The sequence below is a fragment of the Ischnura elegans genome, chromosome 12 (genome assembly GCF_921293095.1).
Source record: "Ischnura elegans chromosome 12, ioIscEleg1.1, whole genome shotgun sequence".
Lineage (NCBI taxonomy): Eukaryota > Metazoa > Arthropoda > Insecta > Odonata > Coenagrionidae > Ischnura > Ischnura elegans.
The window spans coordinates 12,492,348-12,564,436 of record NC_060257.1 but is presented as its reverse complement, the minus strand read 5'-3'; positions in this window follow the sequence as shown (position 1 = coordinate 12,564,436).

Here is a 72,089-nt window from a genome sequence, read left to right as displayed (position 1 = left end):
AACGAGTATTTTGGCTGGAACTCATGCCGGGAAGAGAAGGAGGTGGGACGCATAGAGGACTACTTAACTTGTCGAGTTAGAGTCGCAGAAATCGTTCCTTGCGACGTTCGGAGACAGCCAAAGAACCTTTCCGCCTTACACGAGCACATTTCACGGATGGAAAACACATATCCAGTAGTCTTGTATGTGACTGGAGGTTAACCTTTCAGATGCGGTAAATATGTCCCAAGTGTCCCCCTTCTATCCGGGACATATTCAAAGGTATTCTGAGGGAAGCTGTAATTCGCAAAGTACCAGATCGTATATTGTGTTTTTTTCTGGATCAAATTTGGAAAACCTGCGGACGGATATAAAAGTTTAAAATGCGATTTAATTTCAAAATGAATTAGTTAACGCATAGTTAAATATAAGCCACTAGTAATATATTTTAATTTCCTCTGATTCTTTGCAGGTCTGTTGCAATTTATAATGAAAATATAATTAACTATAGTTTCTTCTGCTTAAGTTTCCGTTTAATTACCACAATCTTCTTGGACTATTCTAGGAATGTTTTTAAAAATCGATTTAACAAAAAAATCGAGCCCAGCGCCCAAAAAAACGGCAATAATTATACAATAGAATTATAGTAATATCAACAACGGCTAACGGAGCCCTAAAGTAATATTTAACACTTTGCCGGCGAACAACATGTAAAAACTCTCCTCGGGATACCGCGCGGGTAAGATTATATGAGAGCGCCGACGTTTCGGGTACCGACTCGCTACCCATTCTCACGGCTACTGAATGAATACTTGAAGTGACCGTTGAAGCTCAGCATTAGGAGCATTAACATTAGAAGACGTTGCCAGAGCTACGTCTACGCTGGTCCACGGTCCTCCGCGACAACAATCGGGACTCGACCAATCCGGCCCCTCCTAATGCTGAGCTTCAACCGTCACTACAAATTTTCTGTCAGTAGCCGTGAGAATGGGTAGCGAGTCGGTACCCGAAACGTCGGCGCTCTCATATAATCTTACCCGCGCGGTATCCCGAGAAGAGTTTTTACAGAGCCCTAAAGTTCAAACTTTTACGAAAACGTACGGAAATTTGGAATAAAGTACCTATTAATGAAAAAATTAAATGTAACGAAGGTCATTTTAGTAGAAGAATATCAGGCAGGTGAAAGAATTGGTTGAGGGAGGGAGAATTGGAGGGCTGCAGTATACTAATCTTAGAATTTTGAGTACAAAAACGTAACCTCGACGGATGTCGTGTGTGATGATCAAGTTAGGATGATGAAACCCTTAGAAAATTTGAAAGTTAGATCATCGTGAGAATCTAGAAGGATAAATGGAGAGTTAGAATGAAAGTGGAGATAAATAAAACACTAGAAGGGAAAGATACATTTAGATTTGCCAATTCTTTTCGGTTGCCATGGTGGGGTCATGTGAAGACGATGGAAAATGACGAAATCCCAAAGCTAAAGCCTGAATCGCATGATAATTTTATCCGCCATTTTCTAGTGATCACTCTCGCGATCACCCGCAATGATCGTCGCCGGCAATTGTTTTTCGCGATCACGAACGCGATGAGGATTCCCATCACTATTTTTCATCACTCGTCCGATCGCTTTTTCCGTCGCTAAAACCGTCCTTAAAACCCCATATCAGCCAATCGGAACGCATGCTCGTATGGAGCGATTGCAGCGCAACGTATGCCAATAGGGAAATTGCATACTTTTTATAAACAGTATGCTGATATACTACAGTAAACACTTAGTACCGCAATATACTTTTTCCCGCTTAAAATTCAGTTTATACCCTAAAAAATGACTCCCAAAAGTCGCCCGAGTTTCGCGGGCTAAAAAATACCGCCCCCACCAATCTTTGGCTGTGACGTCATAGTTCAGTACGAGTCCAAGATCCAAGCCCAGTAACTGCAGGTTTGGAAGAGCCACGTTGCGTTTAAAGGAGAACGTGGGTGAAATAAGGAAAAATTACTGGTGGTGCATTGTTCCTCTGTGCAATAACACCCCAGAAAAAAATTTCGTCTGCATTCCCACGGAGGAAATTAGGAGAAAAGCCTCGATGCAAGCCGTCTGTCGGGATGAGCGTTACGGAAAAATAAGAGTATAATAAACGGAATGATAAACCCGTGTGCTATGTGAGCGAAGATAACTTTAATATAAATAATATTTCCATATTTCATTGACTGAATAACTTGAAACTGAGATTTTTTGATAATTCGGCCGCCGTAGAATAAAAACTCAACTTTCGAACAAAAATCGAGATAGGTGTTTCTCGATGGTTACGATGGACTCAAATTATTAAGGTACTTGTTCAATTTCAGTTACGGAAGGACATAGAAAATTCCATGATGTTTAAAATCAAGGGAGGAAATATGAAAATATATAGAGCAACGTTGATCCTTATGCATTCGAGTGCCAGCCAAGAAGACAGCGTTTTCTTCTACTGTCGGCGTCAAAATGATGTGCCGCTGTACTTTGCAAATTTATATCCTGGCTTCACTACATGCTATAAAAATGAACTATACGTCATTTTAAAGGAAATTTTATCCTAAATTCTGATTTATTTTATTACAAAAAAATTGAAAAATGTAGACACGGTCAGTGCAATAAATGACTCCGCGCACCGAAAAATTAGCCGTTTTGTCAACTTCATGAACTTTGCAAGTCAACCTAAGGAAAACTACTACGTCTACAGCATTCATCTTCCACATTAATTTACACTCATCAGTGCGGATTAATAAAATGGCTTTTGGGTATTTTTTGAACTTATATTTTGTTATAAATTAATGAAAATATTTAAACATTATCTTGTTCCATAGTTTACCCCGAAAGATAAAGGAAGTTGTAGATGGAAAAAGGAATGGAATCCAGAGGTGGTCACAAAAAATGAATCGCAGCATTCTTTGATTTTATTCTGCGCCGTTGCTTGCTTTTCAAAAAAAAGTTGAGTCACAAAAGAGGAATGTTTCGCGGCCTTTGATTTGGAAATTATGGAGATAAGAATGGACATGTGTGGATCAGCAATTTCCATTTAGTTGGTTGTCAGGATAAACCAAGGATCCATTTAAAGGTTGTCAGGCCATCGTATAAAGATAGGACTGATGTGCACCACGGGGGAAATGGTGTGTTTGAGGGAAAGTCAAACCCAAAGTTGCCCAAAGAATGTGCAGTTCTATGTTGCTCTTTCCCCAGTTAAAACCAAATAGATATTGGATTGGGATGATATTTTCACCACGGGTTCCAGTGATAGTGAGAGTGCAGGTGATCACGGTCATCGTCGAAAGTCATCCCTCTAGGATTTCCGATACGGAATTTTTAAGTGACAACCGATCGCAATGACGATGAGCTCGCCTTTAGAAGGTTTAGAAGGTTTCAGATATATCGTGAGAAAAGCTCCCAAAATGTATTAAAGACTCTGCTGTTTGGAAAACATGCACATTTTAATGCTAATTTAGGAAGTATTTCATTTCAAAAGTAACTTATTAACACCTAAAGACGTTGTGTTTATTATATTGATCGAAGTGCGATTGACCGATTCTTTCTGCAGAATAGGAAGTGGCTTCGGGGTTTTTAGTCACAAGATGGTAGATTGTGTTGGAAGTTCGTCTATATTATCGCTACTAAATTGAAACATTAATAGTCTGGCTTCCTCAGAGCTTCCTGTCGCCCTCCAGGCAAGGTATTTTTAAGTTTAAAGTATCATCGACAGCTTCGAGGTGGAAATAAGTTCACCATAAGACTCTCTACCGGACTGCCAAAAGAATACACATTTCACATGAGTATACGCTTTCGCCAATATTATACGCAAGTCTCACTTTGTTATGAACTATAAAACATTACAGATGCACATCAGCTACCTTTCCATTTCTCGGCATCGACTTTCCGAGCCGACGAAGTCTACAGTTTCACTAAAATACCCTGTTATCATGATGGAATCAGTAACAGGAAGCTTGCTAGGATCAGCCTAAGAATAAACATATGCCTTCATCTTTACGCAATCTATCGCTTTCAATGGAGGAGAAATAGATCAAATAATAGCCCTGAAGTCACAATGAACAACTCCAATAAGTCTGCACTTCAATAAATGAATCATAACCACGCCGTCGCATGTATTCAAGTATGCAACCTATACTATGGCCGTGCCGCCGTGCCTCGTACTGAACTATGACGTCACTTTTCTACCAGCCAATCATCGGGCGTTTTCGCTTCTCACTTGCATTTGAAAATTCTCGTGAACTTTGATGCATTAAATATCGCAAACCACGTCATAAAATAATAAAAAAACTTTCACCGAGGTATGCAAACATATATTTTTATGTAATTTTGGGGCTATTGATTATATCTGAAATATATGCAAGTTCCCTATTGTGGGAACGGCATAGATAAACAAACACGTTATATGTTTTCGTTATGCGGGTCCTATGAGAACGAGCTGTGATATCGGAAGTGATGCGAAAGGCGAGGGACCGTGTGATTCAGAAAAATGATCATTAGAGCGATCGCTTTTCCTGTCGCGATCGAGTGATCACTTTTCGCGACGAAAGAAAATGATCGTGTGATTCAGGCTTTACGAGCAATAATTATTGCGCAGACGAATGCGTTACCACTTGCTAATGCACGACATTCCTTCGTCTATTGAGAGCGCGAGGTGCGTGTTACATGTTAGAACAAGGAAATAACGAAATTCACTGCGCCACGTTGTTGATATACCGGTCTGTTTCGTGTCAATGCACTGACACAAAGGTGGTTATCCTGAAACTTAAGCAGACGATAATGTGTGTACAATTAATAAGGTAAAGTAGTGAAAAGGGAGACGAAAATCTAACGCATAGTTAAGATTGCTTTTGCCACTACCTATTATTTATACTTTTCGCGACGCGCATTAATCGGAATAAGACGGCTTTTAATAATAAGACGATCACTTTTCCCGACGAAAGAAAATGATCATACGATTCAGGCTTAAGACTACATAAGCAAGGCGGAAGGGTGTGGAGGACAACGGAAGAGATGGCTACAGATTTAAGACCTTATATTTTCCCGGCGCATCAAGTGTCAGAAAGGATTATCGGGTTTTCCTCCGGGTGATTGGCTCCATGTCTCCCTACTAGCTACAGAATACAATGGCTACAGAGTGTGTGTGATGGTTTGATTGCAATTGGTGTTACAAGATGGTGGGAGAAAGCAATAAGATGAACTGGATGGAGGCATATAATACAGGAAGCCAAGACGCTCACCAGGTTGTGGAGCTGCTGCCGATAAGATGGGATGTCTTCTATGATGACTAACAATGTTTTTAACAACATGTAACGAGAGATTTAGTAGTTATGGGTTGCACAGTCCCATCTTAAGGGGAAAACGCAACAGACAACATGTGGCAATATCGGGGAGACCGTCGTGGAAGGGGGGTTGCAGAAGCAACAGGGGAAGTGAGAGCTGTGAAGGGGGGAGTCCCGTATCTGCCGCCTGGGGAGTCCCTTGCCACATGAAATATGGCTGCGGTCTTGTCATTTGGATTATTAGTGTCCAAATCGGTTTCCATTTCCCGTGAGGACGAGGCGTGAGATGGCGGAGAAGATGTTGGAAAGAAGGCTACAGGGATTCACTCCGGGTGCAAGGCTCTAAATTAGCATTTCCATATTATAGGGGAGGATATAAAAAAGCCCAATGCTGTGGAGAAGAGATTTTCTCTGATATTGTGACTTTAATAACAAAATAGTTTCGATAAGCTATGAAAACATAACTCTCCATCGCTAAATTTTAAGTAGTATCCAGAAAAATAGATAATTTTCCTTGGTTATCTCCGATAACAATGTGGTTCAGATGCATTATAGAATAGCATACTAGGTCATAGTTAAGATCAAAAGGCGATGTAGGAAAATATTATAATATTTGTACACATTTTGATATTTTATTGATTTACTTCGAGAGGTAATTTAAAAACAATTTTGAAATAAACACTTCGAATTTTCCACGGTTATAAAATTTATTTCAACCTAGGTTTCGGAGATGATAAAGTAAAACCGAAACCGGAATGAATTTCTTGATCGTGAAAGCTTGCAGGTGTTTATTTCAATAAAGAAAATTTTCACTACACCACGCTTGGATCGTCGGATTTTAAAGAAAAAGTAATGTTTGACTAAAGGGTTGAATTTGGGGAAGAGAGATTACGGAATGAAAAATATATGCCAAAGAGAGCCAAGATTCACCCGGGGTTTAGGACTTTAAATTATCATTCCATAAATGACGATGCTGTAGCCAGATACTACTTCAACATAAAATAGTCAAGGGAAACTTCAATCTTTATCGGCTTTTGAAGATACCTGTAGCGTGCAATGATAACCTTTATCATCACAAGGAAGATATTCATGTCCCTAATACAATGGGAATATCCCAGATTTTCTTATTTTATTTCGATCACGCAATGCGTCATCAAAATTTCTCTTCCCTCTTTCTTCACTGTACTTTCTTTCCACTTTACATTACTGTCCAAGGGCTGAGCGACATCCTTGGACTTCCAAAAAGACGCTGGTTCTCACTTAATGAAGTCCCTCAATACCTGTTTAAAAGTGGGTAACTATATAATTCATCAAAAATTAATCAATAAAGAAGATTAGAAAAGTAAAAAAGTTCAATGACATTCTGAACTCTATATCTTTGAATGTTAGCATAAATTTGGTTCTAAATTTGGTATATTTCCTAACATGCTAAAATTATTATTTTCAATTTTATCCTGTACAAAATCTAAAGTGAATTTTTGCTGATACGACGCAGAATTATATCTTCATCACAACACCAATGCACTCAGAAAGTTGATCACCTAATAGCTAAATTTTACTCACCCATAATTTTCAGCAAAAAGTTATCAATATCAATATATTTTGATTAGTTGTTAGCCTAATTTTGAAGCTTCAAGGAGTAAAAATTTACTTAATTTGAAAAAAGAATAATGCATTGTATAAATACGATATCACGAAATTAAATGGAAGAGAAAGAAGTTTAAGGTAATGCCCCTATTTGCCATATGGCGTATTAGCATGAAAAAAATCGAGAGAGATGACGAGTGCCCTGGTGTTAATTTATTGAATTTTACTTTAACTGTGTTTTAATGAGAGAACAAAACAGACAATGAGGTAATAATTTTTATATTGTGTTATGTATTTCATAGCTCGACAAAATATATTTTAATGGCAAAATTAGAGAAAAGTAAAATACTTTAAGCCTTCAGATGAGTCACATATGTCTCAGAAGGACTCACAATGTAAAGGAAATTATGACCTGGTCCTTTGCTCTCCACCCTCAGGTAACTATGGATTTGCCTTTCCACGTCCGAGAGAATCCCAAGACACAGCCGTATCCCCCTTTTCCGTATTTTATTTCGCTGTTTCTCGTCGAAGGAAGATACCCTCAATAAGAACCCGCGTTTTACTCCAATCCATGCTTCTTCGAAAGAAAAGTTCCACTCTTTTTTCCACATCCCACACCTCCCCAACCCCAGGGGATTTTCCCAAATTTGATTATTAGGAAACTTTTCGGACGGGAGGAAAAAAAAATAACTCCAGATTTATCGAGATCATTTCTGGATATTTCCCACTCATACTTTTTTCCTTATTTTACGAACACTATTCAAAAGTATACAAACTGAATAAATCGTGCATTTCCCACAAACTGAGAAGAAAAACACAAATGCAGCTCGCCAGATGTCACAGAGGTATATATTTCTTACACCTAATTAAATCACAACCTTCCATAAATCTTATTCTTTTATGGATACAAGACAACGGAATAAAATTTTAGCTTTTACTTAAAATGATAATTCTCTGATGATTTTTTTGAAATAGTTTGCTTAGCGTAATGTAATACCTGACAAAATAATATTGGTCTGGCACGTTTTCTGTACCCAATGATGTATTCTCAAACAATTACTTCCTTTAACCATAATACCCAAGCAGGTCATAAAGCAATCATAGCTTTGTGGAAGGAACGGTAACACAATCATAACTAACAGTAACAAAATTGCGTTCCTTTCTAAATGTTGTAATTGCTGTATGAATTGCTTCGGTATGATTGTTATACATTAAGTAATTATTCGAGGATGCATCTTGAACTTAAGTTTATCCAAATTATAACTTTAAAGTGCAGTGGTAAAGAATGGTCTTGGGTCTTTTCTCAAGCCGAGCATAAAAGGTGATGGTAAATATCAAATGGTTCTTCTCTAATAGTTTGCTTAGGTAAATGTAATTTTTGGAGAAAATAACATGGGACACATCTGACACATCTGTTTATCTCTGACTCATTTTTGAATAATTACTTTAAATGACAATCATACCCAAGCCGTTCACACAGCAATCATATAAAGGAAGGAACAAAATTTTGTTATTGTTCTACACATTATATTACAATCACAACCAAGGACTTGATACAGCCATTATTGCACTGTGGAAGAAATAGTAAGATAATTGTGTTTCTTACTCTCTGCTATGGATGCTATGCTTGAGTATGCTTGATCGTTAATATAATTATTCGAGAATGCATCTTGAACGCAAGTTGATCCAAATTATAGCTGCAGAATGCATTCGTAAATGGTCTCGGATCTTTACTCTAAATGAGCATAGGAGGCGATGGTAGTTCTCTGATTATTCTAATAGATTTCTTAGCTAAATGTAAGCTCTAAAAATATGGGACTGACATCTCTGCTTATTTTAATTATGCGTTATCGGATAATTTCTTCATGCAGAAATCATACCACAGATACCAAAGTAGTTCATCAATCAATCATAACATTCTGGAAGGAACAGTAATACAATCGTGAAGAACAGTATCAAAATCGTATTCCTCCCTCAATACTATGATTACTTAATGTTCTGCTCAAGTGCGAATTTTATAGAAATTAATCATTCAAAAATGCATCATGAACTCAAGTTCATCTAGATTAGAGTGGTAAAGTGCAATCGTAAAGAATGGTCTCGGATCTTTACTCTAGCTGAGCATTAGAGGCGATGGTAATCGCTAATACGGCAGAATGGGCTTTGCAGGGAGTTCGGATTGACAGCATGCAGAGAAGAGGCATGTAAGTGGAAGAAGGGAGAGTCTTCGAGTAGCTTTTCCCATCTACCAGAGGGGAGCAAAGACTTAGGGCATGCATGAACTGAAGGCATGCATAAAGAAACACGTTCGCAAGAAAGATCAAAGACAAATCTTTAACGCGTGAGGAGCATGTATCGACGAACTGGATTAAGCTTTACACCCAGAAATCACATCATCATCCGATCCAAGGTCTTCTTCATCCGATTCAAGCTCGTCTTCAATACACTAAGAGCCGATTATATAAATGCCTGGGTGGCCCTAATCATAAAATATTACAGCCTCCAACTTTACCTGCTGGTGGCTGAAAGTTGCGGCTAACTTAAAGTCTTATCTAGAAGCTAGCCAGAACTTTAAACCACATCTTGATTAAGTTAATAGCTATATCTGCTATTATTGTAGCTTTTATATGTTTGTTGGTTAGCAACCAAATGTATTTATGCTTAGTCTCTGTAACAATACTCATCTGAGCTGCTGTTAATTAAATGAAGTGTTTTGAGTTGATGTTACATTTTTCACTTACACCAAACCAGTGCCTTCCCAAAATCCGCGTTAAAGAAACTAACAATATCATCTTATGGTTAGCGTTAACCAGACATTACAAAACCGGCCCTAATTGTCACAAACTGAATGACATCACTGCAGTTAGCACTATTCAACATGCAATACAAGGCTATTTCCTGGGTGTGACGCAATACCGTCTAGCAATTCGAATTAAACAATGATTAATTTATTATTTATGCACATAACGCAAACTTTAATATGTAAAGAAGTAGTAAATGGTAGGACGTTAACACTCACCACATATTTATTCCTTTCTTTCCACGTTGGCAAGTCCTATCTTCTTCAGAATAGTATTTTCAGTCCAAATTCAGTTGGTTCATCAGATAAATTTTCACTGTAAAGAAACCGTTCATGGATATATTTACTAAACTCGATTAAATGGTAAAGTTTTATTTTGTCATGAAACATTTACTCATTAAAAATATGTAAGCGTATCTATCTACCGAAAATACACTGGCTTAAACCGTAGCTTGGATGACGGAAAATTGTTTATTCTCAGAATGCAAACAGTTCCCTTTCTAGTCGTTAGACAGAACATATACAGAATGTAACATTTGAAACAAAATTTTTGCTTTTCTTCGTGGGACTTGGAGAAATTCCAAAGAATACAACTGAAAGGTTGATTAGACTAAAGGGTTTGTATTCATCCCGGGTTTTGGTTTCATCCTAAAAATATCCCCCACGAAAAATCCCGGACTTTGGAAACGTAGACGAGAGATGAAAGAAAAATAAACTGAAAACAGAAAGAAAGGTTTTTAGGTAGGATCGGGATTAAGCCAGAGGATATGCATGCACCATCACCAGGATGAACCGGAGAAGAGACCAATGGAGGAAAAAAACAACCCCCTTAGCCCACAACAATGCATTCTTCCGTCCTCGGTCACTTCTGCCGGACGAGAGAAAATGACGACGAAGCAGAAGGCAGAAGAGGAAGAGTAAACGAAGAACAGATGGGGAAGGGAAAGAGGTAAAGGACAAAAAGATGAGGTCGTGGATATATACACGTGGTATGTGATTTCCTGTGGCTCGCAACCACCGCGGTTTGCCGAGTCCAAGTAATCTCTTCGTTTCCAACTCGAACAAAAAAAACACGAATAAAAAAACTGTTGGCTCATCGTCGTCTGGAAATAATTAAAATGAAACGAAGATTTTTGTCGTTTCCATTAGGAAAATGCGTAACATTTTTCGAGGGTGAAATATATATATATATGTAGATATTTTCACTCGGAGGGAAAGAGAGAGAAAATATGCTTGAGATGCGAGTATACGTATCACGAGGCTTGAAAAAAAACGCTTTCTCCATTGAGGAAAATGAGTAGTACGTCTACGCTTTTTGGCAACGGGCCCTGATTATTTCTTGAGGATTTCACGAGGCTTATTTCGGAAAGAGACTCCAGAAAGCACTTTTGGGCATTTTTAAAGTGTGGCGCAGCATTTGGTACAATTACGATAATTTTCAGAAAAGCTGGATATCTTCCCTTATTCGCCGATTGCTCGAGATACAAGGCATCAAGATCATGTTTTAACAGTAAAAAGTCTTTATTATTGTTTTAATCAGATACATGAATGATCGATCAATAAAATATTAATAGGTTATAGTTAAAATAACATTACTTTATTCAAGTATCTAAAACATTCATTTTAAAAACGTTAAAACGGCTGCAATTAAATTTATTTGTTCTATTTCAACCCCTTCACTGGAGAAGATAGATTGCTCTATGGATTTTTAGCACGCGAAAAATAATTTATTCCAATAGATTTGTGAAAATATTTTCTAAAAATGCATACAAAAGGAACTGTACTGTTGATAGAGCAATAAGTGGACAAGAATAGATAACGAGTATCATTCTCAAACATTCAATTGCTGCCACAGGGAAAGTTGGAGAAGCATACAAAATTTGCTATACCATGGGAAAGATGTATTCGAGCTTATAATTACAAATACGTGGTTCGAAATTAGTTTTATACACTATCTTGGTAATATGAATCACGCCTCGGTCGAAAGAGGTAAATGTTGCAATATAATTGAATATTGCTAATATCATCGTTTGCTATAGCGCTATTTTATAATTCCTAAGGCCAAATTTCCGTACTTTTCATCAAGGGGATTGAGAATTTAAATATCATGAATTTTGAAAAAGGTTTTTTTCGAAAGATTAACTTGAGTGGCTTGTATTTAAGCGGACGGTTCACTCGGTTAACTTATATTGGAGAGTTACCCCGGCTAAGGATTCGAAATACGGATAGGGACCTCCAGCTTCCTTTACCATAGCAAAAGCTTCTACGCTTTAAAATCGAGCCGCCAGAGATGTGATGGATATTGACATTTTTGATGAATCGCATGACGCATAGCACTATGATCTTCGCTAATAATTTTATATGAATGAAAGAACCTAAACAGACAAGCGAAATACTCAGCGAACCACTCAGCCGAAGAATTCGGATTCGAATCCCGGTGAAAAGTATTTTTTCCACCTTAATTCAAACGCCGTTCACGTGGTAGGTCCAAATTTACTATTATGCTTTGGTATTCATAACACTTACTAGACTAAACATTAAATAGATTATACGGCCAAAAAGTTGAAGAAATAACTCTAAGGTTTGTACTTGATAATGGTCTGACGGTCGAAACGCGACGTACTTACAATTTAAACCCGTGGAAGTGTCATCTCTCTGTTGTTTCAATACTTATAGGATGTGATTCTACTATATCTCGCCTGCTTCTGAAACTTTTATCTAGAGATTGCCGGAAAGCTATTCAAGAATGATACTATTCCTATTGATATGGTACAGCACTGCCTACATTACTGACTCTATGATGCAAAATGTCTATTGTCACCCATATTATTGCTTCCAATACTTTCTTCCATCTGAGAGCGTATTGTTATCAACATTAGTTACTATTTTACCACTCCTTTTTTCCTCCCAAGAATATCATGCATATCGATCGCTAAGCATGTTTGTCATTCAATACCTGCGTAAGACTGGCCGGAAGACGATGAGCAACGCGGTCATCGCAATGTTGGCGACGATGGAGTTTTTCACGCGAGTGGAAGCCCGAAAAACATTCAATGCTCACATACCCCAGGAAAGAGCTTCTTCATGTATTGATTAACGAATGCTGATGTTTTTCAGCACCATGTATGCCAAGATGTTGGATCAGCTTATGAAGGAGGAGTTGATGTTAAAGAGTGCAATTAAGAACTCTATATTGTCACTGCAATTGAGAACTTCAATAAACATGAAGCCACCTAACTAGCCTTCTCCAAGACTTTTGACACTCTACACCATCAACTCCTTCTTCATGCGGCTCCTTCCTCGTAAACTAAGCCAACAGTTTGGCATACGTGTTATATTTAATAGCCTTCTTTCAAGTTTCCTTTCTCACCGAACCAAGCGTTTAATACTCGCCGGTGCCTCATCTTATTGGTCTCCTGGGACGTCCGGAGTTACTCAGGACTGCGTCCACTGACCTTAATTTTTCAATTTATTTATTAATGATCCATCTAACTTCATTGGTCCCAAACTCATTCCTTGCTATACGCCGATGATTTCAAGATTACTTACAAGGGTATTAGCCTGTCTTCTATCTTCAACTTGCCCTTCATCAAACTGCCCTGTGGTGTGACACTTGGAAACAAAACCCGAGCCCTAAAATTGCAGCATCGTCATTATTGAATTCAAAACATAACCCGGCATATATTTGACTCCCTACATCATTTATTTGACTACCTTAGAAAAAGCAACAACTATGAAAGACTTAGGTGTTATTATTATTTAAGTATTCTACCGATTACGGCAGGTTTCGATGGATCACTAAAGAAGAAATTTGGGAGCCTTCCCTTTGTTCCAGCACTTCTTTCTTCAATTCACAATAAGGCCTACACCCTTTCAATATATCTAAAAACCCTATCCTCTTCCTTTCCCTCCCTCGTTTACCCAACATTCTACCCCCAACGCCGTTTTCAACATCCCCTCCCCGCTAAGTACTCGCTCCATCCAAACCTTCTGTCTCCTCCGGATATCATCTAAAAGTTGCCTCTCCTCACCCACCAATTCCAGCACTTCGTCGTTTCTCTTCCTCTCCGTCCATTTCACCTACTCCATTCTTCTCCATACCCACATCTCAAATGCCTCCAATCTTTTCTCGTCCTCCTTTCGAAGTGTCCACGTTTCTGCACCGTAAAGGGCTATACTCCAGATCAGACTCACTTTTCACTAACCTTTTCTTTAAACTCCTACATAACGATTCTCTCATAAGCTCCTCCTTGCTCATGAGTGCACTAATTACGAAAGCTGAGAGCAATTCAATATTGTTGACCAAAGACTTTGGGGTTATGAGCCCTCTGAACTGCCAGGAGCTGATAAGACGGGGACAAGAGCCTCCACTTACACCCTGACTTACCGCTGATATCTCTGACCTGCAACAACCCTGAGTACTAAGACCACGTTCAACTTCAGTGTTGAAACATTGGCAAAATGGCTATTGTAACCCAGCAGAACCTGCAGACATAATTACTCACAAGACTCTTCACTAACTTTTTCTTTAAATTCTTATACAGCGAACTTTTCAGAAGCTCCTGCCTATTCATGAACGCCTCCATTGCTAATGTAATTCGCTTCCTGATGTAGGTTAGGTGTTACAACCAGCCAAAAACTAAATTACTCCGACCACATTCAGACTGTAAAAAAAGCGATGTCCCCGTTAGGCCTTCTTTACCCGGTTCACGGAAATTAAAGAACCCTTTGCACTCCATTCCTACTTCTCAACTATTGTTTTTCCCATAGTTTCATATTGCTCCCCAATTTTGGTCCATGTCAGCCCCGACTAATCTAAATTCCCTTGATTGCATCTCTCACTTCTTTGACAAAATAGTTTGACACAGAGTCCCGTATTTACGCAATACGTCCTGTGATGCTGCGGTGTCATCTCTCTCCTTATGTAACGTAAAAACCCAGTTAATTTTCTTCGTAAAAGAAAACGAAATATTAAATAGTAATGAATTTACAAAAGATTTCTTTGACAAACGAAATTTTTTCCACTATTGAAAGTGTGGAAATTAGTTTAAAACCTTCTATTTTGTAAATCGTTTTTCCAAACTTTTTCCCCCTTGTTGTGGACCCCACCCCCGAACGAAAGTTTTGGCTACGACACCGATCGATACGTTTCCTTCCGGAAAGTACTACTCGAATGTTGTCCATAAAACGGTACAATTAGTGACGCAAGCTTCTTAAGAATGTGCAATATGCTTCGGACCTGGATACTTTGTGTCACACGCAGCTTTTAAGTGACTTCATCATTATTTGAATAATTATTTAGTTCGTAGGTTGCTCAATTAATATAGTGTCTTAATATTACGGATTATTTTCTGTTCTTTATTTCTACTTTCGAAATGGGAGTTCGTCCAGTTAGCTCTGTAAATATTTCTGCGGACTATTTTGACGCCTTCATGTATTGATAAATGCAATTCAACGAAAATACGTCAACCAATTTCCTGATACCTAAATGCATCCACAGAGTCGAAAAAAATACCTAATTTTTCCTCCCAAAAAAAGAGGGACTTAACGTGGCCTAAAGAGGTGAGCATTACGGCAGACAGAATCACGCGCCAGATACCGCGAATGTTCGCGAGGATACGACCGCAGCCAAAAAAAGGGCGGAAATTGATAAATCAGGCGTATCAATGCAGACCTTGAAGTAAAAAAAAAGAAAAGAAATCATAAAAGCGATGGGGGAGTGAGTGTGAGTACTGCGATGGAAAAAAATAATGAGAGCTCGTCATTACAACGGACGGGCATTACCACTCTTTTGTTTTTTGGTTCTTCATATTTTTTTCACCCTTTTCCGGGCAGGAGGGGGGAAGATAATAACCTGCTGATGGTAACCTTTAAACGGAGTTCTCATATCCCGCGGAGTGATTTGAATGAAAAGGGAGTAAAGTAGCCATTGCAGGACAAAGGGATTGGCATAACAATAGTCAACGAAATGGCTGCTGCGGTGAGGCTCGCGATGCTTAGAGCTCGGTTGCTCCGTGAACAGGAAAGGGATTGGATGGAGCGGTGCTCGGGGGTGGGGTGGATAATAGGGGTGGGTGGAGGAAGGGTTACGAAGGAGAGCTTGGAGGAGTATGGCGGGGGATGAAATATGCATTCTGGCGCGTGTTGAGATGTTATGAGGGCTGAATGAGTACGTGTAATGTATTGTACGACAACTGGAGAGTGATGAATATGGTACGATTAAAAAAATCCATACCTCATCCTTTCTATTAGTAGGTTAATCCATACAATTATTAGGACAGCCATTTTTGCATTATTTTCAGCCCTTTAATAAATAAATAATTTTTGCCCTATACTATGAACGAATGATTTCACACAATTTAAAGGGTGATGGATAAGATAGGGTTCAAGAAATCCATACTTCCTATTAGTAGGTTAATCAATGCATTTATTAAAAATACTATTTAAAAAATATTTTTCAGTTCTTGGAGAAGGAAATACATTGACCCCTATAAAAAGAATGAATTATAGCAAAAACATTAACACATTACCTAAAGGTGATCGCATTTGAGATCACTTAAAAGTTAATTTAAAGCGAAAAATTTTAAAACATCATGTGAATATCACAGAACTACACCTAATAGATGGGGATAAGATATACAAATATACAAAGAGATAATTACGAAATCTGTTAAATTTTTAAAAGTGATCTCATGGGAGATCACAGGGAGGTAATGGGTCAAAGTGAACCAATTTGACAAGCTCCAAAGAACACACGTGTCAAACTCAAGTATTTATCGTTAATATTTAGTATTAGAGGGCCACTATATCGTAAGGCTGTTTATTATTATCTTCTATATTATTTCTACTGCATAGATACCTTTTTCTCAACTTATACGCAACCAAACTCTACAAATGAGGTACCAAAATGCACAGAATTCATTAGAGAACATGCGACGGCATATCTAACTTCCTAAATATTGCTATTGTTTCCTATAATTGGTTTACTAAAACTACTTGCGCACACACAAAAGCAAATCCATGTTTCAAGCTCCAAGTGACATACATGCCAAACTCAGGTATTTATCGTTAGTATGCAAACTGTACGAAAAACTTGCAAAAAGGAGGCCTGTGGTGGTATGACGACAGCTTGAATAATGCATTGGAAATGACAATATACAACCTGACTAGCGTTGAGGTTGGAAAGGCTGAAGAATTAGGACTCATTTGATGACCATTTTTCAAACAGGAATAGGGTTTATTGATGCAAAATATAAAGGATTGATATCCCAAGATAAAGGAAAGGAATAACAATAAACGAGACAAGGGTATTTCTAGCCTAAGGTTATGGTTTTGGCTGCTAAGTGAAAGACATAATAAGCTCTTATAAAAAAAATGTTTTTAAAAACCAGCCTTTATATTTAGATTACAGGGGATGAGCAACGTTTATATATGACACAAAGCAAAAAAACTCAGTGACCCCGAAAAACCAAAAGTGACGTATTAAAAAAGTCACTATATTTATTAAATTTTCAGTGAATGGTAAGCCCCCTATGTTTCAAAATGCCACCCCTATGCTTTTAAATGCCTACCCCTATGTTAAAAATGCCACGAAACACGAAAATCGACCATTTGGAACTTCTTAGATCAAAAACATGTTTTGGGGGGGGGTTGACTGGGGGGTGGTTAAAGGGGGGTTGGAGAGAAAAAGTTATATTTTCATGTATTGTCATCGGAAATGAAGAAGTGTGCAAAATTTCAGCGTTTTTGCTTCACAGGAAGTGAGTCAAATTTGAGTTACAAGATTTGTACCAGACAAACAAACAGACAAACAAACAGACAGGTTGGTGAGTTGATATAAAGACTGTAAAAAATGAGTTAGGAATGAGCATGGCATCCCAAATAGGGCATAATCCATTGTAGGCATGAAAAACCATTCCAAAGTGTAGAGAGAAGGAAAATTATAAAGCTTATTTCCCGTACCCCTGACAGTTTTTACATGCTGTTGAAGCCGCAAAGGAAAGAAGGGATGCAGAAGAAAAACTCCCAAGGATGAAGAATGGAAGTGAGAAAAGAGACGATTACACAAGGAAAATGAACATATAATAGGCCCATCTTATGCATTAATCTTTCATATACGGCATATATATGGAAGAGTGCGAATTTATCTGATTTTCCATGGAACCTTGAAGCAAGCCTTCTTTCAAAACGATGCGGACATAATTACATGTTCATTAAAAATCTAATTTTTTGAAAAATGAGGTCCGCAGCAATTCATAGGAGTGAATTCTCTCATTTTCTCATTATTCAACTGTAGTCAGAATTGAGGTCAAATGCTGAGGAAAATGAGATATTATATGTAATAAAAATAACTGACAAAACTTAAATTCTGTCAAATATTTAATAGCTCGGACATGTTCAGAGAGGACAAAGATTTACAATGGTTTTCCTATTTTTTTTTAAAGATTAAAGTCTTAGTAAATTGCATTAATTACTTATGTGACATGAATCTCTTCATGCTACGGTAGATAGATTCTCAAAAATTATATTTTATGCCATAAAATATACTTTTTCTGCCTTAAAATTCATTCCGTCCCTCGGGAGTAGCACACTTAGTGTCGGCCCATTTTTATACCTGACAGGAGCAGTTTAGAAGATAATTTTTCAGGAAAAGACTATGATTGGTACTATTTTCATTGCATGCCTGGTTATTTTAGTATCTATTAACAACTCAATATATTTTTTCAACTCCCTTTTCCCAACGCATTACCCGTTTGCATTATACCGTCATTAAACTATTTAAGACTTAATTTCAAAAGGCTATATCCATTAATTTATCGTCAATTTACTTACTATCTTCACGAGACACAAAATATATGGAAAAAATGGAAGTATTTTCTCATAGTGCCAGTTCAAAAAAAGGTTTTCTTGGTATTTCCTATTTTCTTTTGCAATTATAATGGAAGAAAAAAAGATGTCTTATTCACCAACATTGCTTTAAACCAAATAGGTGTTCTTGAAGTAATACATTTATATGTATTTTCATTCCCATTCGTCCAGACCAAGGATTTGTCCTCCATAAAACTGCCCACGCGGGTTTCTATTCAAGCACTGAGAAGGCATTAAAACGGGTACCATTCCATTAGTCCTCTTTGTCGAGACATACAATGTCGCTTATAGATATGTGATATTCAGTCGTATTCATGGTGGCTATTGTTAAAACATTCTTCTGCGGTCGACTTTATCAAAGAGATTCTTTCTTCTAGGTACACGTAAAGACTCATTGTACACTGTTGCCATGACCATTGTAATAATTGCAGCAACACACTCACTTTGAAGTCAAGAATGTACTTTGAAGTAAAATTTCGCTCTCTATTCACGCAAGAAACTGGAAAAGATATGGTAGTGGTTTATGCTCTGGAGTTATTAAAAATCTATTGTTCTCTTCCCCTAAAGATCGTTTTTATACGCAATGTATGTTAAGAAATAAATGTAAATTATCACATTCCCAATATAAGAACATCTTCTCTTTGTAAGGAAGGCGTATAAAAATACAGTATGACTTGGTCACTCACTTATTCTGGCCTGTAATCGTAGTTGAGAAAAGACTTTTACTTACAGTTTTGAATTTATTTTTTCTGCTATCAATCCTATGCGCTTTTCATCTTAGTTCTTTTTATCCTGCGGGTATTTAACATTCATTTCATTGTTGTGAACTCTTATTGCTTATTTTTTTATAAACTACTTTATCTCTCTCTTTCAGAAGCAAGCTCGTGAAAGGCTTTACCCAAGAGTAACCCCATGCATACATCCTTCCCTCCTAGTTTGGTATCTTACTTGTTTAATCTTATCTGTTTTTTAATCCATTTTAAACTTTTTAACTCCTATGTTGAATTTTTAAAAAATTTTACCTCTACCTTTTAATGGCAGAGAAAATTCATTAAATTATACATGCGAAGCGTCTCTTCTGATGTAAGGAGTGCATGAAGTTCAATTCCGGACACCTTATTTTCAGAAAATTATAAAACCTTGGGTAGAGCCAGAAAAACAAGGTAAAGTATAACCTTTTCTTTACCGTGAGTAATATGAATAATTCACGCCATTTTCGTGGTTGAGAGACAATTATTAGAGGCTCCTCTAAAGAACACGTTTACACCTGAAATTTACTGAAACCAATAAGTTTCTTTTTAAATTTTGCCTTTATCGTAGGGACTGTGGTGCTTTGAGCACGAAACAGCCTAATGGCATCATTAGAACAGCGATAAATGCCATCTTGACGTCTATTTCTTAAACCCTGCAATGTGCGATAGATGTTTGCAAGGTTAATACTGGAAGTAACGTATTGTTCGACTACCATATGGATTTTTTTCTCTATGTGTAATATTTCCTCTTTTTTTACTATTGTCAGTTATTAGTTAATTTTGAATTATTATTCTATAGCAGGTATTATGGTTGTTGGTTGTGCGATAGTTGGCAGCATGATATATACGGTAGTACAGAGTATTGCACGTTGTTCATGCTTACAAAATTAGGACTGAAATTTCCACCTTCAACCTTATATTTCTACCTTTCCACTGCTTTTTTCTATGCCATGTAAAAATCATGTTCCTGAAGATGAACGTGAAAAAAGCTTCCATTATCAATGAGAAACAATAGTTTAAAAATTTATATAATTTATGGAAAAGCATGGCGTAGCAGACAGATATTTTTACCTCAGATAAACAGTCGTTTTTCTGGGGGTTACCCTGGTCTTTCTTAGCCGGAGGGCGGCTAAGCGTGAAAAATCTAGTTATTATTGCAAATTAATGTTTTATATCGTAGAAAGCAAAGGTGCTCACCTAAAAATGATTAAGGTCCTCTTAGGTCGCAAGGATGGATTAGACGAGACGTTATCGGACAGAACATCAAATTACTGAACAAAGAAGACTCGTGATGCAGCATGTATACCAGCATTCTCTCTGTTCATGAATGGAACCCCAATAAGGGCAGAATTTATGTTGCTAAATCCCTTTTAGGGGCTCTGGCCACCGCAATTTTGGCCGCGCTTCCAGGAGCGCGACCAAGCCACCAGAGTGGCCCAGTGTGCTGTTGTGCATATAACTCAATGCCTTTCGTGGTGGCGCTTCCATGGTGGCGCCACTTTGGTGGCCTAGTGTGCAAAGGCCCTTATGGTCAACGGAAAATAGCAAAGGAGATGAAGGTATTCCTTACAGAAGTCTCACTGGCTCAAAGGATGTTTGGGAGTGAGAAAGCCCACTTTATCTACAGTGATTTAAAATAAAGCTAATAAATGGAAAATACCAGCTAACAGACGCAAGTCGCTAGAAAATAATTTTAGCTTCTGATACTACTTGGGTCGGAAAGTAAATCAATGGACGCCGGTTTAATAACAGTAACTTTATTGAAGCAGATATTATTGGCTGCGTGGAAGGCATTTCGTGTCGCTCCGTATTGTGGTGTGAGAGATATCGGCTGAACTGTTAGATATTGTGGTAGCGCTTTTGAATTAACATTTTTCTTGCCGACCACCTGAAGAAAGGGTACTCACGAAAGGTAAGATATTTCCATTTAGCGGAGTGAACGTAAAGTTTACATTTATATCAGAAAAAAGCATTAAACTGGGCCAGAAATTTTAGTTTTACGGAGCCCAGGCACGTTTATAAGCTGGATTTGCAATTTTACCGGGATTCAAAGTGATACGTGTTTGGCCTTCGCAATCTATCCGAGATGACTACAAAAAAATTAATTTTCCGACAGCCTTTAAGGCGAATATTTTGACTCTGTTTTACTACAATCGATCTACTCTTACATATATTTTCCTGTTATGATAGAATTCAAGTTTGGAGATATCTTTACTTTCCCAATTGTTTAACAACAAAATTCAGCAACAAAATTTAAAGAATTTTCTATCGAAATTTCTGTAAATTTTGTTGTTGAATAGGGTAGTTTCCTTCATCAAAAAAAACGAAATACATTGATTGCGATTCCTTACCCACCATTAGTGTATTCATAATATACAAATTATTTGGTTTTAGAAATCCCAGTTTAGACGAATAGCAACGGTCAATGTTAACCTCATTTGAAAAATGCCAGATTGGCGCTAATGCGATTCCTCTCCACGTGACGTCACAGGGACCTAGATTCTATACGAGTACATAGGAGATTACTGATGCATGCATGAGGCACAGAGCTCAGGGAAACATCTCTTAATAATCACCCATTAAAAATACCTAAGTTCCGAAAGTTTCCTTCGTTTGATAGGGGAATAATAATCCTTCTTTAAGCCAAGCGCTACCTGCTAGCGGGGTACTCAGCTACCTGCTAGCAGCCTGCGTCGTATCAGCGCTCAAGCCTCGCCCCAAGGTTACCTCACACGCCGACAGCTGGAACCAGAAATACGTCACACGGACTATTCCCATCATTCCTTCTTAGCCGTCGCGTTTTCGCGCGCTTGAAAATTTTCACTCTTCGTTTAATCACGAAAAATAGATATCGTCATTTAAAAATCTAAAAGTGTGAAATTAGTACTCCAGGAGTAATAATCTTTCGCTTTAGGCATTAAAAAAATAATAGGAAACCTAAAGAAGACTACAACGCTGAAAAGGGCATTGCTTTACACAACATGACTATGAAGTAATATGCCACCACAGGTACACCTTTTGGAAGCCCTGCGCTTTGCCCACGGACAGCAGCTTTATTACTAAAACACGGTGGCGAGTATAGGATTTATATTATCTCAGATATTCAAACCTTTATAAACAAATCACTTGCAAACACTGAGGACATTTTCCTGCAAACGAAACTTGTCCAAACACTGAAAAATCCACCTCCCACGAGTAGGTATAGAGAACTGTTATGAACCTTTTCATGAAAAATTATTGGATTTTGATAAACATACGTATTTGTGATGTTTATTCACTAAAAGATGTAAGCCGGGCAAACAAAGTAAATTTCGCAGTTTAAAATGTTTTTTGCTGTACGAAAAGAAATGAGCTTTCAGTTACTTTGGATGATCTCTCTCGTCTTTAACATATTTATCGAAACAGTAAATGCATTTGTTCACGATATTTAATCAACATACTATAACCAGTGCCCTTCAACCTACCCAAGTATCCATCAATTCATAACTACGCGCACCCCACAGGTATTTAACCTTTCCCAACCAACCAATCCCCTTACTACCTTCAGGGCGGCGAATTATTGAAGGTTTGAAAGAGGAGGAGGCAATAGGAAAAGAAGAGATTGCCCGGGGAGAGCTCTACCCTCGCAAATACCAGCCAAACTTTAGGTTGTATCACTAAGTTAGTGAGTGAGAGGCATCATACCATACCTAATGGATAGACCTTAGTGAGATTCACGAGTGGTTCTCTATCAAATCTACGTTCAATAGTCACGTAAGCCAGTAATCTCCACCTCTAGGCGTTTATTTCGGTTCTTTCCTCATTTCGCCTAGGCTATACCAAGTATTTGCAAGCCATTACAAGATTAATCAACGATCGTAGCGATGTCTACATTAACTAGGACCAGCAACTGCTAGTAATAACGGTAATGAATACCCTGACGTCGCGTCGCAGCGCCGTATCATCGTCTGGCTACGTTATAAACTACTTCTCTGGACAGAATGTATCCAAGATGTCTGCTTACCATCGCAGAAACCTAAAAATAATGTGATCATAACCACGATAGTAATTTGAACGTGGCATGAAGAACTGGAGGAAGCTCTAGCGCACACAAAAAAATGACTGTACCCTTGGCGTCCGTCTGGTGAGGGCATTGACTAAAGTTTATTCAAATATTGTCGTGAGTTTGAATTAACTAGAACCAACAACCAATGATAATAAGAATAATGAACGCACTGTTGTCCCAGTGCCTTATCGACGTTTGACCGCGGTCTGAACTACTTCTGTGGGCAAAATGAACCGAAGCTTTCTGCTTACTATCTAACTAACATAACGATGATCTGGTCGTAAGTATGATAGTAATTTGAACGCGGAATGAGCAACTGGAGATAGAGGTCCGTCGCACACAAACAAATGACTGCAACCTCGGCGTCCGTCTGGTGATGCCAGCGAGGTCTTAGGAACTGGAAGGGTGTTCTCGCCAGTTAGGGAATAGGAAGGGAAAGGTTTCCAACGGAAGGGGGTTGGAGAGAGGGGGTAGAAGGGTAAAACGGGGGAGAGGAAAGAATTGTGCGCTCTGTCGTGATTTTTTTGTTCTTCTCCCCTCCCCCCCCACTCTCCCAACGTCACCGTCCTGCCCGCGTCGTTGTATCCCCGGATCTTCTTTTGTTTTGCTGTTATTTCTGCGCTGACTATCAATGGCTGCTTTTTAATCAGAGTGCGGCCGGAGTAGTAGAAGAGTCAGGGTGGAGGCATAGCGGGGGCGCGCCCGGGATGGGACGCTTCGGGTGAAGGGAGGAAAACCCAGGGATCCGCGCTCGAAGAAGAGAGCACGGGTTAGCATCGTGGCGTTGCGGAGGGGAAAAGAGAACGATACGGGGGGGTGAGGGAAGCTGGTGCTGTGAGATATTAAGGCGCCCAGAGGAATAATGTGGAGAGCCCACAGTAGTGTTCACGTTGTGAGAGTGCGATACATGAAGGGGTATGGGTCGAACCTAAACGAAAGGTTGGGGCAGCAAGGTTTTGGTATCAGAGACCTGGGATGAGTTAGAAGAAAGAAAGAGCAAGAAAAAAAAAGAAATCAGTTCTTTTTTTTTTCAAAAAAGGAGGGGAGAGAGATTGGTGATTTTTTGTTCTTTTTCTCACTTCTCTCGTTTTTTTTTATCTTGACGGGGTTTGAACAGAAAAAAGAGGGGGTAGGGATCCAGAAGTGATGATACAGCAGGCGCACCACATGCTCTCAGGATATGCTCGGGCATCGGAGTTTTTGGTTTTTGGATACGGATGAAAAGATGTGTATATTTCGTGCAGAGGAGCAAAGCACGAGGACAAAGAGCACCAATCGTCCACTGGAGTGAAAAGAAGATGGGGGGCAGGGGGAGAATTTTAGGGGGGGAGGGGTTGGAAAGGGATCTTTTTGGTGGATCGGAAAGGGGTTTGAGGGTGGAAAGGAAGAACAGTTGGAATGAGAAAGACTCCAGTCTCGAATAAAACAAAAAAAAATCCGTTTTCTTTCTCCGACTCCTGCCAAACACTACCACCATACTTTCCTTTTCCCTGGACGCCCTTCGAACCAGCCAATGCCGCTGAATGTAATTGGTTAACGCGTTTTCCTTTGGTTCCGTTTGTCTGGGAGTATCCTTGCCCTTCAAACTCATGGATTCACCTTAATTATGTGTCTCTCTTCGGAGATGCCTCGTTCAAACCATCGTATACACACTGAAACCCCCAGAACTATCACCAGCGCAATACATCGGTGACAGCAACATGAACCAGGAACTAATTTCCCGAAAAAACTACAAGATACACGTGATTGATTTTGACACATTTATTACGGGTGAAGTGTTTCAGGTTACCCCGGTGGATTATGCTCATGAAAACATCTCGGGTAACTTCCTTGGTCAGTTTCTCCACCGTTTCGACAAATCACTGTGTTATCATCCTCAGGGATTGAGTGCCGTGCGTAGATTGTCTGGTTTTATGTAGCTACTTTAGGTTTCCTCTTGGCGCGGAGACTTCCTCTGATTGTACCTTTCCAGACCAATCCTGCTCAAGATTGCTCTCTAAGCATATTTATATTAGGAAAGAAATTGAAATACGAAAATCAAGTGTTTGCCCAACATTCCAGTCTGTAGATTAATAATAATTTAAGATGCTATCTATTAATGCTGGTTTCCATAGGGTAATTGAGAAGTATTCCAGTATTCTCTCCTAATTCCATGGACTTCTCTCTGAAATTCACAATAAGGCCTACTTCCTTTCATTCTATCTAAAAAATCCACTTCTATTCCTTCCTCTCCCTCGTTTTCTCAACATTCTACCCCCTGACACCGTTTTCTAAATTCCCTCTCCTCTCAGTTCGCTCCATCCATACTTTGGCTTTTCCAAATCTCATCCAGAAGCTACCTTTAACAATGTCCAGCACTTCGTATTTTCTGCAGATCAATAGATATATATATTTTGACGAGGCGACCGATACCTTAGGTAATGTGGGCAAAGGAGAATGGTAGGTAAAGAAGGTGGAAAGAAACCCGGTGTTTATTTAAGTTTTCTGCTAACGGTAACGACGGAGAGCCGTACTTGAAAATGCTCTTCACTAAGCGCTAGGCCAGGGATATCTTCGACATATCTTAGCCATCGCCGGGACTTGTTCTTGGGCCTATCGGATCATACCCGGCTTAGCTAGCCCCGCCCATGATAATCCAAAATTATCGCACACACACCAATCTGATCCCTGCATGAAGATTAAGTGGACGCTATACCTTAGTTTGAGTTTCTCACACTTGAGTCTCAGAGACCACAACTTTTCCTGGGAGGCAAGTTCGCGATTGCACGATTTAGAATCAAATACTTCTCGCGTAAGTCACTGAATGAGTTTTCCTATAAAATACTATATTCATTAAATGATAAAATAAAAATCATTGTTATAATATTTCCTGGAGTTTAGGTCAACGTATTTTATGAAAACAAGTTATAGCCAACGTTTAGATTTATTTTAAACCATCATCAGGGCTATGAAACATAACTAAACATAATATCAATAAATATGTACAAAGTTAAGGTATGTCAAATTTTTTGTGTATTCTGTTCCTATATATGTATATGTGTATGTATATATAAACAAGAACAGTATAAATTTTATTATTGCAAAAAAATGCGATCGCAACATTTATATGTAAAAATATTGTATATCGTTGTTATCTTTGTATTTTATATTGTTCTTATGTTTTTTCTTTCATAGCCCTGATGATGGTTTAACATAAATCGAAACGTTGGCTGTAACTTGTTTTCATAAAATACGTTGACCTAAACTCCAGGAAATATTATAACATGTATTAAACGAGGTCAAGATAAGAAGAGAAAAAATAATAATTATAAAAATCATAGATCATAGGGTACACAACTTGTTGCTAATTCAAATATACTGTTTTCATATTGTCGGTATGGACGTGTATGGATACATGTTTTTTGAGCCTATCGGTCGCGACCGGCCTCTATATGCATTTGACTATTTTGTAAGCATCCCTTTGACTAATTACTCAATAAGAAGTAAGGTCATTTGACTCTATTTAATGTTTTTTTCGCAACTTTCATGGCATTAAGAACTTTATACAAGATTTTTGTCATAATTGAATCATCGAAATCTCACCACTAGTCAACATATTTCCCATGTCCTGAAAAGCACTGCGATTAGAGTGAGTAAAAAATGTGGACTTTCCAATGCAATATAGTACTCGGAAAGCCTTCTTGTGGCCGTAAGTTGATGAAAGAAAGTTTGATTTGAAAATGTTCACGAAAGTGAAGTGCATTTTGCTAGTTACACCAACCTTCTCAGCCTTATTTAGCTAAGGAGTCAAAAACTTGAGAGTATCTGCTCGTTTAGAACAACGTTAAGCGGTGTAGTTTGCTACGCAATAGTCATTGGCTGAACGAACTACGAATTCATGTAAGTTAGATTATCCAGTAATATATATATCTTTTGCATGCCAATAACCTTTTAACGTCAGATGCGTCAAAATCGGCACATACTTCCGGAATAATTATGCCTTGGTAGTCAAGTAAGTTATTCCAATATTGCCCGTTGTGACGTTTTCGGCACGTGCGTATATGCCGACAGTAATAAGTGTTAACACCAAGCGAGGAAAGGTAGAACTTCGACTTCAATAGGTAAAAGTCGAAGCAAACCGCGTTGAAGATCGTCTTCTTGCTGCATTTTTCCTTTAGTTTTTGGCTTTCATAAGTACGTTTTTGTGTTTCTACAATTTATTTTGTATTCCTTTTGGTTTTCTACAATGCAATTTTAATCGTGACATGTTAATGTTTCAGATTATTTGAAATCGAAAGAAGAAAAGGTGTGAGACGAATTCGTCCTTCTGGGCTCTTACGACAATATAGCAGTGTAAGACAATAAATCACTATCGAACCTTGATGTCTGATATTTTATAAATATACTTCATCGTCGTATTTATGTATTTGAGAGTAAAGAGTAGTTATATGGCTAAGTTATAACATTTATACATGGCACTATATGATACTTTTTAATCTATTGGAATAAAAAAATGGATCCCGTAACATTTTATGGGAAAAGAAGGGATGTTGATCAAAATCTGATTGTGCTTGCTGAGAATACCGATGATCCTCATGCTGGTGAAAGTTTGAGCGATGAATATTTGGAATCAGAGTAACCTGATGACTCAGAGTGTACATCAGAAAGTTTTTAAAAAGTGTATAAAATTCAATGTACACTTGTGTTTGAATAAGAATTCTAGTTGTTTCATAAAATTTCACAAAAAAGCTCGGTTTATTGTTATTTATGCCAAACTTTTACGGAAATTCTTAAAATGCTTCCCCATTCATTTCTATGCTTAGCACATAGTGCATCCATTTTATAATAAGCGCTTGATTATGATGTGAAACTCTCCCCAAAAGGTTTTTCACTAAGCAACCTAATTTCATCAGACATGCAATTATGGATATATTTTTGTTTGCTTTTTGAAAAAATAACTTTCTTTCCAAGTATATTCTTTTATGCTGCCAGCTGATGTTTGGTTGTAATAGAGTTAAGTATTAATGATTTCCACATCGCGCATTGACATTAATTATAGAAGGAGAAATTTGAACAGGGATGTTCCAATATCTTGCTAGTAAGAGCGACTATTTGTAAAGAGGCAGTTTTATAAGGATTTATTTCGTTTTAATGTAACAATTATGAGCCGGGTTACCTACCTTATGGTAAACCTTAACTGTGAAGGGAATTCCCAATGTGTTAATTAGGCACATACCTTAATTTTAATCAATTTCGAGAAAAAATTTAAAAAATGGGTGGATGTGCTTCCTATGAACTCCCTTGATTGAGATTTGGAAGGAAAACATTTTGTCCATTGGTAAAAAAATTGTTGTCCAGAAAGGTTTATATATCAACTGTATATCATTTGAATATTACATATCATATAGTTTAAAATTCACTAATGTGGTGCCTTGTGACATTATCGTACCTATGACTGGTGTCACGTACATATCACTCGATACCTGATACTGATTCAAAGCGCTACACTATAATGTAGTGGTAAAATTTGTGTGAGAAAGTTATGACTTATAAAGCATAGAAACTAGTTAATTATATCCACGGATTGAAACGTAAATTATTGATTACTTAACCGTAGCAGTGACCCTACGTTATCCTAATTTAATGGTAAATTGTTCAGACAAGTCCGTGACTGTTTAGACAGTTTTAAATTCGATCACAACGCCATACATTCTCGTTCAGGGAATTGAGGTAAACTTCGATCACAATTTGACATGAATTCGACAACAAAATCCCCCGAGTTTGATATTTAACCATGCTTAGAGCAATTTTGGCAGTGAATTTGCTTGTCTTCCCGGTCAATTGAGATGTATTGTGTGGAAAATGAACAGCTCAGACGGGTACTCTGAATTTATTTGACAAAAAATCCTTCGATGTACGAATACGACAGAAGTGCGCTTCGCTTTACTCAAAAATCTCTTCAGAAGTTATAATAGCATTTAAGGTCAAAAATATCCATGAAAATAGGAAAGATTTAACATTGAAAATTATCTTCGTATCTTTCCACGGACTTCTTTACATGCCACCATACGTTTCACGTGTTTTTGACATCAGTAAGTGCCTCTACCAAGCAGAAAGTGCATTTGGTCGGGTATCAACGACACCTGATAATGAAGCCTAGAAGCATTATAAAATATAGCGGAGCCACTGAGGGAAAATACTGAAAGCGTTCATGGAATATGGTCATTAGTAACTCCTACGAGGTGAAACCTAAAATTATAATTAATCACAATTTATTTACTATAGAAGCAGCCCTATTTTGGAATAATTTATAATGAATTGCTCACGAAGGATTTTGAATGTTTAGCCGGGTATCACTTAAACCACAGCGAAATATGTAGTACTCAAGGAAAAAAAAATTATTGCGAGATGTAGAATCGATCTTAATATCCAGAAAATCATACGTTTATGCATGATACGAGCATTTGAAGCCATTTATATAATTATCTTCCCCTTTAACTGAGTTGATCTACACGGTAATACTCTGAGCAGACAGCACAAGGTGGACTACGACTCCTTCGGCATGCGAATACGACAGAAGAGAGTGCCGCTTTTCTCAAAACCGTACACAACTTCATACCTAATGTTAAAGAGGCATTTACAGACACATTTCTCTGCATTAATTTTAATGGTATTCACTTAAAAATAAATTTTAGCACAGTCAAAATCATTATTTCTAGCAAACGCCAATGCGTTATGCACCTTTCATTGGATTTTTTATTCGAAACGACATGTTTTACTAACTTACGGCATCATTTGGCACTGACATTAGTCTTCAGGTATGTAATTTTAAGTGTAGTAATGAAGCATAAGTAATGAATTCATCTGAGGGAAAATACTGAGAATTGGTAAAATACTGTCATTAAAACCTTCGACGAACTGGAATAAGGAAATAATTGATCATAACATAACGTGCTAGTAACTATTATAGTGAGTAAACGGAAAACATAGTGTTTCTGGGGTGGATCTTCCACCAAAGCCTTAAACTGTTTAGCCGTTTATCAATCCAAATAAAAGAAAAAATAATTTAAATGTTTTTGAACCCTTAAGAATATTAATTTATTTGCTAAAAATGGTTTCATAACCTTTCTGCGGCATTTTAAACATAAGTAAATATTATCAGATGCTATATATTGGCGCAAATTGCTACAATGAAGCATGGGGATTAAATAATGCGAGAGAAGGTATTAAGAGCAATTATAACGTATCTTCATTGCTAAATTCCACCTCTTTTGGAACCAAAATATTAAGATAATGCAACCGTATATTGACGATGTAATTCAACGGCGACTTATTAATGTGAGACTTTGACTGTTTATCAGGTAATCATTTCAACCACAACGTTAATTGCCCTTAGTAATTTATATCCCATTAATTTATTCTCTATGCTTTATAATCAAAATTTGCGTCATGAAACAGTATGTGATGATGTGTACTCGATGCCTTAAATGTCAGAGCAATGCTGAATGTGACAATTCTATTTAGGGCGTAGTATCCACCTCAACATCCCCAGAATCATATGTTCAGGCTGGTTAAGAGCATTTTTTTTGCCATAACTTTACGCGTCTTCCACGTCAACTTAGATGAATTACGCGGGAAATGAACAGCTCAGACACGGGCACAACGTATTTATTGGACAACAACTCCTCCGATACGCGGATACGACAGAAGTGCGCGTCGCTATACTCGAAACCGTACATCACTCGCCCGAAAATCCACAGTTGGGTACGGGTCCTTCCACCCAGGGACACAAATCAAGCGAAAACCAAACGCAATGCATCATATTTTAGACTGTTTAGAGGAACGGAACTGTAACTCATGCGGTGGGAGGGATATTTCTACCCTACCCCAACTCCCTCACTAACCCCCCCCCCCCCCTACAAAAGGGGTATGCGAGAGGGGTTCGGTGGCAAAAAAGTGACTTTTTTACGAGACGCGGAATATTAACCTATAAAACTTCAAACGACGGGGGTGCTTTTCCTTCCACAGTTATTGGAGGCGGAGTTCCTACGGTGAGGGAGTTGGGTAGGAGGAGGCAAAGAAGGAGCTGGTTCTGAGTGGCCCAAGAAACAGAGAACTCGGCTGTAGGGTGGGCGGAAGGAAGGAAAACTGGGTTTTATCGTGGGGAACTCCGAGAGAGAGAACTGGGCTGGGCTCTGGGGTGGGAAGGGATTGTAACCTGGAGGAAGGGGAACTGGGTTGACTCTAAGGTTTTGAGTGGAGTGGGTTGCGGGAAAAGGCTTTCGGCTGGGGTGTCTGTATAGATATAGGTAAGGTATCTTTTTATCCCAAGAGAGAGGAAGGAGTTGTTTCAAGTGCCCCAGAAATGACGTTTAATTAAGCTTCGGCCCCGAGTAAGGATCGTTTACTTTGATTAATGGTCCGAAGGCATTGTAAAACGCTCTCCTTTACGTCTCCGTTTTGCTATATCCTCTCTTTTGCTTGAAAATTCTACCCTTCTCTTGCTGCCTTTCTAATTCCGCCACTTGCATCGTCTTCCATTTTACTCCCTACACGAGGCAAACGAGGAATAGCTGGGCAGAAAATTATAAGTTAGGAATAATAATAATTATTACAATTCCTATATTTTAAATCATTCATGCTTAGAACGGCGGGTTCATCTTTTCACCTCAATGTGGCGTTCACATAGAGAGAGTCATGAATGAAATCGAAGAGAAGGCTTTAGGAGTCAATAACCACGGAGAAAGAATTAGTAAATTACAAAATATAAGAGAATGAGAGGGGATAGAAGAAGACTGATAAATATGGGAAAAATGGCCAGATATTGGCTCAAAACAAAAATTTTGGGGAAAAACGCAGTAAATGGACTTTAGGCAAGACCTGGAAATTTTAGTTGATGTTTGATACAATCATCATTAACATAAATAAAAAACCAATAAATGAGGACATAGAGAAATAGCGTCATCACTTTCATGCCTTAGAGGATATAATTACGATAATTTTCCTGCTCTCTTCCGTAATCGTCCTAATACAAGTCTCTGTGTGTCATCTTCTACTTCACAGGCCCCAGGCCACAGGGGGTGGGGTTATGTCCTCGCCTGCTGACTAGTCTTGGACACGGAGGCTTACGGAGCGAATGTTTGCCACGTTTTCAATCGGACCTACCGATTACTGATGATTGACGTGGGATTTTCCAAGCGTGCATTTTTCTTGCCATCCTAGTGTCATTCATTTGTGAACAGTAATATGCAGGATAAAACTGAAATAATCAACAAAGGGGGATGCTATGATCAATAATAGATCGATAGATCGATAGATAGATCGTTTTTATAGATCGTTAATTCTGTTGATGGTTTCAATGTGCCTTTTCTGTTTATTTGGCGTGAGCACGGTTGTCTCCCAATGCCTGAGTCAACTGATGTAGTCTGAGGGAGGCTAAAGAAGAATTGTAGCATAAGGAAAGGCTTAATTTGTGGGAAATAAGAAAAAACTAAGCTATGAGAGCCAAATTCTGCTGGAATAGAATGGTTTCCTACTATTTTTTTATTGCCTAATCGAAATAAATATTATTACTCCTGGAGTACGAATTTCACACTTTTAGATTTTTAAATGACGATATCTATTTTTCGCGATTAAACGAAAAGTGAAAAATTGCAAGCGCGTGAAAACGCGACGGCTAAGTAGGAATGATGGGAAAAAGTCCGTGTGACGTGGGGCGTGGTGACCTTGGGGCGAGGCTTGAGCGCTGATACGACGCGACGCAGGCTGCTAACAGGTAGCTGAGTACCCTGATAGCTGGTAGCGCTTGGCTTAAATAAGGATTATTATTATTCCCCTATCAAACGAAGGAAACTTTTCCAACTTAGGTATTTTTAATTTGTGATTATCAAGATATGTTTCTCTGATCTCTGTGCCTCATGCATGCATTGGTAATCTCAAGCGATGTAAAACTCCTATCTACTCGTATAGAAACTAGGTCCCTGTGACGTCACGTGGAGCGGAATCGCATTGGCGCCAATCTGGCCTTTTTCAAACGAGGTTAAGATTGACCCTTGCCATTCTTCTAAACCGGTATTTCTAAAACCAAATAATTTGTATATTATGAATACGCTAATGGTGGCTAAGGAATCGCGATCATTGCATTTCGTTTTCTTTGATGAAGGAAACCACCCTATTGAATGTGTCGATGACGAATTTGGGAAATACGTCACATTTCATTTTAGTTAATTTTCTGAAATGCATGTATATATGTGCACAAAAGATTACTTTAAGACCATACAAGGTTCGCTGAAAAGAGGGCGCTGTAAAAATGTAGTAGAGCGATCTTGGGACTCGACATAGGTAGTCATGTTTGAGTGACCGCTTCGCACACCAACGGTTTCTCCGTTCTCATTCCTCACCTCCAATTGACGCCTAACGTCCGTCGGTAGTACCGGAGGCCTCCGAAGAAAGCGCTGTGATATTCAACACTTCCAGAGTCCTCTGGATTGTTGAAAATACACTACATTGACTACAACACTATGAGGGAGTAGTGTAGAGAACTGCCATCCAGAGGAAGCAATTCTGCAATGCTTAAATACTGGAGGACTGTCTCCTGTTCCAAGCACAGCTTGTGACCATGAATTCACCCATAAGTGTCAAAACCATCCAGTACTAAGATGAGATTGTACGGCCATCAAGTTAAATGTAATAGGGTACTCCATCGTAATAATTATGTTTGCTAAATAAATTCCTGATTGTATATACTTATTGTTATAATACACAGCACGACTAACGAAGAATAGATTCTTAGAAAACTAGAAGAAAATAATATCTTATAATGCTCTTACGTGCTGGCTGTCTCTTTAAATAAAGTACGGGAGTTAACACGTAACCAATTCCTTTGGTTTCTATCTCCTTACTTCCCTTAACAACATATCTCGTAATTTCTGTCTTTCTTCGTTAGCCCATTCTTTATACTAGATGTAACCATTGGAGGTATGACGAAAATGAAGTAATATTTTACACGATTTTGCATTGCATTACTCATTTTATATTTGTATTGAAACTTCAATGTCTCCAAAATGATATTGAAGCTAGAAATATAATCTGCACTGTGGCACCAAGACTTTCGATAGCCTATTTTTATAACATTCTTACGAATCACCTTATATTCTATTGAAATCATTCTCCACGATTTCCACTTCCCGAATTGAATTTTTTACTTACGGGGGCGCCCTAGCGTTTGAATTTCCCAATTTTACGGCTCACGAAGGCCTCTAGCCGCAGCGCCGGGACATGGAGACCGAATCCGAAGCGCCCGCGAACAACATCTGACTTGCTTCAAAGGCAAATAGACGCATACGAAGATTGGGCAGACTCGTGGAAGCTGACGGCAAATCCTACCAAATGTATTCACATGACTTTTAGTAGGCGCCCAAAAGCGGGCACCGGAAATCCCATATTTTACGGGAACAAAGAAATCAGACGGCAAGAAACATCAAAATTCTTAGGTGTAACCCTCGACAGAAAGCTGATCTGGAACCACCAAATCAACAACGCCATTGGGAAAACTAAAGCCGCTGCAGCAGCGCTTGGGCCACTGCTCCAAAAAAAGTCGAAATTATCGTTAAAAACTAAATGCCTACTTTATAAAACCATGCTAAAACCACTCTTATCATATGCTTCCCCAGTCTGGCTAATGGCTTCAAAAACCCACCTATCAAGACTACAAAAAACGGAAAATCTACTACTACGGAAGATCGTGGGTGCCCCGTGGTACATAAGGAATAAAGATCTGAGGAAAGACCTCAAAACAACTCCGCTATTAACAGAACTGAAAGCAAATCTTCCCGTATTCAAAAGGTCTCTAATACGCACTGGAAATGAAAAAATAATTGATCTCTGGGAATATACCCCAGATCATAACTATAGACATCGCACGCCTCTCTCTGCCCTAATCCCTGACCACATCCCCTCCCCATGAACAAAAATAAGTAGAAATACTGAAATATCAAAGATAATATAAACAGCAGACATGAACCCTTAAGAAATCCACTGGAGACAGCCAGAAGGCTGGGGCTAGTGATTCATAAATAAACAGAAATTCCGGCGAGGCGAGGCGAGGGAGAGAAAGGGGGGGGAAGGCAACTCCCCTCCCAACTTCACCCGCGACGACTCCGAGGAGAAATTTGATACTCATGAAAAATATGGTACGGGTCGCTGAGCCAGGTGTCTCAGTCGGAGTTGATACGTGACACCTAAATGCCGGCGAGCCAATTAAAAATAGCAGAAGCCAATTTATGGGGGCCGTGTTCCTCTCTCAGGCGCTGAAAAATAGGCCTGTGGATGCGAAGGTCCTTTTGAGTTTACACCTTTTCCGAAATTGCAGACGATATTATTTACATTTTGTAAGCAGGCATTCCGTCAAAATCATGTTATAGACTTAGGTGGCGACTGTGTAAAGTCCTCGCCTGCCAAACAAGAAATCGCGGGTTCGACTCCCGCATGGTTAGGTTTCCCTTATCCAGAGGTTGGTTGTTCGTGTAATTAATTGTTAAATTTTTCGAATACCCAATATAAAATGGCTCCATATGATCTGTATTCGGTGTTTGGGAATAAAACAAAATAAAAAAATTAAATTTCAGAATTGCATTGTGGTTTATGATGTTATTTTGACGGATTTTAGGGTCTTTTTACGTAATGAAGATATCATCGCGCGTAGTTTTCGAAACGGAAGGGAAAAACGGGTGCAAACGAAAAATGGACAGGTTTCTCATTTGATATACACTGACCCGAAATATATTCAGCTAACAAAATAAATTATTAATAAAATGTAACAATATATGTCAACTAGCTTGTTTGAAAGTCACACTTGAATGCGAAGAACTATGGTTAATAAAGTTACAGCTAGAAATATTTTTTTATTAACACCGATGAAAAGAATCAATGGAACAGAGCACGATGAAAAAAATTCTGTGGGAGAGCCGAAACCTGCGTTTCAAGACATAAGTAGTACTTAGTTAATTAATAGCTGAACTTTGGGCCATCTTTTTTTCTGATATAAATCACCTCGCAAGCATTTTATATTTTGAAAAATGCAACTTAAAACATGAAATTATATATGAACCATTATAAATTAACATAAATATATAAATCATAAGAAAACATAAAGAATAAAGTCACCAGTTCTACAGCTAGTTTTCATTTGCATTCAAGGAAAAAGTTGACCCCGTGATCATCACTGAATCTTGGCATTGATGCTATGATGCACGAGGCTATGTAGTTCAGAAGCTCCTGTAGGTCCACTTTCATTTTTTTCTTCCACTGATGCCCCCTCTGGGTATGAAGATTTTTTTTGCGTCTAGCCCTTTAATAACTAGGATAAAGCTGGTGGCCACAGATCTTGGCAGTCTTACGAATAATTTTTTACAGAAATGTTGATAAATTGCAATCAACAATCGGCGATAGAGCTTCTTCTGGCGTCAGTTCATTTTGAGTTGTAGGTATATTCTCCCATTTCAGTAATGTCCATTTCCCTCGGGTGGGGGTGGTCGTGGTAATTTCCGTAATTATCTTCGTTGCCGCTTCATTCCCTTGCGAGCGCAGTGTCACAGATGTGGCTAGCGATAGCTCAGCAGCTGATACTTTCTCAAATCAGTCACTTTTCTTCTCTTATTGTTAGACCTAACGCTAGACCTCATAAAGTCTTTCTTAGGCCTTTCTTTACAGCTTTACCCAGAAAAAACAGGAATTAGATAGAAATAGTGAAATCGCCTTGGAGGAAAGTAAAGCCAATACGATCACGTTTTCAACAATAATAGGTTACAACCTGCGCAAGGAGTCTCAAGAAGATTGTTGTGCATGTCAGCTGGGTATATCCTTCTCTCACCAACATCGACGTTTTTTTCAAAGTTGCTGTTGCAATCAATCAATGCGGTCTTTAACATTGAAGAAAGATTTTAGTGCCTTCCCGGAAAATAGACTTGGTGAAATGTTCTTGGGATCGCCACCGGGTCAGGAACTGCATAACTGCCGAAGTTTCGATGACTGACTCAGCCATCGTCCTCAGGGCTGTAAGTGACATTGTCTTCTCCATATTTATCAGTCTTATTCAAACCCTTCTCTGTCTCTTATAGTTTGTAATTTACTAATGCTTTGTCCATGGCTTTTGACTCCTAAAGTGGTGGACGAAAGACTGACTCACAACCCTGAGGACGATGAACATCGAATCCGAATTCATGACCCGGTGGTTATCCCGAGAACATTTTACGAAATCTTCAACATTTTTTATTTTTACGAATGCGTCAATGTTTGATTCGCGATGCAATATTCTCTTGAGTCTCTAGGAGCAGCAAGGAATTAGCCGGTGGGCCGCATGGGGTCCGAGAGCCCCGGGTTGAAGACCCTTGTTCCAGACAATGCGCAGAAGAGGAAGACGAAGAGGCGTAGAGGCAAGATAAAGGAGCAGAATGGGAGAGGAGGCGATGAAAGGGGAGACAGAGGGGAGAGCCAAAGTGGCGCATTCCGGCTTTAAACCAACACAGCCATAGGGAGGCGGCGGCATCAAAGCTTATCCGCCACAAAAGAAAATATTTAAACGCGTCGGATGAAGAGGGTGGGGGATGAGGGTGCTAGGGGTAGGTGCTCCCTTGAGGAGGTGGAGGCGGGCGGGGGTGTGCGGGGTGGTTTTCTCGATTCGGGGGTGTAAGAGCGAGAGCTGACGCGATTCTCCGCTGAATGCACCGCCGAGGGTTGAGGCTGGAACGGCAAGAATTTATCCACATCGAATTGAAAGGGGCTCCCTCCCTCCCTACCTTCCTCCCTCCCGCCCTCCCTACCTCTGCCAGCGCACAGAAAGGCAATGAGCGAGTAGACGGAAAATAGGCATTTTAATGAAAACACAGCGGCAGTTTAAGTTTCCATGGGAAAAATTAGTGCTCTAGGTACGAAAGCATTCGATAGCGTGCTCATATTGAAGGCGGTATTGTTTCGAGCAGACAGTTAGATAGACAGACAGTTCAAAATTATTATTTTATCCTTGTGTAGGCTTTCGCATGTCGTGAGGGTTCAGCAGGCTGGTTTTCGGGGTTACTACCGCGGAGATTTCATCTTTGCAGACATGATTTCATTTCTAAATTTTCATTAAAAAATTATTTGGAAAGAAAATATAAAATAATAATTCAGCAGACTGGTTTTCGGGGTTACTACCGCAGGGATTACATCTTTGCAGACATGATTTCATTTCTAAATTTTCATTAAAAATTATTGATTTAATGTCTGCAGAGATGAATCTACGCGGTAGTAACCCCGAAAACCAGTCCGCTGAATTATTATTTTATATTTTCTTTCCCAATAATTTTTTAATGAAAATTTAGAAATGAAGCTTCATAAATGTGAATAGAGTAATTAAGAGTATGCCGTGTGAAAAAGGATTCATTCAACTGATTAAAACTTAAGAATTAAATTAACAACATAAAGTTATAAATCTTAAACTTTTTAAGAAAGGATGGCCAGATGGATGAAGAATATCTAAGAACAAGCAACTCTACTCTTCAACAACGACTTTTCAGCACAAAAAGTAATAAGAAAACGATTTATTTGATTCTGATGACGACGATAAACGATTAAAGTAAAAAAAATGCATCAAGATAGGGAATACATATTGCATTACAGCAACCATACGGATACAATACTTCCTCAATGCCACTCGTCTGAGAATCATAAAATATTCTCAACCAAGATGGCTTAAAAAGCGCAATGAGCAAGTAAGGCTACGAAATAATGAGTGTGTATATGGAAAATAGGCATTTTAATTAAAAACACAGCGGTCTTAGGATTTCACCCATGTCAACAGGTTTTAATGAAAACACACCGGCTCTGGGTTTTCATCAGAGAAATGCTTGGTCTAGAAAGGTAAGCGAACGATACATCGCCCAAATTAAAAGTACCGCAAGTGGCACAGCTGCAATATTAAGTTTATTTTATTTTCTCTAATTTAGAACTACAGAAATGGCCCAGTGTCTTCGTAAAGCAATATTAAGTGCGGAAAATACCTTGTAATCCTTTACTATATTGAACATTTTAATCAAGGATGGCCAGATTGATGAAAAAATCCAAGAATATGTATTTTCACTCACTAAAAATGGAATTTCAGAACACAAATAATTAAAAATAAGATTCGTTCTCATTCAGATGAAGTTTGTTATGGTTAAGAATCAAATCATGCATCAAAAAGAGGAATTTTTTTTAGTAATATATAACCAATGAATTTTATAATGCTTCCTCGTAGCACGTGAGAGGACCATGCATTTCTTCGTCAAGGGAAGCAAACGTCTGCTCGTAGCGAATGCACAGAAAGGCAGTGGGTAGACGGAAAGCAGGAATTTTAATGAAAATACGCCCGTTCTAGGTTTTCATAGGAGAATTACCTGCCTTCGGAACGAAAACGTTCAATAAGTTGCCCCTATAATGGGTACCAAAGCCGCCATTGTTTTAAGCACACGTTTTTATCCCAAGATAATCCTTTAACTGTTATTACACTTTGTTCGAAAGCATCCGATGATGTGCCGTTTGTCGGAACAAAACGTAGCGTTATTGCTTGCATAAAATTTTCTTTGCGGTAGTGAAGTAAAGGAGTTATTATTTAAGCATTCTACCCATTAAGATAAGTGTCCATATAGTATTTGAGAAGTATTCTGACAGTCTCTCCTACCGGTAGGAGCTTCCCTCTTAAATTCACAACAACTCCGACTCCTTTTCATTCCATCTAAAACCCCATTCTTTTCCTTCCTCTCCCTCGTTTACCCAACATTATATCCTCTAACACTGTTTTCAATATCCCTTCAATAATCTCTCCAATCATACCTCCTGTCCCTTCCGTGTCTCATCTAGAAGTTGCCTCTCTTCACCCACAATGTCTAGTATTACGTTGTTCCTTCTCCATTCTTTTTCATACCCACGTCTTGAACGCCACCAGTCTTCTCTCGTCCTGCATCCCAAGTGCCCTTGCTTCTGCACTATGAAGAAGAAGAATGTAGATGTGAAAGGTTTTTGATTGGAAAATTGAGTGCAGAGCTGCGTCAAATCAATCTAAGGATTGACCAGACCAATCTAAGGATTGACCTTTATAATCCGTTTAGTCCACCCTATCTTCCTAAACAATTCTACCCTACATTCGTTACCTAGATATTCTACCCTAGATCTACTATCTAGTGGCCTGTGGTGCTTCTGAAGAATAATGATAGTCGAATGGATCGACCGAGTTAGTGATGAGGAAGTCCTAAGAAGGATTGGAGATAATAGAAGCCTCATGAAAACCTAGATAAGAAGACGGAACGACCTTATACGACATATCTTGTAACGTGATAGTCTGATGAAGACAATAGTCGAGGGACAGGTAGATGGCAAGAACGAAAAAAAGACCTCGAATGAAATATATGGAACAAGTAAAGAAGGACGTGAAAGAGAAGAAATAAGTAACTGTGAAAAGATTAGCTGATGATAGATTTGAGTGGAGAGCTTCTTGATACCAATCTCTGGATTGTTGACCAGTGATGTTGATTTTTTCTGGGAGGCAAGATGTTATTTGTTCAACCTTTAATGTAAATGAGATTGGTTTTTTTTATCTATAACAAATGAAAAATACTTATTCATATCAACTGTCATAACTCAACACAATACGAATTTCAATGACATTGTATTTTAAGCTCATTCACCATTTACTCATCAATTTCCAGTACTTAATTGCTGATAATAATGAAGCTCTATTGTTTTCCCTGGAAATAAAAAAGAATGGGCCGATACTTTAATGTGGTATAGCAATTCAACCAAATATTCAGTACTCAACTTATACGGAAAGGAAACTAAATGCGAACACATGGAGGGTCCGTGGCAATTATTAATTTGCCTCAGCGAAACCTACCTCAGCTGGCACAATACTTTAATAAATAGACAACCATGATCACAGCAAATGGTTTCATTATTAATGCAAAACATGTATGGAGCAAGTTATATGTAGACAAAAATGTCTGTTGCAAACGCACACCTTGTAAATTGACATTATGTTCCAAAGGAGTTCAAACTCAGAGAATAATACAATGCGTCCTCTACTTACGAACTTTCAGAGATACGAACATTAAAAAATTCAAGCGTGCATGAAATTTCAAATTTGGTGCCATTCAGGTGGTGCGATGCTGCGTGGTGTGGTGTAGAGGAACTCTCACTATTGGCAAAGTCTAGAGCATCAATTAAACCGTATTTAAGTCAGGAACTGTTCAAACTTTCGCACATTCTTCCCTCGTGCGTGCAGCGAATTTTTTTCGGCATGATGTGCTCGTCACCATCGAGTTACGATGCCTTGATTAGGTTTTTCAACTTACGAACAACGCCTCGGAACGCAACTTGTTCGTACGTAGAGGACTTTTAAATTACCATTTGTACCAAGGGAACGTATGAAGTCGTTCAAGGCTTGACTTGGTGTAAGTTCGATATATCGTGATAAAAACTACAAATGGTAATATTCACACTTTAATTCAAAACTCAACTGCCGACCATGGTTACGACATATTGCAAAAGCACCAACTCTCTTTTTCTTTCTTTCCTCCGCGACATAATATGTTGAAACCATGGTAAGTAGTTGAGTTCTCAATGAAAGTGCGGAATTATTATTTGCAGTTTTTATCATGGATACTGTACGTTTAAAAAATGTTCAAGTGCAGAAATCATCACCAACCTTGCAACCACAAGAAACAAAAAACCATTTCTTTGGAATCTAAGAAAGGAGAGGGTAAGTAAGCACACGAGGCAAGAGAGAGAGAGGGATGCAAGAGAAAGGAAAGGAAGGGGAGGTGAAATTGGGGTGGAGGGGTACAGAGTGCGGAGGAGGGTAAGGAGAAGGAGGGGGAAGCAAGCAAGAAAGGGGAGGGGGAGCTGTGGTAGTTCAGAGCTCGGAAGAAAACGTGAGTGCGAGGCAGCGTGAAATCTAGACAGAATGGAACGGACAGAAACGTAAAGGGAAGCAGGGGGCGTTGGAAGGGGGTTATGAGGGAGGGATAAGTAGGGGGTGTGGGGAGAATGGCAGAAGGTAGGGGGACGTGGAAGGGGTGAGTACGGGGGTAGGGTTTGGCGTGGGTGGTTGGGGTGCAGATATGAAGTCACTGGGACTCTGAGGAGGTGGATGAAGGGAAGCAGGCGTTTTGGAAAGAAGGGAGACTTGGTTGAAGGGATGTAGGAATCTTCGAACGCGGGCGAGGTCCTGGGTCCCAGGGAAACAGATTGCTCGCGCCTGGTTTTTTTTCCAGGACTAGCACGGATACAGAGGCTGAGGGAATTTAAAATCTCAACATGGGTCCTAAGTAGAAGGGGAAACTTTATGGCGGAATGCACCACTTCACGTTCAATCAATTTTCTTTCCTCCGTAAGTCGTTGATGATGTATTGATTGTTAAGAAGCCACATTTGATGAGAATATTATCAAACAATGAAGGAGTCTTAACGTACCAAAGCGATTATAATTACTTTAATATCACTTGACACTCTATATTTTCTTTATTCCTTCTTTCTCAACTTGGCTTCTGATACAACAAGCCTTTGGTTTTAAATCTTTCTCCAAGGCGCCTACACAAAACTAGGCCACTAAAACAAATAATAAATGAACTTCAGAAAATGAAACAATCATAACTTACATAAAATTCACGTATGAAAGTGATTTGAGGGTGACTCAATATCGGTGCATCAGTCCATCAGCTTCTTTAAGTACTCAGCTGAAGTAAAATAATATTGCTTAAATGAAGGAAAATTTTCTAACGGTTTAAAACTACCTGAATGAGTTATAGTTCTATGTAGGTAGGTGTATGAAAACGCTATATCACCATAAACATTTTAATGACTATTTAAAAATTCTAATGACTTAGACCTGGAATATGGAATAGCAGCCTAAAAGAGAATGTACAAAGTCATATTTTTATGCTGATTGTATTTGCATCGGATTGTATTTACAAATGAAAAGATCGGTATCCTAGGATTTGCACGTGATCTTTACTGAGCCATTGCAAGGACAACACAGGAAGCAACAATGATGAGTGATAATTGGTTGACAGTACCTAGGAATTTCCGAATGCAAGTGAGGGCTGGGTTCCAAGGAAACCGATTCCTTGGGCCAGTTTTTTCCACAACCAACACTGCTACAGAGGGTGAAAGAGTGGATCAAGGGTAGGGGCTCTTAAGTCTCAACAATGTCCTTACTTGAATAAGACACTTTATAACGGAGTTTTACCTCCTCAGCCTTATTCAAGAAATTTTTCTAAAGCTCATTGTTAAAGCATTGGCTGTTTGTCTACATGCTACCGAAAAGTACAGGAATCCATTTTGAGAGGAGTTTCTACGGAACCCTACGTAAAAAGTAATTTAAAAACGATTAAAATAATGTCTAATTGCTTACTCTGATCTGATAGAGGTAAATTTATGAAGTGTTTTCTCGAGTTATCATGCAAGCCAGAACGAAATTAAGACCCTTTGATAGGACCGACAGTGTCAGCGTGACGAGGGCCTAGGTGGATATATTGACGACGTTTGGAGCCTAATGCTGTAACAGTCGACAATGGAAACATACCGGCCCATCAAAAGAGACCCAAGACTGGGAATTAATTATACCTCACGTCTGCAACATCAGCCCTAAAGATGGGAGCCGACTTAAATTTATATTGAAGAACGTATTAAAAAGCTTCAAAGCTTCACGGGAACTTATGATGGGCCCTGGTACCGATAAAAAGCAGTGTGAGTAAAGCAGTAATAAGTAAGAAGTGTGAGTAAGCGTGTAAAGTTCATCGAGTCATTGCAAAGTCTGTCGAAACAAGCGCATAAAATTTTATTTGATTTGTATTGGATTGGATAAATCATAGAGTAAGTATATTCTAGAGGGCTCACGGCATAGGAGGAAATCGTATCGACTGTTTTAATTCTCAAACAGCCGATAGATGGCCCCTGGAGTGGCGAACTAGGGGCGAGAGAGTCAGGTTTCAAGTTTCCCAGCTTCTCCCCTTTCCTTCCCGCCCTCCCCTCTTCCTCTCTCCCGAACTCTGCCTCACAGTCTCCCTCGCATCGAAGAAAGGGAAGCTGATGTTTACATCTGGGTGAGAGAAAGCTGGGCTATAGGCTGGGTCCTATAGGGGATTTTTTTCTCGCCTGGTGAGCTGCGTCTTCCACGAATCTTCCCTATGCTTGGCTTTCCTCATTCCAACTGAAAACAGTTTTACAACATGCAGCTGTAAATAAGTGTTTAAACTGTCTCATGCACCTCAAAGATTGCTCTCCGAAAGTCAAGCAGGAGAGAGAGGGCATTTTCGGTGGGTCCCTATAAATATATATGCGGAGAAACATTTATGATGATAGGAATTGCTGGTTTGGAGATTCTTATTTCAGAAATAAAGGACATATAAAACGTAAAAGTAATCGAACAACAACATGCGAATAAATATACAAAAGATTTCACATTTATTTAAATACAAGCTGGTAGCAATTTTCCACAACATTTTAATGCGTACGATGCGTTTCGGCTCACAGACCCATCATCTGGTACAATTCATTTATTTATTTCATCAAAGTTTATTTCTGTGTCCATAATATATATTTTTATTAATTAAAATGCTCATTTGCAAACTTTGTTGTAATCCACACAGTATGCATTAAAAACCCAACCGGTTTCCTTCTTTTCAGGGCTTTAGCGTTATCGTAAACCTCTAGATAAAGACCTGAAAATATCGTAACCGGTTGAGTTTTTTCATTAGTACTTTATTGCATACTAAATGGTTTAGTTTTGAATTTATAATGTCACCATACCGCAAAGTGAATTCACAAAACATTATTTCAAATATATTTATACGTTCGTGATCGTCTATTTCATCGCCTGGTGTGGTCTTAAAAGTAAAAATGAGCAAAAATTGGTCTCGATAGGCGATGGAAACTCTCAACTAGGAAATACGTAATAATGAGTTGATCTTTAATAAGAATGAAGCGATATTTAGAATCGCAATACAAGGAGGGATGTTTTGGAAATAATAAAAGATTTACTTAAGGTATCGAGACCGAATTCTACAGGTTATCTTTGTGTCGGGCATGCAATCCGAGCGAGCGAGCAGCTGGAGAAATGACAAATATGAAATGACGATTATTCCTGTGAAACACTACAGCTGCCCGTTTCTATCACTATTATTATAGGATAAGGACCTTATTTTAGCAACTGCTAGATTAGGAGAGGAAAAATGTGATTTAAATGCACGTTTACAGCACTATTCATAACATCTTCTCAACCACAATATCCATCTAATTATTAATAATATTTTCACCGCGGGAATAAACTGCCTCACGTTTGTATGCTGCCGTTTTATTCTGCCCTCAACCTTGCTGTTAAGGGACATGCAAATATCCTCACTCATCGTAAATTATTATCGATAATATACGGGAACATCGGCGACCAACTCCTTCTCCATCATGTTTAGCATGCTTATTCCAACGCTTTCATACCCCCTTTCCAGCCAAGGCCAAGTTCAGCATTCCTTCTGTTTTCTTTTTTTCGCCTCTTTAATGTTCAAGAGGCCTGTTCAGACAATTTCGCCTGCTAAAAAAGAAAGAATCCTTCACATCCATAAGCTTCCAAATTTGTTTACATAAATATCGTCTTTTTCCTTTTCGTCCAAATTATATGCATCGTGGGACACCGCCGTCCGGTTGCATCAAAATTTTTGGACTATTATTTTGATGCAAATTTGACCGTGGGACACCGGCTTAACCTATGTGGCCTCTGTGTCAGCGCTTGGCGATGCTTTTTTGTCAAGGGCCCAGTGAATGGTTGGTTTCATCCTATTGGATGAAAATTTAGAACCTGCCCTATCCATTTGGACAAAACGGTGTTTTGTACAAATGATAGTACGAAAAGCCAGTTGGATGAAATTTTGACCGTGGAACAGGGTGCGCGCTAGTTGCATCAAATTTTGATGCAAATATTTTGATGCAAATTTGACCGTGGGATATCGCACAGTGGGCGGAATTCGGAAAAATCCGGACAAAATGACAAAATGACTTTTTTTGAGTTATAAACTTGAAACTTCGCAGGTATACTCAAAACTGATTGAAATTTAAGGATATGCACTTCATTTGACAAAGATCCTACCCGATTCTGAGATACACAGGCTTATACGTGAGCAACGTTCCATAAAAACGCCCGTCTTCAATTTTCTCTGAAAATCTTCCAAAGTAAGTAGAAGGTGAAGTTGTAGGTGGATTTATGCAGAATAAAAAACCACATAATCTGTTGGCATGGTGTTCTTTCTTTAATTTTCCGTACTCTTTAAGAATATCATCGATAAATTCTTACCGTGCAGTTACAAAATGGCGGATACTGTTTTGCGACAAAGTTCTACATTGAGGTAGAGTTTCAAATGATTTTTCGGCAAAGTCACGCAAAGTAACTTATATGAGCATTCTTTGAAGATATTTTGAGGTAATTATGCAGTTATCTTGGGAATAAGTTTGCGACGCCGAAAATTACAATGATTTATCGATCGCGCGGCAGGGTTCGTATGCGCGCGTCGGGAGTTGGATTAGCCGCGACGCGGTTAGGTTATTGAAACTGTATGGGAAACTGTATGTACGCACAGCATTCACCGTTTTTATGTTTTTCTTCAAGACACCGGTTCTCAAATGGTCTATGGTGAAAACAGTGCAGGTATTTCAGCCGAGGTGAGTGCACGTTTCATTGAATTTCATTTCGTTTTCTTTGGATACGATTGAAGACCATGCTTCTATTAAAAGCGTTCAACCTTCGAAAAAGTGACATGTTTTACCGGGAATCATACAAAAAGACCTATCAGACAGATACTAGCTGAGACTCATACCTTTTTAATTCTCCGATCCCACACCCCCAGGATTCTACCGCGAAAACAGTCGTTTTATGACGCCGCGGAGCGGAGCCTTTGACCGTCTTAACGGGGTATGTCCACGGGAACATCTAATATCTAATAAGAATATTTGTATAAATTTGTACTATTTCAAATTGCTCTAAATCATCAAGCCTTGTGACCTTACTGAAAGGGTGGAGAAAATTCTGGTTGAAAATGACAAGAATGAAAAGTCTGTACCAAATGTTTGGCGAGAGTGACGTTTCATCCCAATTTCCCATGTTCTTTCATTCTGATAATAAAACTTCTGCCTGTTTGACCAATGAAACACAAGTTGAATGATTCACAATTAACTTTGTAAATGCCGGATTGATAGATCAATCTATGTAACATAGAATGAAAGGAGGATAACTTTTGGGAGGTTGGATGGCATCAGTAACTCGGAATGATTGTATCACTATAGCAAGGGTTTCTGTATACACCAAATTCATGTTTGTCACCAACTATGGATATGGAGAGATCGAGAAAGTTTAGTTGCTTTTTGGATTCTATTTCTACTACGAAGGTAATATTAGGATGTCGAGGATTTAAAATATTCAGAAAATTATCTAATTGTCTGACACTTCCAGTCCAGCGGCAAATGATGTAGTCAACATAACGGTATTAGAAGATGTTGGATAAGATAGAATGCCCGAATCAAATAATTGGCGTTCTGAATTGTCCGTAATATTTCGCCTATTACAGGTGAAAGGGGGGACCACATTGCAAGGCCGTCTGTTTGGTGATAAATATTCTTACTGTACAAAAAATAATTTTGGCTGGCATGCTGTTCCATTAGACAATGAAGTTCACAAGACACACTGTTTTTAATGTTGCGGTCTCTCAGTAAGTCTCTCATAAGTAACAAAGTTGTTTGTACAGGTACAGAAGTAAATAGATTTTTTACGTCAAATGAAACTAGCTTGGAGTTGGATGGTAACGTATGAGGTGTTGAAGTTTCTGTGGCAAAATGATGGGGCTGTTAATATTATATTTTGGTGAAAAACCAGGCAATTGCCTAAAGATGATATTTAATTTAGGGGCTAATTTATAAATTACAGCAGGAAGATAAAGCTTTTTTAACACTTTTTTGGAATCTATTCGTTGGATCACGGGGGGAATCACGAATGAGGTATCCTCCAACACATAATCACATTTGGCGATGCATTATACCTTCCCTACAAACACAAAAAGGATCAAATCTGTATTTTAGGGAGATTTCATAATACATCAAATCTAGATTTCCAAATCCTTTTTAAATACGGATTAAATCTGTTTCCGAAGTTTCTGCGGCGCTAGCGTCGGTGACGTAATTTTGCAAAATGGCCGACACATTAGTGATGAAGTGTGAAAGTGTGTTTTGTTATTGTTACTAAACGACTAGTTTTGACCGACACGAGCTGCATATGGTTTATTTGCTCCATTATCTGTTATATTTTTCCTTAATATCCATCGAGTGCATAAGTATCGTATTTGCACCACACAGTAACCTGGATCTTCCGTGTGTAGTGAACTTTATCATTCAATATACATGCATAGTTTTTTTTTAAAACCATGTTCCATTACGTTGGTGCACATTTATCTATTACGTTGGTTCATTATGAGCTTCATTTTATGACTGTATCGTAATGTTTCAATTAGTAAAGTGCCTCTGAAAATAGTAACGAGGGATGGTCTTGGCAACAAAAACGACGACGAGGAGAAATTTTTCGTTTCTCAATGTTATTCGGTGGGCTTATTGAACCCTGAAGTCTGAACTCCGTTTCCATAATTCCCTTCAGATTCCTTCTTTTGAACCTGGTTTCTCCATTAACTTTTTTCTTACTAAGCCCATGGTTGAACTGTGCTTTTAGTGTCCTCAGGTACGTTAACTTCAATGGCTTTGTTATTATGAACCTGTTTTCTAACTGAACCTGGCAATATTATAATTTTATCATTTCTCTCCCTAAAAATTCACTAGAGTGACCGTTATTGGGCCCATGGTTGAACTGTGACTTCAATGGGCTCACTTATATTGACTTAAATGGCTTTGTTTTTATGAATCTGCTTTCTATCTTAACCTTGTATTATATGCATTTAACTCTGCCGTGTGTGTCGTCATGTTTGTTGATTTCAATGCCTTTGTTTTTATTGATCTGCTTTCTCCCTGAACTAGTACTTTAAAATTTATTTGATATTGACTGCAAAGCCTTTCACTTTATCCACCTGCCACTTTTCTATGTAGTATATTGTGTTTATCTTTCCTCCCTTTCTGGCTGCGGCAGGCCAGTGCAAGGGGCAGGAGGCAAATGATGCTCTACATCAATTAGATTCATAGTAATTTGGAATTCATATATAATGATAATAAAAAATACTTGTGATTTTTTAATAAAGCATCAATTACTCTATCTCATGTTTTTAAATCCATATTATTAACCTTTTTCCTCAAGTCAGTGTATTATTGCGAAGTGGTTACTTAATGTATTTTTCTACCTAAAAATCTATGACATTGATAAGGGCACATTAAAAGCTAGTTGAATTAATAAATTATTAATTTCATTGTAATTTGAAATGCTTGGAATTTGTGTGTGATATAAATAGATATTTGTACCTTTTTAATAAAATATCAATTATTATGAGTCATGTTTTCTCAATCCAAATAAACAATCTTTTTCCTTCAAGTCAGTTTATTATTGCATAGTGGTTAGTTAATTTTTAAAGATTTTGCTTATTGGGTGCTTGATGATATAATTCTTGTTGGAGCTAAGGGGTGAATAGGTAGAGATCTTATTGTGGTGGTCAGAGGGTTATCCTTTCAGGGAAGCTTCCTCAATATATTTCATTAATTGTAACGCAAAGGTTCCTTGATAAAAGTCCAAATGAAAAGCAGTACTATAATGTATCCCTGGAAAATCTAGATACTGAAATCTGTATTTAATCCCTGAAAAATCTGTATTTTGGGGCGAGATATTTCATGTATTAAATCTAGATATAATATGAGAAAAAGAGGACATAGCAACACCTTTGCAACAGATTAAATCTAGATATTATTGAGATTTCGTGGATTTCAAAATACGTGTTTAATACAGATTTAATCCTTTCTGTGTTTGTAGGGTTATTACGGATTAGCACACTGTTCCTTTTTTCTGCTTTGGAACTAATCAAATCTTCTTCGTTTACCTTCTAATTGATTGTTCAAAATCAACTTGGTTGTGATTAACTTTCATACGGTGAGATGTACTTGCATTAGCAAAGGTAATATAATTATATATATCGCACAATTTTGTTTTCCTACATTCTCGCGCCGGAGGGCTACTTGTACGTCGACTCCATCGAAATTTTTTTACATCAGATGGAAGTTTTTTAACCTTCTAAAAACACATCACTAGTTTTTACTCGTCGGAACATAAGTCCCCAACAATGGAGGAATATGAGAATTACACCTCGGGAAAATCATTGATAGATGACATTTCAGCCATTCAGAGGAAGTATCTCCGGAAAGGCTCGTCAACAGGTCGGTTGCAGTTCGAAGTTTGGACTTAAAACTTTATGTTGCATGAGCTCTGCCTTCTCTTCGGGTTTCCACCGCGTCCGTTGCTTTTGGCGAGAACAGTTTCGACAAAAGCCAACGGACGCGGTGGAAACCTGAAGAGAATGCAGAGATAATCTGATCAACGCCGCGAAAATCTTCGAACCAACCTTATGTAGCATGATAATAACAAATCCTGTATTAGTGTTGAAATCTGTATTTAAATGAATAACTTGTTATCAAAGACAAAAAAATAGGTTTTGGATTGTTAAATTGTGTACGAAAAGCAATCAATATCTAATATGTATACCTAGAATCAAATGTTTTATAACAATTAATAAATGGATAACTCAATATTCTAACGCGATAACATATTTTAGCCTACGGATTAGAATTCCCCATGAGGCCTACGAAGCAAATTTTGCTTGCAGTTTCGATTCACAAAACTGCATAATAGGAGGTGTAATTCCGAAAAAGGGGAGGGCGGATAGTTTTGAATCGCCATATTTTTCTAGTGCCGCAACAACTTACAATCGGAATATGCCAAAAATACTCCATTCGATATTGCTAAATGATTCATTGATAAATGCTCACCGCGTAAAATGTATTTTTACATATTTAGTTTTTCGGCCCCTGGGAGAAGGGATTCATTCATATAATGAGGCAAGAATTTAAGCAATGAGTGAACCTGGGCCCAATTGCAGCCGCTATTTGTTTAACTTTTAAGAACCTCAACTAAATGCTAACGCTTAAAACAAAACTTTCCTCAAACGACAATGCGTCTTGTTATTGACGAGACGACGATTATCACTACTATGATCAGAATAAGGCCTCAAGGAAAGACAAAAACATGCATTAGATGATCCCCGGCCTCATACGTAAGACCCGAAGTAGAAATTTGGTAGAGCAGAAAGAAACCTTTCCATTTTCGACGTGGTAACAGAATGGGGCATTACTCATCTCGCTAGCGAGCAAACAAATCAAGGTCACCGACCACCCCTATTCCCAAAAATGCTTCTGCTGATCCATGCCTCTTTGTGTTCGTTTGCAGCTGCGCGCTTAAGAATTCATTACCAAACTTTTAAGCTTTAGTTGCTAACTGTGGTGAAGAGGCTATGACCGTTAGCGAAATGCAATCAGGGCATTGTTGTTCAGTGTAGAGATCCAATCTCGCATTCCCTTTTTATTGTAATATTCTGGCACTTGGTGTTGTAAATAGCATTTACACGCCACCAAAGTGAGGTATTTCCTAACTGAAGTTCTGAAGCACACTACGCGAAATGTATTTCATTCGTTATGTTGATCGTTCAACGATGCGATGACCATCAATAAGATTTATATTGTCTATTGAAGCGAAAAGATCTTCCCTCACGGAAAATCTCTTCCTCGTCAAAACAAAACCCTCACATCGCCAACCTATCTGATGGCAAAACGAACTCCTTAGGAGGCGGGCGCTTTCTGCGTAGACCCAGGCCAGCACGGAAAGCCTGACGAGGTGCGGCCATTAAAAATGCATAACTCCCCTTGTAATAGAGATAAAGTTACAATTCTTTCACCAAAAATAAATTTATAGTTTTGTCCAAATTTCATACGCAGCATATATGGACCTATATCGTAAGATACGAAAGTTAGCAGGCGATTGATTTTTACCCTGCAAAATTCCAGATTTTTCGTCCGAAAGATATATAAACACACATAACAACGTTGAAACTGAGTTATGAACAAATTAAAGTTTACTAGTATGGAAAAAAATGTGCTATGAACATTTCCTGCAAGTTTCAACTTTATACTAAGAACAGTCTGCCGGAAAATGGATTAGGAATATAAACTCGGAAAAGTGAAGTTACTAGCCGAAATTGGAGAAAATATTTTTTATAACAATTTTTATAAACAAAATTGAATAATTAATGTCTCCACTAAACGTAGCAACCCTTTCTGCTTCAGAATATATTTTTGACTTGTGGAAAGAGCAAATTAAAAAAATTGCCAAAATTCTTCTAGTGACATCTGGTTAACTGCTCTAGAACTACACCAAAAACGTATACGATTTTTGTACGTGTGGTGAGCTCTCTATATATACTTACTCTATGGATAAATATAGGAGCAGACCAGTATCTATGGATGTCCTGTGATAATTACCAGTCTAATAATAAAAAACAAAGCAAAGCACACGAAAATAGAGAATAATTAATCATACCAGCAAAATGTAAAAGCTATATCACGTGAGTGAGAAAAAAAATAATTGGTCGCTAAATTTGTGCTGCATCAAACAAAAAAAATCAAATAAATAAAACATTAAAAACGTTAGCGGCCCTCGGCGACTAAAGCTGCCGGGGTACACTAATGGTTTGGCAATAATTGAATGCTTAGCGCGAAATAATTGAATAAAAATTGTGAATTATGGTGTATTTTTGGCTATATAAATTAGGCTAAAAACCGGTATAGATGCGATCTTACTGGTTAACATGATTATGGAATGCCAGAATTAAGGATTTTTGAAAGAAGGGAGAATCTTATTAATACAAATTCAAAGCATTACACATCTGATACCTTCTATTGCCATATTTCTCTAATATTCCTATAAATAATTACTTATCTACCCTCCAACCAATTATGTGATTACCTATGCTTAAAATATTCATACCTTCATCTTAACGGATATAATAGAATAAAGAAAGAAAAAGAAGACCCCAAATTCCTTCATACCTCAACTCATCTTTTTATTTTTTCCTCTCCTGCTCCCGAGCCAAAAATTCTCATCGGAAATTTTTAGCTTGGATTACCACCCTGGAGATTTCGAGGGAAGAAAAGATATGCAAGGCATTAATATTTAAAAAAGAGGATTTATAATGGGAGAGAGGAACTGTTTTTCTTTAAGAGGATGAATCATTATGTATCATCTAGCTCTTTCTCTTGGGTTCCACAACCAACCCCTGTCTCTCTGGTCCCTCATTTCTGAAACAACCGGCGTCATCCCCTTTCCCTCCTTAAAGACTTCGTTCGCTCCCTGCCACCCTATAGCATCCAATTCCCCCCCATTTTACCTTCCCCCGGACCACTTCTCCAACCCTCCATCCCACCCTTCCTTCCAGTTTCTTAAGCGTCAACTGAGATAGGAATTAATCTGTCTTATTTTTTCCCACCCTCCTTCCTCACCCACACCACCGCTCTGTGGTTGTATTTATTTACCCTCCAAACCCTCCCTCTACACTACCCAACCCCCACCTCGCCTACCAACCCTCCAAACATTTCACTCTCTTCCCATAGCTTTTTTCTTTATTCTTTCTTTTAATCTTCCTCCTCTCACATCTTCGGATCTTCTTGCCTCTTCATTCCATTTCTCCCTATTTCCCTCCATTCTTGCATCTTCTTTTGTCTGTGTCTCTAACCATCAATTCTCAACCTAACCAATGTAATAAATGTACTCAATATACATTATGACTAGCTAGAAAATTATAAAATATAGAATGAATCTAGGAACGTCTCCTAAGTTAATATGAAGTACATGCCATATCAAGGGGGTGTGAGTTAAACCAATATTGTCATTAAAACTATTTGATTCATCCAAGCATTTTCCCCTGTTGTATCTTCTATTAATTGTTTCCATTAACTTAAGTCTCATCCTGACCTTCCACACGTATTTAATATCACATATATAAGACAATAATAACTTTAAAATTTATAGTGGGACTTGAAACTTCCCGTGAATGTATGGCTAATATGTTCCAGATCAATGAAGATTCAGAAAAGAATCATTTTCCTTACTAAAATTGTAATCCTCAGTGCGATCCCTAGTAGATACTTAATAGCATATGGAAAACGACGAAAAAAGGAACACAATAAAATCCTCTTTTTCAAATATTTTTTCCCACCTCCTCCCTCCCTCACCCACATTCTGTGGTTGTATTTATTTACCTTCCAAATTCTCCCTCTCCACTACCCAACCCCCACTGTTGCCTTCCAACCCTCCAAACATTTCACTCTCTTCCCATTGCTTTTTTTCTTATTCTTTATTTTAATCTTATACCTCTCAAATTTCCCTCATCTTCTTCGGATCTTCTTACCTCTTCGTTTCATTTCTCCCTATTTCCCTTCATTCTTGCATCTTCTTTAGTCTGTTTCTCTTCCCATAAATTCTCAACCTAACCATCAATGTGATACACGTACTCAATGTATTATGGCTAGCCAGAAAATAATAAAATATAGAATGGATCTAGGAACTTCTCCTCAGTTAATGCGAATTGCATGCCATATTAAGGAGGGTGTGAAATAAACCAATATTTTTATCGAAATTATTTAATTCATCTTAGCATTTTGCCTTCCTTCATCTTATATTAATTGTTTCCATTAACTGAAATCTCACCATAACCTTCCACATGTATTTATTATCAAAAATGCAAAACAATAATAACTTTAAAATTTATAGTGAGACTTGAAACTTCCCTTGAATGTATGGCTAATGTGTGCCAGATTGATGGAGATTCTGCAAAGAATTATTTTCCTCACTAAAATTGTATACCTCAGCGCGATAGATTAGATAACTAATAGCATATGGAAAAAGAATTTTAAAAATATTTTTCCCACTCCCTCCCTCCCTCACCCACATTCTATGGTTGTATTTCCTTACCCTCCAAACCTTCCTTTCCTACCAAATCCCACCCTCGCTCTACCCTCCAACATTTTCCTCTTTCCATCCCTTATTTTTCATCATTCTTTCCTCTTTTTTAATCTCCTCCCTGTCGCATTGTCCTCGTCTTCTTCGAATCTTCTTCCCTCTGCATTCCATCTCTTCATATTCGCCTTCTTTATTGCATCTTATTTTTAAACTGTTTCCTCTTCCCTAAGTTCTCAGCCTTACCATCAATGTGTCGTATGTATTCAATTCAGTATGCATAGACGGAAAAACAAACGTTGTGAGTCAAAAAGTGACGGGACCCGTAATTCTGACGGTAAGGTCATTATTTTAAGTACGTCTTCCTTTAAGATAAAATTATTTGATAACATCAAAATATATCGTTTCTCTTTGTTTATCAATAAAAATAGTATTTTTGTATAGATCATTTCGCTTGTAAAAATTTAAATTATTGGCTCTCACGTCACGTAAACACTGCCATGCCTTAAGTAAGCAGAATATGTATCTGAAAACCCCTTTAATATTCCAAATATCTTTGAACTTGTGCTTGCGCAATAGGTTTTCAAATGGTACTAGAGGTTTTTCTAAGTTTGCTCCCGAAACTTTGCTGGATCTATTCTTCATTGTTTTCTTATAGCTGTTTTAAGCTTTTTCATAATAATCCCTGTACTCTCAAAATAACCAATTATAACGGATGATATTTTTCCAATTCAGAAGGAACTCATTCAAAACATAACAGCATTCTGCGGTGTTATAAAAGGACAGAATAGGCACGGGACATTCTAATAAAACTTAAAAAAGACACTATGGATGAGATGTGTCGGAGTTTTTTGAGCGTTTAGACTCCATGTTCTTCAACAGCTTTATTAATTAGCTGAGCAATGGTGCCAATTCAATCCCGTGACAGAGTCACGAAATAACACCATTTAGACTCATTTGAAGGAGCGACATTGCAACTAACACAACAAGTGAGCAACGATATGGCGAATCCTGTTTTCATGGGGACTGCATGGAGGAGGCCCAATTCCATCCCATAGAAGAGTGAGTTCTTGCCATTTGCAGTAGCATTTTAATTGGCTTGCAAAAATGTCCGCCGCACGATGATGAGTGGAATGCGATCCACTTTTTCCAATATTTTTCAGTATAATGCTCGGTTTTGCCAGGAATAGCATTAAAGAGTTGTAAATTTGATAAATAACATCACAAAGAATGTCAATTGAACGGTTGAATTCCCTAGTTACACCTTATTTCTCCGTGAAACTCGGATAAACTTGTCCGTCAGCGACACGAGTGGTGACTTTTGTAAACACATTTAAATGCGCGATGGGTGAAAACACATTATGAAGCCGACTAGAGGATCCTCTATTGTAATATTCGTGGCTGTTTTAATGAAATTGGTCGAGGATGGCGATAATAACATGCAAAGCGGAAAATTAGGCATTAAAATAATTAATTGCCTTTTCACTAAAGAGAAACTGCTAACGTTTCACTCGAGCCAAATCACGTTTACAAAAATGCACATTTTTTACATGATTATCTGAACTAATATTTCTTGAGAGCTTTTACTATTACATGGTCGAATAACCAAAATATCAATAGGTAACAATCTTCGTTGTATATTGCTATTTCCAAGAAACAGTCCATGAACTCCCATCAGTTGTAGTCGTTAATTGCAGGTATATGTGATGGATTCTAATGAATGGTATTTTGCAGCATGAGATGGGTAGCCTGGTGGGCTAATAAAAATATTTAATACTCGGCTAATGAACGAGCGGTATACACGTCGAAATGGCCCAATTTTTAAGGTAAATATTTAACGTCATGTCTGATTGGAACGATAAATGCACTGCAAACAGCCATCTCATTGTAAGAAAATAAGGAAATTCACCCTAAAGCGTGAGTTCACTGCATGAAAATATCTAGGAAGCAGTGAAGTCAGAGTGAACTGAGTAAGTTCTGTCGCTTGATTCACTCACCGTTTCACTCGAGGGCTTGTCTGGATGGGTAAAGGTAGAGATCACCATAGAATAAGCCAGAAGTGTGCCATTTCAGCTCATTCAGAAAAAAGAGGCCAGCTCTTTTCCTCATTGAAATCGTATCGAGGCGATTGTTACTTTCGACCCCAAACTAACTTTTCTTCCGCACCTAAATAAAATGAAATCCAAGGCCATGTCAGTCGTGGGAGTTCTTTATCGACTCACTTCTGTTACCGATCCAATCGCCATGAGAGCTATTTTCACCGGTTGCGTTCTCCCAATCCTCGAGTACTGCTCCGTTATTTACTCCACTGCCTGTCCCTCCAACCTTAAAATTCTTGAACGCACAGTTAATTTCGTTATTTCAATGGTCCGACACCGTGTTCCTCACCTCCGTAATTCTTCTCGCTCTGAAGTAATGTCTGCCCTACCATTGGTCCCACTATCCTCCCGTAGGAATTTCCATGATATTTACTTCATTTACAATGCCTTAAATGGCAAGTTCCGATCCTCAGTTATGCTGCCTTTCTTTTCACTCCACATTCCCTCCCGCTCCGTCCGTAATAACCACCTACTACACCAACCTAAATTCCGTCTTTCTCTCTCTCAGAGATCACTTTTTTACAGACTCCCTACCTCCTTCAATTCCATTTCGAGTACTCACCCTTCCCTGGATCTTTCAATGTCCATCAGATCATTCAAGAGGCAGCTTCGAAAAGCCATCTACTGAATCCCTTTTTTTCTTTTTTATATCCTTTTTATAGTTTTTTTTAATAGTTTATGTTTGTTAGAGCTGCAGATTTTATGTTTTGTATTCAATGTAAAGGCCATTTTGACTGTGTTTAAATAATTTAATAAATAAATAAATTTCAGTTTAAAGGTATTCAATGGAGTCATTAGGGACTCATAATCAGTAAATAAATGAACCTATTAGACCACCATACTCAAGCTTATGCTAATTATTGAGTTGCAAACAGTGATTCTTAATATGTTGATATAATAAATCTCTATGAGGTTATTATGAAACTTGTGTGTGGCAGTAATACGGCTCTATTATAGCTACCAAATAATCCGACAGTCCATTTTTTCATCCAGTCTAACGATAAATCGCGGAAGTGGAGCAAGTAATAGAAAGAGTGCTAGGGGAATAAAAAAAATTATGAAAATAGCTGACAACTTTTGAAGTAAAAAATTTCACTACTGATTATAATAAGAATATCATTTTCCCTAAAAACATGCTATAGTAGCGAATTAACTCGCCATGTGGCCAGGTTAAAGTCCTTAGTACAGGGACAAGCAATTTACAATTAATCATGCATGCATTTTGCATTCACATAAAAATTCTATTTTGATGAGTTAGACAAGGACAAAATCGTTCCGACCAAAGAGTCATGTATCTAAATCAACCCTCGGGTCGTCGAGGAAAGGACATTGAGATAGTAAGTAAGAAGCGAATAAAAATGTAAAGTCGAATTTTATCCAACCATGCACATATTTAGCAGTGAGATTCAACCACGTTTCGACAGCTAAAAATAAAATATTTCAAACCAAACCATCCTATATCGAGACCAACCCGTGGTTTAGCCAGGAAGAGACATATGGGGCACGTGCCATCCCCAAACCAATCAATTTCAGCAGAAAAATGCTAAACTACAAAACTTATTTAATCTACTCCGTAAACATCTTCCCGACGACCCAGCAATGGGGTAATTTATCAAGTGTCAAAATAGCATAAAATGTGATTTATATGCATAAAAATGTTAACGTTTTCCCCAAAAAGGGGGTTTCAATTCCTGATACCACTTACTCAGTGCTTCAACATGCAGGAGGTTTTGAATGGTTGAGGGTAGAGTTTAGCCCGAACTAAGAAAGGCATGTGAATTTAATCCTTCTGTGTAGGGGGCACCAGTTTCTTCCCACCTCGCACATCGAGGATTTCGTTTGGAGGTTTCTGAATGCTTCCCCCAAGATTTGAGTTATAATTAAAGTTTCTTACCAATTAAGGTGGTTTCGCAGGGAGTAATAAGTTTGGATGGAGGGATTGTACTTGATAATGACCTAGTGGTTGAAACGCGTCGTACTTTAAATAAACCTGAGGAAAAAAGCCATCTCATTTTTCTTTTAATACTTACTGGAATAATAAGTATTCATACAGTATTCTCTCCCTTCATGGACTCCCCTCTTCAATTCATAATAAGGCCTACTATCTTTCATTCCATCTAAAAATCCTATTCTCTTCCGTCCTTTCCCTCCTTTACCCAACATCTAACCATGTTTAAGGGATTGGGAGAGAAAGGGGATATTGAAAATGTGAAGCAAAACATAACGGGGAGTTAGTTCCTCGGCAGATATACGATGAGATAGGAAGATAAGGGAAAAATTCCAAATACATTTAGAACCACAGAGCGGATGTCACCGGTTGTAAACGTGCGTAGGGCAATAAGGCAGAGAAACTGGAAGAGAGTGAAGAAGAAAAAAACTGTGAAATGGAGATATTTGGCAGAGTAAAGGCTGAGGAGCAATTCTGCGGAGAAGGAGAATGTTTTTAGAGTGGAGAAGGATATATTTTCATTCTATAATTCAGTCCTATTCTCTCCCCTCCTCTCCCTCGTTTACTTAACAATCTACCCCCTAATATTGATGTACATTCCCTCCTTGCACAGTACTCGCTCCAACCAAACCTTCCGTCTCCTCCGCATGAACGTCCAGGTATTCAACCAGTAAATGTAAGCTGAAGGGACTAACGTTAAGAGAAAATGAGAGAGAGAGAGAGAGGACGTAATGGAGAGGTGGAATACAGGAGAAGGGAGGAAGTAAGGAAGAGAGAGTGAATATAGGCAGGGGAAGAGGAGGAGAGGTAGGGGCTGGAGGTGGGCGTTTGAAATTATTAACGTGGGCTGTCGCGGGCAGAGGGAAGGCAGAGAGGCTCTAAATCAACGGGGCTTGCACTTGAGGGGATGGAAGGGGTGAGGAGATAGGGGGTAGGAGGAAGGGGTTGAAGGGGTGGAAATGGGGGAGGTTTCCGATGGGAAATATTATGCAGGGGGGATGGTAATACCAGACAAATAAATAGGGAAGGGAGAGCCTAAGTTAAGCAATTGATTTCTTATTGAAAAATTATCTAATATTGTTGTGTTCCCAGAATGGGTCACGGAATTAGGGACGTGGGTTACTCAGATTTTAGGATCTTCATGCCGTCAGAGGTGGTCTCAGTAAAGAAATGCACACGACAAGTTAAGTAAAGTCCATTAAGTACTCAGACATAGAGACACAGTTTTGGCTTACTCGTCGAAGACCATGGTGTCTCTAGAGATGATTTTGGGTTCGGATAATTATGCGTCAATCTAGCTGAACCTCTGCCAAACTGGATTAGGAATGGAATTTGTGGGTGGCAGGCTAAGGGGGTTGTGGCCAGGTACACAACAACATATTCTTTATTATTATCTTATTATTCTTTTCCCGCTTCGTGTTCCTTTGCGCACGACGAGGTCGAGTGACTTATTTCATTGTTTCACCCCCCGCCTTTCTGTCTCTAAACGCTCTTTTCTGTTTACACTTCCTTCTTCCATTAAATCTTATTCCAAATATGTTCCACATTTTGATCCTTTTTTTCGTCCCTTATCCATTTTGCATCATATATTATCGTAATTTTCTCCCTACTCCTCGGGCCACCAGATGAAGTCTACCATTCTTTGTTATTTACTTGTAAATACTGTTGAAAATTATTTTGTTCGTTGTTGGTTACGTTATGCTTAATATTAGTAAATTATTCGCTTGTTATTCTGTCCTATGTAATTGGCCTCGTTCTGTTTTTGGTCTGAATTAAATAAATTAATAAATAATATATATATACAGTGGAACTTGGTTATAACGGCATCGGCTGTAACGTCAACTCGGGTTTAACGTCACATTTTATACAGACCAGCCAAATTTGAACATTTCATGTTGTACGAATACCCGTTTATATCGTCAACAAGTATTGCGACGCTCGGGTATAGCGTCAAAAATTTTGCGATGCTTGTGCTGCAAAAGGGGTAGTGTGATTGTATTATGTCCCAAAGTTTATAGAAACCATCTGTAGAAGTGAATATCATTTTTTTTACTAACGTATTTTTACTATACATATTCCAATGTACGAGTCGATTTCAATAAACAGTGTTGTGTATGGCAGAACATTTGCGTTTTTACTTTGTCCTTTCTCTCAGATTTAAGGCTGCTTTTTTCAAAACGTCACTCGGATATAACGTTAAAAATCTTCTGGTCCCTTATATATATATATATTTTGATGGAATGTTCTCCACGTCTGGGCTGATTGGGTTCTACCTATGGTTCTACGGATAAACACACTCACACGATAGCAGGAAAGAGACAGGAACATGCGTTTCGGGGCACGCTGAGCCCAAGTGAAATAAGCCAATATGGCCGATACACTACTTCATTCATTCACACGACGCCTTAAGCGCAAACATACAAATGAATTCACAGGTAAGGAAAGAAAGGGATAGGAACATGTAATAGAAAAAGGACGAGGACAACGGTGCTGTGGTAGATGGAAAAAGCCAGAAATCAGAGGGCAAAAATGCGGCCTGACTGGGACTCGAACCCAGAATGTTGTATGTTTGCGCTTAAGGCGTCGTGTGAATGAATGAAGTAGTGTATCGGCCATATTGGCTTATTTCACTTGGGCTCAGCGTGCCCCGAAACGCATGTTCCTGTCTCTTTCCTGCTATCGTGTGAGTGTGTTTATCAGTAGAACCCAATCAGCCCAGACGTAGAGAACATTCCATCAAAATTTAAGAATTACTTACAGCGGGAAATTTAAGCATAGAAGTAAGGAAACAGTTCATCAGAACTTACATTAGGAGTATGCTTCATGCTCATGTGAGGCATGGACAGTAAAATCAGCGGAGAAATCAAGGGTCGAGGCCTTCGAAATGTGGTTCTGCAGAAGAATGATGAGGATAAAATGGATCGATCGTGTTAGTAATAAGGAAGTCCTGAGAAGAGTAGGAAAGAAGAGAATCCTCATGAAAACCTTAATTAGGAAACGTAACAACCTGATAGGCAACATCTTGAGACATGATGATCTGATGAAGACTATCGTCGAGGGACTAATAGATTGGCAAGAACGGAAAAGGAAGGCCTCGAATGAAATACATGGAGCAGGTAAAGAAAGATGTCAAAGAGAAGAAACATGTAAGTGTGAAAACATTAGCTGATAGAAGAATTGAGTGAAGAGCTGCGTCTAACCAATATTAGAATTGTTAACCAGTGAGGATGATTGAAATATTGAAATAAATACTTGGAATTATTCACGAACATAAAATTCATTACGACCTAAGTCTGGAGGTTAATTTATCATTTCAAGGAGTGGTAACATTGAATCAAGAATGCAGTAATATTGGGCCTTCATTATCGTTAACCGATTTAGGCAAATAAAGTTTGTAATGGCATTGCCAAGTGAGGTAAAAAAATTGCGCGTAACGTAAGACGCACTTAAGTATAAAAGAAAAAAATCAAAAACAGTCAAAATATTTAAGCTAAAGGTTTAGCTTAAAGGGAACCGTAGAGAAATAAAATATCTTTAATATTAAATGGTGTCATCTGTGCATAAACTAATTTAGTTGGCGCATTCCGTCTTCAGCACTAAGAACGATCACTTGAGCGATGACATGATAAATAAGTACTTTCACTTGGTTGGGAAGGATTTTTAAATAAAATTCATAAAAATTAATGGCTATTTTGTGGAACATCAATTAATATATATACCAATGTAAAAAAATAATCCTCATTACAATAAGACATAAATTTACTAGCTTTCAGGGATACGAAAATCCATGCCCAAGGGAAAATTCAAGCGTGCCCGAAATTTGGCGGCTGTGGAATTGGCCTATCGGTGAAATCTGTGCAATAGTGAGGCTTATTTCTATCATTTTGTTAGTAGGCTTTAGCTTTTTGGTTAAAATAGTTTTTATCCAAGATATATCCAATTTTATCATGTTACTGTTTCATTTTAAATCGGCAGAAATGTTGTATTTACATGAATTTAAATAAATAAATATATTTCATCGGATTTTCCCGAAAGGGGAAGTGTGATGGATTTGGGGAAAACGGAGACTAGGTGTGAATACTGTGGTATGAAGACTTTGGAGTGATAAGGAAGAAGGACGATGGAGATATATTTATAAGTTGAGAGGGCTGAATGAAAATGGGAGTACGTAATAGGTTCGAGGTGCTGGGAATGGGGTGGGAAATGGAGTTAAAAGGAGGGGGGAAGGGGGAAAAAGCTTTCGCAGCCGGTCGGGGTGTAGGTAGGTGTTGGCTATTAGGCAGAAAGCTTCCCGGGAAATGGACGCTTGTCCTTGACAATATTGCTGCGGAAAATATGACTTCCACTTAGCACGCGTTGCCAGAGAGCAACATTTCTGTACTCTATGAATGTGGAAAAACTCCTAAATGACTACAGTTTTACTTAGAATACTGTTTCACTTACTAACTTGCTAATGCATTCATTGTTTTTAAAATAATTTTTGATTTGGTTTGAAAAACTCTTGAATAATTAATGTTTTACTTGCTTGCTTGTTAAAGCATTCATTGTTTTAAAGAAAACATTTTTTATTGGGTCCCGAGAGAACACAAAACATGTGAAAACACAGAAAATACTAAATTTAACTAATATTTTAAAATTCTGTAACACACTCCTATTGCATACAGGTGTAACTGAATCTGTTCTTACTCATTAATTAGTTAAATAATCTTATTTGCAATATGCATGGCTATATAGAAATGAAACAATGAAACAATGAAACGCCTCACCTAAGTATATTTTCAACGCCTGGATATTTAGCTATGACAAATTTCAGAAGTGGATTTCCAAACTTGACGTTCATGATGCATAATAGAGAAGAGTCAATAAAACCGTGCATTGAAATCGGTATTGTATACAAAAAGTGTGGTTGGAAAATTGCTAGTAAGTTTAACTTTCAATGTATTAAAATTCAACCAGATAATGCTTGATTCAACTCTCTATATTAACCCTTAACCGGTGACGTGCGGTCTGAGAGACCGCTGCGTTTCTAAAATAAAGAATATTTTCAAAATTAAGATTTCAAAATACCTATAATTCTCGTTAGCTTCATATTTTTGCATAAAAAGGACATCGCACTCTTAAAATTTTACGTTCCTTTTATTAATTTCTGTAAATTTGCAATTGAACTCGATTAGGGGTCTGTGAGACCACACGTCACTTACTAAGAATGCATCAAGAAAAGGAATAAGCGGGATAAATTTCATGGCTACTTACTACTTAGCCTTCCAACTTTAACATTTTAGGCCTTTTTTGAATCTGGCGAAATATTGATACATAACTATAATAATTATAACTCAAGTGTTTTTGGCATCAGTTTTTTGATCCTGCTTCAAATCAATTTTTTTATGACAAATTGGTTCGTATTAGGAGTGTAAAAATTTTAATATAAGTTTTAAAATAGTTGAGCATTCAAAGAAAAATTAAACAAAACAATAAAAATGGCGTAGCAATATTTAATGAATTTTTTATTTATTGCGGTCTCCCAGACTGCACGTCACTGGTAGGGTAGCAAGAATTGCACGTCACTGGTTAAGGGTTAACAGAAACAATCTCATTTAGAGGAAATCAAAGTAAGTGTTTGCAATGCCAATTCTTAGTGTAAAATAAAATAATTGATTTTGCCGGAGGTCAGCATACCAAATACTGCACCACTAGCATTTTTTCGATCGAATGTAAGCCTTATTTTGGCTGCGCAAAGCTAGAAAGGTTTGAAGTTTATTAAGGCGGACTTTTTGAATGATCATATATTTATATGATCTATGGCCTCAAGCCTCGTATGGTTTAACATCTCGACGGGTAATTGAGTGACCGACCAACTTCTGTGCTTTAGGGTTTATAAAAGATTTCAAAAACATGGGCTCAAATAATTTTATTTAGAGAGGAAGCAATTCAAGTTAGGTACTTCAACGGGTATAACGCTAAAATGAGGGAATTTTGGAGGTCATAAATTTGGAAAAAAACTAATTATTTGACTGAGGTCATTAATTTTTTCCATTCTACGCTCCTTTCTAATGAAGTGCTGTTCAAAATATATCCTTCTCAACAATTTTTATATACTTTCCCGCATCACAAAGAATTCTAAAAAATTGTGCCGGCTATTGTATGTGGGGGATCTTTCATATAGGCTTACTCGCAAATTCCCCAAAAATAAATTCAATGTGTCTTTCTACAACCCCTACACTCTCGGTAAAGTTTTGTGTCGTAACAAAGACAAAATAGATTACATCCATCAATCTGGCATTTACAAAGTTAATTGTGAATCATGCAACATGTGTTACATCGGTCAAACAGGCAGAAGTTTCATTATCAGAATGAAAGAACATAGAAGGTGCTGAAAAAATGGGGATGAAACGTCACTTCTCGCCAAACACTTACTACAGACTTTGCATTGTTGTCATTTTCAACCTGAAATTCTACATTTCGAAAGTAAGGGCACAAGACTTGATGTTTTAGAGCACGAAATTGTACAGAGTGATATGAATATGCTCATGAATGAACAAGTGTTTTTCACCCACTCTCCTCTTCTTAAGATACCCTTCCGGAAAACAAATGGTGAAATTCTTTCTTCACCCACTCCTTAACTGACCCCAGCATCCACGGGGTGTTTCCCGTCCGCCCACCCTCTCTCCGTATTGTCTTTGACCATTTTTTTTGCTGGCAATTTCCTCTTAGTTTTTAATTATAATATTTATAAGTACTAGATAAAGAAGATCAATTTTCATGATTGCTGTTGTCGTATGTTTCGTATTTAATACCATTGATTTAGAATCTTATTTCTCTGGACCCAAAAATTGCTGTCAGATTTTACACTTTCCCGGCGAACAAGTTATGGTATGGTATTTGGAAGAGGCAACCGACAGCTAAGATCATTTTCGCCATAAGGGAAGAGTATGGAAGGAAGGGTGGAGAGAAACCTGGCGTCGGCATTACCCTTCCCTTAACGAAAGGCGCCAAGGGGACCACGGCTTAACGTCCCATCCGACGGACGGAGAGTTGCGCTTGATATGTCATCCACACAAGACTCAAGCAGGGATCGGGCAGTATATGAAAATTCTCTGCCACTGCCGGGATTTGAACCTGAGCCCGCCGGGTGGGAAGTCATCACCCTAGCCACCACACCAACCCGATCCCCCCGGCGAACAACATGTAAAACCTCATCTCGGGATACTGCGTGTGTAAGATTATATAATCTATAATAAACATGTGTAATAATGTATTTTTGTAGAATATTTATATAATCTTACCCGTGCGGTATCCCGTGAATAGTTTTTACAAAAAAAGCTGGTTTTCAACCATGGTTTTTATTTATGCAGCCCAAGCAAAGCCTTAAATTTTAGGATCGTCAAGATAGAGAAAGAATATTCCGATTGCGGAAGAAAATTTTGGCCGTCAGTATAACCGACTTCCGACTACTTCGAACCTCATTACTCTTATCCCGGTTTTCTTATTTTTTCCTCGACAGCTGTCTCAACTAACCTTCTTTTCCGCCCTTCCTTCTTAACCTTAATAGTCTCACAACTCTCCGTATATACACTCCTCTATTTATTTCCACAACTGCTTTACTTGAGGTGTAAGCGTGGGTGGAAGTGTAAGAAAATAAGTTCCATTACTCCAATCGTATATGTAAAAACCAAATTTAAATAGGATTTGGTTTTCTTAAACCTATGTAGAACTCATTAGACTCCAGAAACGTCCATTTAAGTACTATGTAATATACGATATAGATAGGTGAATAGAATTGCCTTTATTCTGCTTAGTTGAACTTCTTCATTTATCAGAAGTCGATTTAAATAGCACTTATTACAGGTACGTACACAATAAATTCTAAATGATTGTAAATACAGCCGTAGCCTAACCATTGTTAGGCTACGGCTGTATTTACGGCATTGTGAAATATGTTACCAGAATTGTAGAGAAAACATATCGATGGCTAAGTTCTAATAACACGTATCTGAAAATTTGGCCGGTCTGAGTTAATACTGTTAATAAAAAATAAAACTCATGCAAAAAATAACTCTTTGTTTGCAAATCTAAGCTTCGTTTTCAGTTGTATGTATTTTTGGTTTTTAATTTCAACTAAAACTATGTACAATAGGGTGGTTTCCTATTATTTTCTCATTGCCTAAATCGAAAGATTATTACTCCTGGAGTACGTATTTCACGCTTTTAGATTTTTAAATGACGATATCTATTTTTCGCGATTAAATGAAAAGTGAAAATTTTCAAACGCTACGGCTAAGTATGAATGCCGAGAAAACCCCCATGTGTCGTCGTTCTGGTTCCCGCTGCCGCAAGTGAGGTGACTTTGGGGCGAGGCTCTGAGCGCTGATACGAAGCAGGATGCTAGCAGGTAGCAGAGTACCATGCTAGCTGGTAGCGCTTGGCTTAAATAAGGATTATTAATACCTTATCAAACGAGGAAATCTTTCCGACCTTAGCCAGTTTTAATAGGTGATTATTAAGACATGTTTCCCTGAGCTCTGTGCCTCATGCATGCTTTGGTAACCTACTCGTATAGAAACTAGGTCCCTGTGACGTCACGTGGAGTGGTATGGCATGGGCGCCAATCTGGCCTTTTTCAAATGAGGATAAAATTGACCCTTGCCATTCGTCAAAACCGGTATTTCTAAAACCAAATAATTAGTGTATTATGAATTCACTAATGGTGGGTAACGAATCGTAATCAATGCCTTTCGTTTTCTTTGATGAAGGAAACTACCCTATTAAAAAAATAAATCGTTTGTTTGCTCTCCTGAAAAGTTGATATTTTTGAGATACTTGTTGTTAGAACTTAGCAATATATATATATGGAATGGGAAGGGATATCTGGAATGTTATTATCATTGGCATCAATGCGATCAAATATTGTTGTACGAGTCAGCATTAAAGGTACATGTACTATATTATCTGCATATTTTATATTGCCTTTATCCCGTTTAAGTGGCTTTGATTATTTATCATAAGTCCATTTAATTACTACTAACTCCATGATTTAAATAAGATCTAAATGATATTGAAAACAGCACAAGCCTAACCCTAAAATCTATTACCGGCATGGTAGTGAAGAGATATGTTGATTTGGAGGGGATATCTTGGCCAGCGTTATGATTGGCTTCAGGACACTCCTGTTCTCATTCAAACCACATCACTCTTATCTCGGAGTCCTTAATTTTTTCCAGCACTTATCCTCTACGGGTATCTTAACAACCCCTTCTCTTTTCTCCGCCCTCCCTACGTAACCTTTTGCTCCTGTAACTCACTTCCTTACTCGCTCACATTCCCACTTGATTCCCACTGTTACGTTTGTTGGGTGGATTACGAGATTGATCGCGTAAAAAATGTGTTAAATATTTACTTTTTCTATCAAATTAGCTTACTAGAGATTATGGCTATAAAAGATGTTTAGCTATTTTTATATTATCTATGCAATTCGGAGGCTGTTATGTAATAATTTTGTTAGTAGGCTTTAGCTTTTTGGTTAACTATTTTTTCTATTGCTCTCTGTGGTGTTTTAGTAAGAGTATATGATCAGAAAATATTGCATATACTCCAGAAAGGTCTCTTTAACTTCCTTCTTAGTTACGATATCGTTATATTGATGTGCAAATACAATTTCCTTTATTTTGTTTAGTGGGCCTTGTTCATTTATCAGAAGTCCATTCATTTAGTAATAATTTTATGGTGTATAACAAGTTCTCCATGGTATTGAAAACAGCACTTGTCTATTCCTGAGAGAAGAAATACGAATATGATCAGCATGGGAGTAAAATATATGTCGATTGCGAAGGGATATCTTGGCCGGCGTTATAATTGGGTTCAGACTACTCCTGTTCTCATTGAAACCACATCATTCTTATCTCGGTTTTCTTATTTTTTGCTGCACATTTTCCTCGACGGCTATCTCAACCCCCCTTTCTCTTTTTTTCACCCTCTCTTCGTAACCTTTAACTCACCTCCGTACACTTTCACATTCCCTCTTCATTCCCACTGTAGCGTTTGCTGGGTGAAGTGTGTAAGCGCGTAAATAATGTGTTCAATACTTCCTTTTTCTGTCAACTTAACCTACCAGAGATTATGACTATAGAAGACTTTTTTTTAATTATCTATGGAATTTGGAGCCGGTTTTGTAATCATTCCGTTACTATACTTCAGCTTTTTAGTTAATGTTATTTTTGTTATTAACCATCTCGAGTGTTTTAGTAAGATATCATGATCGGAAAATGTTATTTATACTCAAGAAATATATCTTTGAGTTTCTTTTTAGTTACGATATCGATACTTGAAAAGAAGTGCCTAAATCTCGAGTGAAATCAGCGGTGTGAGGAGAGATCTTTAGGAACACATTGATTTAAAATGAAATATGCAAATGATGCAGTTTGTGTGCACTTTCATGTTGACTCTTAAAACTAGTTGTACAAGTCAACATTAATTGGACATCTTTTGCATATTTCATTTTGCCTTTATTCCGTTTAGTTAGTCTCGCTTGTTAATCAGAAGTCCATTAATTTTGTACAAACTACATGGTGCAGAGTATTGTTTAATTAGTACTTAAAATAGCACTATCCTAACCCTGAAGAATATAAAGTCAACTTTCTTTGGAGAGATTTTGTGGAACAACATAACTAATACTTTCTGTTAGTACCTGATGATGATTGTATAACAATGGAAACAAGTCTAGTCCTCTGTTAATTAAATTGTGGGCAATACGATGTTCGTTGATCATTACCGAAATATATGACCAGCATGGTGGTGAAAAGATACGTTGATTGGGAAGGGATATCTTGGCCGGCGTTATAATTGGCTTCAGGACACTCCTGTTCTCATTGAAACCACATCATTCTTATCTCGGTTTCCTTAATTTTTTTCGCACATTTTTCCTCGACGGCTATCTCAACGACCCCTTCTCTTTTCTCCACCCTCCCTCCGTAACCTTTAATTCACCCGCTACATTCTCCCTCATTCCCTCTTCATTCCCACTGTTGCGTTTGTTGCTGGGCTGAGCGCGTGAGTAAGCGAGTAAAGAAATGTGTTCAAGAGGCTGGGGAGAAGAATGAGTTTGAAGAGGGGGTTGGGGCAAAGAGCAGGCGAGGCAGGAGACTTGTGACCCTCGAGAAAGTATGAAACCGTGGAAATTCATTAACGTTTTCTTCCCGCCCCTCCCCATTCCCACCCTTTTTTCCTCTCTCCCTCCCAGAATCCAAATTATGGAGATCGCTGCTCGAGATGGTCTAGGGCGGAAATGACGAAAGAAGGGGGTGGAAGGTTGGAGGACTGGAATCGAGTTTCCCCCGTGGAAGGGGTTGTTACTTAATGGGGACTGTACCGAATGGGAAGGAAAATAGCAGCGAGAACTGGTAGATATACTTACAAAACTGTGCCGAAAGACATAATAAATATAAGTCTGTTAATATTCACACTTTTTTTTCCTCAAACCCGGCCCCGTTCGAATAAAAATACGCATGGATTTGAAATAAGTTATTTTCACGCTGAATTTTACATATTTACGTTCACAAAGTAATGTGCGAGTTAACTTCTTAGTAGTCCAAAGTATGGCCAAAAGTAATATCCACAAAAATATGATTGTAAAATGACATGATTGAAATGCATTACCGCTGGCTCTGAAGTTTCATTGAGATATTCAAAACTTGAAGATATAGGAGATCCATCATTATTTAATACTTTTACCCCAATTATGGACCTCGCTAATAGAGACGGTTTCGGGCAAAAATGAGGAAAACCAGGCTGCGGTGTAAGGGAATGGGCTGGAATCGAGTTTTCTCGAAGGAAGGCAGTGTTACTTAATTGGCACAGCTGGACTGGGAGGCAGATACGTAACTAGGTGAAGTAAGGAGAGGAGTGGTTGTGAATATGTTTCCAGTAGGTGTCAAAAATTCACAATTGAAATAAATTTGTAGAAATTCGCACTTTTTGTTTCGAGGCCTACTCGGTTTGAAATAATAAATACGCATTTGACGACTCATGTTTATTATGAATGTGTGCAACTTCCTCAGCTCGAATCACTTATTTATGCTTCAAAAATATGGCGCGAAGCAGAAAGTAATAGTCACAAAACTATGATACGAAAATCATTTCTCGAGAAATCTCTAGCTCGATATTATTATTAGTAATACCCAGAGAGCAGCGTGTTTTCAAGATGATGGATAATGTGGTCTGCAAATACCCATAATGAAAGTATTTGTGGCTACATGAGGTCACTACTCGATATGGTCCGGAACGGCAATGACAAGAGTAGTGTTGAGGCCGTGAGTAAGGGAAGGGGTTGGATGAGACTGTGCCCGATGAAAGGGAGTGTTACTTAATGGGAACTTGGCTTAACCGTGAGGAAAATTTGTCGGTTGCAGTGAGAGCAAGATTATTAAATTATTGTGATAGATATCATTGTTGCATGTCAAAGATACGGATATATCAGTAACCATCAGTAATATGTAACTGTGACTTAAAAGTCATTAATTGAAAAATCTGGATTTCAATACTATAATGATGTGTGTGGTTTATATACCTAAAGAGTCAGGCCTGAAAGTCCATTAAGGCTACCTAGAGCTATGGTCATTTGCGCTATAGAGAAGGGTAGTAAAGGAAGGGCGGAAGAAGTCAGGCATTCGCATCAGCTCGCTCTTAAGGTGCCAAAAATATATAT